Source organism: Aythya ferina, assembly GCF_964211825.1.
Source record: "Aythya ferina genome assembly, chromosome: 2".
NCBI lineage: Eukaryota > Metazoa > Chordata > Aves > Anseriformes > Anatidae > Aythya > Aythya ferina.
Window position 1 is genome coordinate 28552299 of NC_140297.1, and position 60948 is coordinate 28613246.

At 37.7% G+C, this 60948-nt stretch overlaps 1 long non-coding RNA gene across 1 annotated transcript; it reads right to left on the reverse strand.

Moving 5' to 3' along the window:
- Positions 1-33908: 33908 nt before the first annotated feature.
- LOC311430749 lies at positions 33909-57661 on the reverse strand. Its single transcript, XR_014689011.1, has 3 exons — positions 57615-57661; positions 57306-57390; positions 33909-34074 (listed from the first exon to the last, which is right to left on the reverse strand). It is a non-coding gene; the product is annotated as an uncharacterized lncRNA (long non-coding RNA).
- Positions 57662-60948: the final 3287 nt, after the last annotated feature.

The window sequence follows — 60948 nt, forward strand, 5'->3', positions numbered from 1 at the left end:
TTGTGGGACTACAGCACTTGAGGAGGCTGGACATTTCTATGTTGTAGCGAACAGCCTCATGCCATAGTGTCAGAAGTTAAGGTATTCAGTACCTTACAGGACAAAGACCATAATCCACCTACTTCCAGAAATGCTCAGTGCAAGCATATTTATTTTTAAAATAAAAATCATACACATTAATGTATTTAAGCCTTCTCTTTCTCCTGCATTTTACATTTTAGAATTATCTAGGTCAGTACATACACCCTTCCAGTAAAAACAGTAATTTCTGTGATTTACCTGAACTCTCCTACCCTTCTTCCAGAGCTCTTCTTAACCTTCAACACAACCAATTTGTTCATATTCCAAGTTTTTTGACATAGAAATGTCTTCTAAAAACTCAAGACTATGTGGATATAGATTTTCTTCTGTGGCATTAGGCCCGTGATGTCAGGATGCACTACCTGCAGCTCGTGGCTTTGCCTGCCTTTCCTGGACTGAGGCTCATGGTGGTTTCCATTCTCACATCCGCCCTGCTCACCTCACTTGTGTGCAATTAGGATTGTGCCCTTGTCAGTCAGGTCTCTTGCCTGCCTTGGTGTCAGTCTTGGATCCCAACTCCCTTGGGCAGCAGCTAGCCCTTGCTGATCCTGGATGGATACCTTTAACGACAGAAGGTCTTAAACTGTCAGTTTTGAGTACCTTAAAACCAGAGGTGCTTGGATGGATGAATAGTTTGTGGTTAAGTTTGTATTAGGCATAGTCTGCACATCTACAATTTATGAATGATAAATCATTTAAAAAAATATTAGTTAGCAATCTATCAATTATACACAATATCACAGGATCACCATGCTGATGAGTCCCCAGTTTTGACAGCAAATTCTCACTAAGAGCTGCTTTTAACACATTTATTTCCTTTTTAAAATACAAGTGTTAAACAACACATCAGCTGTGGATATTTTGCTGATTTTCTGTTTTCTCTGAGAATACATTGCACCCATCCAGAAAAAAATAAAAAATAATTTAATTTTATGAATTCAATTTAAAGGTTTCACAATATGACACTGTTTTTGCATTGTAATCTTTTTTTTTTTTTTTTTTTTTTTTAACAGGATGTTAGTACTGCAAGTACTGCAGTGTCTCCTGCACTCCTCCTTTAATGCTTTGCCTTTATTCTGTGCAGGACATCAGTACTATCTGATGTCCTCAAACAAAAGGGTTTACTACTGCCATCTTTTAATAGCTTCTCACTAAAATAGTTCCCACCACTTCCTTCTTCTTGCAAGTACTGTAGTTCTACCTGGAGCTCACACAGGTCACAGCAAGGGCAGGAGATACCATATTAGGTGCTCATGAGTACCTCTGAATAAGCTGATTTTCAAACTTCTCTTAGTTATTAAGGGTGATATCTCTGTTCCTTTTCCTGCTCCTTGGCTCTGCTTCTTTAAACCAACATGCAGTAACCATAATGCCCCACACCTGCTCCAAGCAATGGTAGAGGAGCCAGCAGTAAAGCCACCTGGTACTGAACATCCTTGCAAAGTCACCAGTGACAGTGTGCTGGTGCTACAATGAAGGCTAACTTTATATGGGGCTGCATTAATTAGTAAGAACATTATCAGCAGTTTGAAGGAAGTGATTATTGCCTTCTATTTGGCCCTCAGCAGATCATGTCTTGTATCCAGTTTGGAGTCTTGTCAGTAGCAATGCAATGTCAACAACTGAGAGAGAGTCAATGAACACTCATTAAGGTGGTGGGATGGCTGAAGCACACAGACATATAGGGCCAAAGGAGGGGGGAAGGAGGTTGTTTCACCTCATGAGAAGGCAAGGGAAAGTAAACAAATGCTACTGTGCAGAATAAGCAGCTCAGGGATACTCTCATCCTGCAGTATTCTTAGATACGGAAGAAATAATAATCATGAAGTCTCTGTGGTCATTTTAATTCATTAACGAGTGGTGGAGATTTAGCTTTGGTTTCAAGGATTGCTGCTGCAGTTTACTGTCAGGCACAAATGCATTTTCTCATGCTTTACCTGTGCTTCCAAGAAAAAGCATTAAGGAGCAAATTTCTTACTTTGAATAGTTAGTGGCAGAACCGTGTAGAAAATGCCAGCAAGTAGCTTTGAGAAAGGATGAGACTGTGCACACAGCATGTACACAGCACAGTACAATAAAGCACAGTGCAACATCCCATTTCTGTCTCAGAAATGGGAAACACATTAGCCTAGTTAGAATAGCTAAATGACACAGCACAATCCTGAGCCTACCCAGATATACTACTACATGTCCTCAAGTTAAAATAAAAATTATTAATTCCTCTTTCTTAGGCAGTCTGTCAGTACAAGAAGATGGTAGCGTAAAGCTCTTTTTGTTTCTCAGAGAGCTTCTTCATTCCTAGATGACTCCTTTCTTGATTCAGTGAGCACATTGTTCATCATTGAATATTCTGTTAATGTGTATTTCTACAGATATATGTCCCAGAAATTTTACAACAGAAATATTCTAGGATGATGTGCACCTATGGATATTAGTAGAATATGGTATTATGAAAGGCTGAGTTCAGTACCTTATTTAAACAAATACTGTTGTTCTTTTGGATATTTTGTGTATTTTATATGCATTCATTTGTGCGTAGTTATTATTATGTTGATATAAGGCTATAGTAATTCAACTGACATTTCTATTTGTGAACTATTTGGAATTTTTCATCCTCAAAATTATGGAAAGAATTTGATTTCTTGTCTTGACTCACCTGAAGTTAATGATCTTCATAACAGCAGGTAAGGCATATTACATGCTCGTAGTGTGTTAAAGGCATTCTGTTTTTCCTAAGCATCACCACACAAGATATCTCCAGACAAAATCTGTAGGTACAGACTAAAACCTAGCAGCAAAGAAGCCGAATAGAATGCAACAGCCAAGGCTTTTCCCCATGCTTGGCAGCCTGTTGGGTTTTGTCTTAAATATTCTACATTGCAGTGACAAATTTTCTTACTCCCCAGATGTTTCATGACACCTGCTACAGTGACTCACTCAGTATTCTCCAGCAATTTTCAAAGCAGAGAAGGTTAGCAAAAGTATCCTGCCCATTTTTGTACTATAAAATTCTCTCACCTGAAAATAAACATATTTCCACTAGCCAATTGTGTAATTTCTGAAATGTTAAGAGAATATACAGATATTCTAATAATCCTACTGTTCTGTTTATCATCGGAGGGAAAAAGGAGATAAAAAACCACTTGACTTTGTAGAAATACAGCACCAAAAAGTTCTGTGAATCATATTCAGCATAAAAGGGTGGGAGCAGACCAGGTTCTGTCCTGTACATGGATCAGCCATTGTACATGGAACAACCATTAAATGGCTGTTGTAAACAACAATATTTCTTACATCTCTAAATAAATTCCACTATTTCTGGATAGTGCTTCTTTTCATTTGGTTTGTTTATTTTTAATTCACAGCACATTTCTGTTCTGCCTCTGGTTCAAGGATACGATCACTGCAGGTATGCTGTAGCACTCTAACTGTTGGTTATCCAAGCTGATTTATGGAGCAGCTTTCCTTTTCCCTTCCCACTGCTTGTAATGTAATAAAAAAAAAAGGAAATATAAAATGGAGTCATAAAATAATTGATTCACTGACATGTACTAGCAAATGAACTCACAGTTCAAAAAGGCAGAGGAGCAGAACAGAAGACTGTCACATCTAACAGTGACAAATGCCATTTAACTGTTATGAAATGAAGTTGATACTGAGTGTTACTTGCACTGCAGATGAGGAATATGACAATGCCAACGGGTTGTCTTCTTCTGAATCCGTTAATACATTTCATGCCTCTTGACTTACACGTTGTTTTGAGCTAATGGGGGAAAGCTGATACTAAAGTTCTTATTTCATGTTGTTGGTGGATTTTTTTTTAAAATTGCTCATCTTTTCTTAAGAGATTCAGCACTCCAGATGGCTCTGTCATACTTTCAGTGCTTGCATAGTAGGAAGTAAATGGCTGTAGAATTTGCATGCCACAGAGGGCACTGGATAGCTTTCATACGTAGTCGACAAGATTATATTTTATGGCACTGTCTGAGATTTTGTGCAAATAATGGCATTTAAACCAGATGATGAATAATTAATCAATGCTCAGCAGGAATGAATCAGGCCACTGGCTGGTGGGATCAGCAATAAGCTCCAGTGGGCCCCTCATCATCTGAGACAAATGCTCACCTTCGTTCCAAACCTGAATTATTTCAGAAATCTACTATACACAACAGATGCTGCATTATCCTTTTTTCTAACAATCTCCTTCATTAATGCAACATGTTATGTAAAAATGTGGAATAGCCTGTCCATCAGCGAAGTCACACTTCACTGGTCTTGCTTGCCTCTGTAGCAGTCATGTTTTACCCACAAAATACAACTCCACATTACACAGAGGGTGCAAAATTCACAGTTGGGGCTGCCTCTATCATGATACCAAACTTGCCGATAGAACTACATGGTTACGTTAAAAGTAAAACTAAAAAGCTAGAAATTACCTAGAGACAGCTAGAAATGAGATTTCTTTGTCATACAAGCAAATGTGATCACAATGATCATAGCTGATGGTGCACAATCACTAAATACCTCCTTAAAAAATACAGAATGCAAAACTACTGCTTCCATAAAATGAAACTGCATATCATAGGAAGGGACAAATTGCCCTTTCTTGGTACTTCTTTACACTTAGTGTTTCTATTAATGTCTATTAATGTATATATTAAAGCTACAAATCAAACCATAACATGGTGGTCCTCAATATCATCACCTTGCATAAAATGATACCATGGTTTGCTTCTCATTCTGGATTATACTCAAATTAGAGCTGTCTGTTCCAACTGTTAAGTATATCATATGTCTAACAGATTTAAACTGATCTTGCAAGCTGTTCTGTATGGACATAATATCCATATGTATTGAATAAGCTGTGGGATCGTGACTCTTTCTAGGTTAGAAATCATCTGCAAAATGTTTAATATGTTCTTCCAATGAAATCATCATTTATTTTTACTACAAACTTGTTCTTTCAGATACAGTGGTTCCTGGATCTGTCTAAATAACTCTTAATGTATTGGTCAGCACCCACTTCTTACTTTTCTTGATTGATATTATGCAGAAGGGTAATGAATCCCAACGCAATGGGATTATGTGATTTTTTAATTTTAATTTTTTGAATGAATGACTGTAACTTAGTTGCAATTTATGATTTTTTTTCAAGAATAATAAAGTTTGAGAAAAAAAACACATTATTAATGGGATTTTCTAAATGCTTCAAGCAATAAAAGACATCATCCTGAGAATGTGTAAAGAAAAAAAGTTTTTTCTATTTTTTAAGCACAGTATTCATGAGCTAGGGGGATTTCCTTGTAGTTTTCCTTGTAGTTGACCAATGATTGTAAGGGGTATAATTCAATTTAAGAGTAAGATCTGTATTCTGCTTTCATCCTCTATAACCTTCACTGCCATGTTATTTGCACTTAGAGTTTGGCATATACCATGGTTTTATGTCTCAGAAATTAAACCTTTTTAATAATAATAATAATAATAATAATAATAATAAAAGAAAAGTATTTAGGAAATTTAAACACATTTAGAGAATTACTACAAATTTCTGTATTAAATCATGAGGGAATTGGAATGATATTTTATTTCTTTTGCACTCTTCATGTGGTAAAACTTCACTTCTGAAAAGTTGTCCTTCAATGCTTTATTTAATATCTCTGAATTCTAATCTAGTCCCATTTCTATTAGAAACTGGGCAGAGTTTCTCCTCTGACACTAAGCATTAGGTACTGTGATGTATCTGTATCAGTTGTAGATGTATCAGTTTCCAGCCAAGATCCAGAATAATTTCCACTGGTGTGTTTTCATTAATGTCAGTAGAAGTGTGGACATACATATTTTGGGACATGTATACTTTGACATACATGTACATGTACATACTTTGAAATACTTTGATATATTTTGCCATCACACTATTTATTATTTCTAGTTCATAATTTTTTGAACTCTTATTAAGAGCCTTCTCCATGATGTCTTATGATTTCAATACAAAACCTTTAGACCAATTTTAAAACTTTGCTTGGTCCTTATGATGGAAAATGTCAATAGCCAGAGACAGGTGCTGGCATTTGGCCAGCCTGCTCCACAGACAGCCCAGATTAGATGTGGATCAATGTACAATAAATGTCTCCTTGTCTTAATATGTAGGCAGTGCCCTCCCTGTTCAAAAAAACAAAGTCTTATGTTAGCTTCTTGATCCCACTTGTTTCATTTTGGTCCTAATGAGAGAGTGAAATGCGTATGACACTACTTCAATTTCCATCATTTTTTCTCCTTCATATCTCAGGTTTAAGCATATGACAAGGAATTGTGAAAGAGCATCACAAGGTTTCTTAAAACAGTATCCTTCAAAGGCTGGCCATCAGTTAATGTCTGGCAGTTCAATCAATAGGAGATTGCATCAAGAACCTATTTCCTGCAGGAGGTCAGTAGAAATGTCTGCACTGAATGGCTAACTAAAAACTTCGACTTATCTCATTATGTGCAGAAACACACTAACTATGATTTTATATCTTTGCTGGACTGGTGAAGTGATGATCAAAAGTCTAATTGTACAGGATCCAAACTGTCAGCATTGCCAGCAGCACCTCATCTCTCCCCAATAAATGCACAACTGTGTGTTTTTTTTCCCCCTTTCTGCCAAAGAAGAGACATCACAGTGGTTTTTAAAGATAGCATTTCATCTTCAGGTGATCACTGCCAGTTCATACACATATTGGTCTAGTCAGGATTTAGCTAATGTAACAAGGGCCTGATCCAGCTCTCCCTAAAAATCAATATGAGACTTTCACTGATCTCAGTGGAAGCTAGATCAAGCCTCAAATACACTGGAGGAGATATTTTCCAAAGCACAAAGGACACTGAGACATATAACTCCTAATTCCTATTCATTACCTTTAAAACCTCTTCTAATACTTCTTTCCCAGTGTGAGATAAAAATATAGATCAGGTAAATGTAAAAGACCTGTTACATCCCTGTACATACAAAATTGTTGGCTTGTTTTTCATCTTGACCCAAAGTGGCTATAAAACTACTTTGAAAACTTCTACAGTCCCATTTAAGCTAGCTGGAACTCAGACTCTCATTCAATGCCTTCTGTAGAAAAGAAAAATCAGAGATAAAGTAAAAAATATGTAAGATTTTAGTGGGGGGGGGGGGGGGAAATCCTACAAAACCATTATAATTTTGTTGCATACCACCCTTCTATACCAGGCTCCCTTAAAATGTGCAATACTTTTATTTAACTATAAATTGAGTAGATTGAGATATTGAGACAGGAAAGTGGAGAAGAAATATTTCTAATTATTGTGCAAACACATTGCCCCTTTCTGATGGTTTCCACATTTCTAATTACTGTTTGGATTCATAGTAAGTGTACAAATGTATCTCTGCCCTCAATGGATTGTGAAACTGTAGCTTAATTATAAAGGGCAAGCTGCATTTTTATTTTTATATATATGTTTTGTTTTTATTTTTTACTTAATAGCTAATGGTCTAGGCCTTTGGCTTAGAAGGTCATTTGTCTTCTGTACAGTAAAAGAAGTGTGGATAATCTCAATTTGTTTAATTATGTTTAGTGATTCATCTTGTCTCTGCCCAAATATTTGTTTTAAAGTATCATTGTGTCATTAAGGACCTTTATTGTGAACAATTATTAATTTGCAGAAAGTAAGCTTCTACAGCTTTTTCTTCTTCAATTATATGTTTAAAGAAAAAATCCTCCTGATCACAAATAATTATTTTGTGGCCCAAAACTGCTCTTCCAGTGATTTTCTATGTTCATTTGAGAAATGTACTTGTTAAAACAAACAAACAAACAAACAAAAACAAAAACAAAACAAAACAAAACAAAACCCCCCCCACAAAAAAAAAAAAAAAAAATTTGGCTGTTGGTGTGCATTTTAATGACTCATAAATGTGGGAAGTTCTAGTGGATTTAGGTAGCCAGAAATTATTCAGTGGCATAGTACTAATGTAGCAATAGGATTGGCCATTGGATTCTACAGATGATACTGGAAAAACACATACAAAAATTAAGGCCTTCTCTAGTAGCATTTAAGTACTTGGTCTTTAGTATGATTCATCTCATCTAACTTTAGACATTTATCATATAGATGTCTTCATCTGAATCACTTTATAGTTTCTATTGATAGTAAATAGTGTAATTAATCCTCTTTTGGATATCTAAAATATGTCAAATGAACGGTGCTCTACAAGTACTGATTTCTCCCAACTAACCATAACCATAGTTTAACTGCTAACTCAAATATCTCCTTACAAATACTTAAAGATCAGGAAGAAGGCTCTTACCCTTGAGCCTCAGGAAGAAATTTTAAATTTCAAGATATTTTAGGCTCTTTCACATTCCCTCTTGGGGTTTAACCCTGGTAAACAGCTAAGATCCACACAGCTGCAGTCTCATTCCCCACTCCTTCCCCATCTAGATGGGGGGAACGGAACCATAAGGCCAAGAAGTTATCCCATTAGTTAATCCATGAGTTAAAAACTCATGGGTTGAGAGAAAGGAAGAAAGGAAGAAGGATAGAAGGAAAGAAAGAAAATATAAAAAACATAAGAAAAAAATAATAAAAATCAAGGCACGATGCAATTGTTTGCCACCAGTCAAGCAGTATTCAAGCCAGTCCCCAAACAACAGTAGTCCCCCATCCTTGGGGCAAATATCCCAATTTTTATTGCTGAGAATGATGCCATATGGTATGGGACATGCCTTTGGCCAGTTTGGGTCAGCCGTCCTGGCTTTGTCCCCTCCCAGCTCCTTGTGCACCCCCAGCCTCCTCACTGGCAGAGCAGCATAAGAAAGTGAAATGTTATGTGCAAACACTGCTCTGCAACTAAAACATCAGTGTGTTATGAAAACTATTTTCATTACAAATCCAAAACACAGCACCATATGATCTACTTTGAAGAAAATTAACTCTATCTTTTTCCAATGCAAAAGGGACATGCTGTAGACCATGTATTTTGTTCTTTTTTTATTATCATTTTTATTAATTTTTTTATTATTATTTTTCCATGTCTTTTATCAGTAACCTTCCTGCTTACAAAAAAGAAACACTTAGAAGTAATAGAGCTATTTATTTTCACTTTCTGTCTCTGATAATCTTTTCTCTCCTAATGTGTGAGGGATATATACTTAAATATTGGCCTCTTATGAGCATTTAAGAAAAGTATCTGAGACTCATTTTTAGAAATAAAATTATTTTAGAGGAAGATCTACTTTGGTACTTCATATATGTTAGTGAAACAAAAGACTCTTAGATTACATCTAAGTCAAAGAGTTCTATATTTATATTTACTTGATGAATACTTATTGCTATTCTTACCTTATAATATCTGGATATCTTATTGTGCTATCACAGTATGTGACAATGACTGTATCAAAAAGCTTGGAATACAAAGTAAAAAAAAAATACAGTAGAGGCAATATATAAACAGGCAACAAAGGCATACCTGAATTTGGCCAAGACCTGGGAACTAAACACAAATCTCCTAGTATACTGTTTTAACTTTTGTTCTTAAAAAATAACAAAACACATATACAATATACCTGATTATCTAATGGATTTGAATACAGGCTTATAATTAGCAAAAGTAATAATGACCATTTGACAATTGTCCTTTTTTTTTTTTTAATAATGGAATTCTCCTCCAAATTATGGTGACTAAATAATAAAACAAGGCCTTAAGTGGGTAGTCCTGATCATGACTCAGGGTATAGAGCTTCCTCAGGTCTAACAAACTTTTGTTAGGTAGCCATTCTGGCATCAGTTTCCCTTAGAAGCAGGGGCCCCTAAAATAAAGAACAAGATTATAGCAGAAAAATAGTATAAGAACATACATGAAATTATAAGAACAGGATAGTGCCTGAGGGTTGAAAGCAAAGATCCAAAAAGGTCAAGTACAGGTTCCTAAAGCAATGAAACACTGAGAAATGAATAAGACTGGTTTTAGCAGAGAACAAAGAGCAGGTATCTAACATGCAAAAAACATGTGCTGAAAAAACAAAGGAGATAGGAGAAATGTAATAAAGAAAGCTAAAGTCCCTACAAGAATGGGAACAAAGGAAGAACCAAATGAAGAACTGCTGAACTACCGACACCTCTGGACTCTTCATGCAGAGGGTCAGACCTGGCAGAAGGTCAGACCTTCTGCCTGATGAATAAACACCACAGCTTATCTACACCAAGCATCCTCCACCCTTCACTGAAGAAGGAGGACTGTTTTTTTCAATGTGCTGTGCATCAAATTTGGCTACTGCAAGTCAGAGGCTTCCAACAATTCCTGCTTCAGATAAACTTAAGTAGCAAATTGGTGGGGCAAAGCAAACCCTTCATGTCATGATGGGAAAAGAACAGAAAAGCTTTCACAGGACTAATGGAGTTTTCTTTTCCTACTATGAATTCTAAGAATTGTCATCTTCATACCTGCAAAATGCACCTGCATTCTGTTTTCCTTACCTTTCTATTAAATTGGGCAAAAGGTTTTCATACAGTGCCTCATTCATGGCCCTATAACCCAGTCCAGGAGTCTAGGTTATATGAGAGCACTCACAGAGAGAAAAGAACTAATGGCAATAGTGGCATACATTCATTCACTCAGGTTTCCTTTTTATTGGTATTAACATTATGCATTCAATAAAGTGACATCATTCCACTTCACTAATGAAGCCATGACTATGTGAACTCTGTTATAGAGAGGAATAGCAATAATTCTGAGTAACACTTCTGTCCTGGTTTCAGTTAGCACAGAATTAATTTTCTTCCTAGTAGCTGGTGGAATGCTGTGTTTTGGCTTAGAATGAGAAGAGTGCTGATAACACCCCGATGCTTTAATTGTTGCAGAGCAGTGCTTATACTAAGCCAAGGACATCTCAGCCTTTGCTCTGTCCTGCCAACGGGCAGGCTGGGGGGGTGCAGTAAGAGCTGGGAGGGGACAGACCCAGGACAGGTGACCCAAACTAGCCAAAGGGGTATTCCATACCATCTGACGTCATGCTAAACAATATATAGGGGTGGCTAGCCGGGGGGAGGGGGCCGGACTGCTCGGGGTTAAGCTGGGCATCGGTCAGCGGGTGGTGAGCAATTGCATTGTGCATCACTTGTTTGTACATATTATTATTAGTAGTACTATTATCATCATTGTATTATTATTATTATTATTATTATTATTATTATTTTCCTGTCTTATTAAACTGTCTTCATCTCAACTCACGAGCTTCACTTTCCATTTCTCTCCCCCGTCCCAGAGAGGGAGGGGGGAGGGTGAGCGAACGGCTGCGTGGTGTTTAGCTGCCAGCCGGGTTAAACCACGACAGTCATTTTGGCGCCCAACGTGGGGCTCGAAAGGTTGAGATAACGGCAGATCTGACCAGAGTGTGTTAAACTAAAATTGGTATAAGTATTAGACCTGCTTAATAGTCACTTGTCATAATGCTGATTGCTTTAATCTCAACTGTGCTGCGCCTGTTTTCCAAATTGAGTATTATAGCACGTTATTTTCCGTATGTGCTCTCTGTCATGTTGTTTATCCTCTCCGGGCCCTGGTTTCAGACCGTTATGGTACTGTGTGTTGTATCAGTGGCTTATGAGATGATGAAATATCTGGCCATGACTCTAACCTGGTATTTGTACTCAGTAACATCTTCGATTCTATACTTTGGAAACTGTATTTTGGAAACTATTAGCAATTGTATCTGTTGCCTTTTTTCATTAGGGAGTCAATCTGTGGAGGGGAAAGGGGAAGATAATTTTTCTTACTTAATCACTCTCCCTTTCTCCTTCACCACCCCTGTACCCTCCTTGATCACTCTCCCTTCCTCCTTCACCACCCTCTTATCCTCCGAGTTTATTACAATAGCTCTCCAAGATATTGAATATCCTTGGGATACTCAGACCAGCATAGTCCTGTTGTTCTGCCTCCTGAATGCACTTCAAGTTCTGCTTAAAGTTAAACAACTACTTAGGAAGCTCATCCGGAGATCTGCCCGGAGGCAGTATAGTTGTGGGTGGCAGGGAGTATGGGTGGATATGGGCAGGCATCTAGAGCAGTTGGCACCCCCAGTGTGTTGGAAATTCACCCCTGAACAATGGCAAAATCCTCAAAAACTGGCAGAATGCTTGAAAAAAAGGTGTAATGATTCTGGCAGTTCCAAAGTAACACAAATCATTGTAACGTGCTGGGGCCTGGCTCATGCCTATCGAGCTGCCATTGATACTGCTGTCAACTTAGTGACAGACCCTGCGGCCACTCCAAACCCTGTGACAGATCCAACGGCCACTGTGACCCCTACGGTGGATTCTGCAGCCGCTCCAGTCCCAGCTCCTGCAGCCGCTCCAGTCCCAGCTCCTGCAGCCGCTCCAGTCCCAGCTCCTGCAGCCGCTCCAGTCCCAGCTCCTGCAGCCGCTCCAGTCCCAGCTCCTGCAGCCGCTCCAGTCCCAGCTCCTGCAGCCGCTCCAGTCCCAGCTCCTGCAGCCGCTCCAGTCCCAGCTCCTGCAGCCGCTCCAGTCCCAGCTCCTGCAGCCGCTCCAGTCCCAGCTCCTGCAGCCGCTCCAGCCCCAGTTCCTGCAGCCGCTCCAGCCCCAGTTCCTGCAGCCGCTCCAGTCCCAGCTCCTGCAGCCGCTCCAGTCCCAGCTCCTGCAGCCGCTCCAGTCCCAGCTCCTGCAGCCGCTCCAGTCCCAGCTCCTGCAGCCGCTCCAGTCCCAGCTCCTGCAGCCGCTCCAGTCCCAGCTCCTGCAGCCGCTCCAGCTCCAGCTCCTGCAACTGCTCCAGTCCCAGCTCCTGAAGCTGCTCCAGCTCCAGCTCCTGCGGCTGCTCCAGTCCCAGTTCCTGCAGTCGCTCCAGTTCCAGCTCCGGCCGCTACTCCAGTCCCAGTTCCTGCAACTGCTCCAGTCCCAGCTCCTGAAGCCACTCCAGCTCCAGCTCCTGAAGCCGCTCCAGCTCCAGCTCCTACTGCTGCTCCAGTCCCAGCTCCTGCAACTGCTCCAGCTCCAACTCCAGCTCCTGTAGCCGCTCCAGCTCCTGTGGCCGTGTCAGAGAAACGAGCTGTAGCAGTGCAAGCTGACCCTGCAGAGGGCATTCCAACCCCTGTGGCAGACCCTGTAACAAAGTCAGAGAAACGAGCAGTAGCAGTGCAAGCTGCCCCTGTAGAGAAGGTGAAAATATGGTATAGAAATTCAAGTCGTTTAGAACGCAGAGAGTCTTCTGCCAATCCAGGTAAGGCTTCTGCCAAAACTAAGTATAGAGATGACGAAGATGATGACGACGCTGGGCCGTCAAGGATTCAGGAGGAGGAAGATGAGGATGCCGAAAGAGCAACAGTAACTACCCGAAGCCTAAACGAGCGCGAGCTACGAGATGTGCGAAAAGATTTTGGTCGCTGTATAGGTGAGCAGCTTGTCACCTGGCTGCTCCGGTGCTGGGACTCTGGAGCCAATTGTGTGGAATTAGACGGCAGGGAAGCCAAGCGGCTGGGATCCCTTGCTCGAGACGCCGGCATTGACAAAGCAATTGCAGATGGAGCACGACCCACCAGCCTCTGGAGGCGTCTCCTCTCAGCTGTGAGGGAAAGGTATCCCTTCAAGGAAGATATTTTATGTCTACCAGGCAAGTGGACCACTATGGAGAAGGGAATCCAGTACCTGAGGGAATTAGCCGTACGGGAAGTGATTTATGAGGATCCAGACCTCAAACAAACATCCACAGATCCAGATGAAGTCAAGTGTACACGACCCATGTGGCGGAAGTTTGTACGGAGTGCACCATCATCATATGCCAGCTCATTGGCAATAATGGCCTGGAAAGAGGATGAGGAACCCACAGTGGGTGAAGCGGCTAAACAACTCCGGCAGTACGAAGAAAGTCTCTCCTCTTCCTTACAGGCCTGCGTCTCAGCTGTGGAGAAACTTTCTGAAAAGGTTCACCAACTTGAAGAGAATCTATTGTCCTCCCCACCTGAACCAACCAGTGCCCACCGACCAAAGGAGAACACTTGGGAGAAACTTTCTGAAAAGGTTCACCAACTTGAAGAGAGATTATTCTCCTTCGCACCTGTACAAAGCAGTGTCTCAGCTGTCAGGGGTAGGCGTTCACCCACACAAGGAAGACGATATGGTGGGTACTCACCCCGTGCCACCCTGTGGTTTTACTTACGAGACCATGGAGAGGACATGAGAAAGTGGGATGGAAAATCTACCGCGACCCTAGAGGCACGGGTACGTGAGTTGCAAAAGAAAACAATCAGGAAAAAGGGATTCTCCGAAAAGTTTGCTGCTCCAACTTCCAGCAGACAGTCCTTCAAACACAGAAACGAGGAAGATTCTGACCAGGATTAGGGGGGCCCTGCCTCCAGCCAGGGGGAGGAAAGGGACAATCGAGTTTATTGGACTGTGTGGATTCGATGGCCTGGCACATCACGCGCACAGAAGTATAAGGCTTTAGTAGACACCGGTGCACAATGTACTATAATGCCATCGAGCTATAAAGGACCAGAGCCCATCTATATTTGTGGAGTGACAGGGGGATCTCAGCAGTTGACTGTATTGGAGGCTGAAGTGAGTCTGACTGGGAATGAGTGGGAAAAGCACCGCATTGTGACTGGTCCGGATGCTCCATGTATCCTTGGCATAGACTATCTTAGAAGAGGATACTGCAAGGACCCAAAAGGGTTCCGGTGGGCTTTTGGTATTGCTGCCTTAGAGACAGAGGGCATTAAACAATTATCTACCTTGCCTGGTCTCTCAGAGGACCCCTCTGTTGTGGGGTTGCTGAGGGTCGAAGAACAGCAAGTGCCAATTGCTACCACAACTGTGCACCGGCGGCAATATCGCACCAACCGAGACTCCCTGATTCCCATCCATAAGCTAATTCGTCAATTGGAGAGCCAAGGAGTGATCAGCAAGACTCATTCACCTTTCAATAGTCCCATATGGCCAGTGCGAAAGTCTAATGGCGAGTGGAGACTAACAGTGGACTATCGCGGCCTGAACGAAGTCACGCCACCACTGAGTGCTGCAGTGCCGGACATGCTGGAACTTCAGTATGAACTTGAATCGAAGGCAGCCAAGTGGTATGCCACAATTGATATCGCTAATGCATTTTTCTCCATCCCTCTAGCAGCAGAGTGCAGGCCACAATTTGCCTTCACTTGGAGGGGAGTCCAATATACTTGGAATAGGCTGCCCCAGGGGTGGAAACACAGCCCTACCATTTGCCATGGGCTGATCCAGTCTGCACTAGAGCAGGGGGAAGCTCCTGAACACCTGCAGTACATCGATGACATTATTGTGTGGGGTGACACAGCAGAGGAAGTTTTCGAGAAAGGGAAGAAAATAGTCCAAATCCTTCTGAAAGCCGGTTTTGCCATAAAACAAAATAAAGTCAAAGGACCTGCACGGGAGATCCAGTTTTTAGGAATAAAATGGCAAGATGGACGTCGTCAAATCCCAATGGATGTGATCAACAAAATAACAGCTATGTCTCCACCAACTAACAAAAAAGAAACACAGACTTTCCTAGGTGTTGTGGGGTTTTGGAGAATGCACATCCCAAATTACAGTCTGATTGTAAACCCACTCTACCAAGTAACTCGTAAGAAGAATGAGTTTGAATGGGGCCCTGAACAACGACAAGCCTTTGAACAAATCAAGCAGGAAATAGTCCATGCAGTAGCCCTTGGGCCAGTTCGAACAGGACCAGATGTAAAGAATGTGCTCTACACTGCAGCCGGGGAGAACGGCCCCACCTGGAGCCTCTGGCAGAAAGAACCTGGGGAAACTCGAGGTCGGCCTCTGGGGTTTTGGAGTCGGGGATACAGAGGATCTGAGGCCCGCTATACTCCAACTGAAAAGGAGATATTGGCAGCATATGAAGGAGTTCGATCTGCTTCGGAGGTGGTCGGTACTGAAGCGCAGCTCCTCCTAGCACCCCGATTACCGGTACTAGGCTGGATGTTCAAGGGAAGGGTCCCCTCTACGCATCATGCAACTGATGCTACATGGAGCAAGTGGGTTGCACTGATTACTCAGCGGGCTCGAATAGGAAACCCCAGTCGCCCAGGAATATTGGAAGTGATCATGGACTGGCCAGAAGGCAAATACTTTGGGATATCATCAGAGGAGGAGGTGGGTCGTGCTGAAGAAGCCCCACTGTACAACCAGTTGCCAGAGAATGAAAAGAAATATGCCCTGTTCACTGATGGGTCCTGTCGTATTGTGGGGAAGCATCGGAGATGGAAGGCTGCTGTATGGAGTCCTACGCGACGAGTTGCAGAAGCTGCTGAGGGAGAAGGTGAATCGAGTCAGTTTGCAGAAGTGAAAGCCATTCAGCTGGCTTTAGACATTGCTGAACGAGAAAAATGGCCAGTTCTCTATCTCTACACCGATTCATGGATGGTAGCAAATGCCCTGTGGGGATGGTTACAGCAATGGAAGCAAAACAACTGGCAGCGTAGGGGCAAACCTATCTGGGCTGCTGCATTGTGGCAAGATATTGCTGCTCGGGTAGAGAACCTGGCTGTGAAAGTACGCCACGTAGATGCTCATGTGCCCAAGAATCGGGCTACTGAAGAACATCAAAACAACCAGCAGGTGGATCAGGCTGCTAAGATTGAAGTAGCTCAGGTGGACCTGGATTGGCAGCATAAAGGTGAATTATTTATAGCCCGATGGGCCCATGACACCTCAGGCCATCAAGGTAGAGATGCAACATACAGATGGGCTCGTGATCGAGGGGTGGACTTGACCATGGACGCTATAGCACAGGTTATTCATGACTGTGAAACATGTGCTGCAATCAAGCAAGCCAAACGGTCAAAGCCTCTTTGGTATGGAGGACGATGGCTGAAATATAAATATGGAGAGGCCTGGCAGATTGATTACATCACACTCCCTCAAACTCGCAATGGCAAGCGCCACGTACTTACAATGGTGGAAGCAACCACCGGATGGCTGGAAACATATCCTGTGCCTCATGCTACCGCCCGGAACACCATCCTGGGCCTTGAAAAGCAAGTCCTATGGCGACATGGCACCCCAGAAAGAATAGAATCAGACAATGGGACTCACTTCCGAAACAACCTTATAGACACTTGGGCCAAAGAACATGGTATTGAATGGGTGTATCACATCCCCTATCATGCACCAGCCTCCGGGAAAGTTGAACGATACAATGGCCTGTTAAAGACTACCTTGAAAGCAATGGGCGCTGGGACATTCAAAAACTGGGATACGCATTTGGCAAAGGCCACCTGGTTAGTCAATACTAGGGGATCTGCCAACCGAGCTGGACCTGCCCAATCAAACCTGTTACGTACTGTAGATGGGGATAAAGTTCCTGTAGTGCATGTAAAAAATATGCTGGGTAAAACAGTCTGGGCTACTCCTGCCTCAGGAAAAGGCAAACCTATTCGTGGAATTGTTTTCGCTCAGGGACCTGGATATACTTGGTGGGTGATGCAAAAGAACGGAGAGGTCCGGTGTGTACCTCAAGGAGATTTAATACTGGGTGAGAATAGCCCATGAACTGAATTATACCATGTTAAATAGTATATTATACTGTATGTTATCACTACCATGATTACTATAGGTGACTAATTAGAATGTATGGAAAAGAGTGTAACCTGAGCATGACATAAATGGTATGGAATAAGGGGTGGATAGATGTCCTGGTTTCAGTTAGCACAGAATTAATTTTCTTCCTAGTAGCTGGTGGAATGCTGTGTTTTGGCTTAGAATGAGAAGAGTGCTGATAACACCCCGATGCTTTAATTGTTGCAGAGCAGTGCTTATACTAAGCCAAGGACATCTCAGCCTTTGCTCTGTCCTGCCAACGGGCAGGCTGGGGGGGTGCAGTAAGAGCTGGGAGGGGACAGACCCAGGACAGGTGACCCAAACTAGCCAAAGGGGTATTCCATACCATCTGACGTCATGCTAAACAATATATAGGGGTGGCTAGCCGGGGGGAGGGGGCCGGACTGCTCGGGGTTAAGCTGGGCATCGGTCAGCGGGTGGTGAGCAATTGCATTGTGCATCACTTGTTTGTACATATTATTATTAGTAGTACTATTATCATCATTGTATTATTATTATTATTATTATTATTATTATTATTTTCCTGTCTTATTAAACTGTCTTCATCTCAACTCACGAGCTTCACTTTCCATTTCTCTCCCCCGTCCCAGAGAGGGAGGGGGGAGGGTGAGCGAACGGCTGCGTGGTGTTTAGCTGCCAGCCGGGTTAAACCACGACAACTTCTCAGGCAGTTATTTCATTCAGTATTTAAATTAAAGGAGAAGCTCTGTGATTATGGTGCAGATGTAACAAAATGCATTTCATTTCAGTCTCTATCACCCCTCAATTAACTGAGATCCAGCAGATAGGGAATAATTGCACTTATTACTTTGCTTCTCTGTTTTCCATTAATGCCACCATAATATCACTGGGATTTTTAAATAAATAAATGATAAGAAATCAAATATTATATTGAAACTAAACACAGACGCCATTTATTGTTTGGTGAGATATATTGTGGAGCACCAGAACTATCATATGCCATTGTGAGTTAATTTTGTACAATTCAGAAATGCCCTTAAAAACAATCCAAAATTCAGCAAGTGACAGTTTATATCCTCCATCTATAAATTATCAGTTACGAACTTTGCTCCATGAAAAGCATAACTGCCTGGGCTATGTGCCATGTGGAAATAGAAGAGAATTTTCCTGCTGTCAAAGCAAACTCTGGAAATGAGAAAGGGTCATAACTGAGGAAATACGGATTTTGTACTGCATTATAACACATCAAACTATTCAGATATAATCTGCCTTTCTGGAGAGATGTCTTCCAGATAGCTAGCATAGAACTGCAGTTTCTGAAAATCATGTATTCCCATCATAATACCTGCTACTGAGTAGCAGATGTAACCATGTTGATACCTGAGTGGGAGTACTGCCCTTAGATTTGTGGATGTTCTTTTGTTGGAAAACACTATTTCAACAGGAGGCAATTGCTACTCCTGAGTTCAATATCATGAATTTACCACAGTGAAATTATCATTTTACTCAATGTCTCAGTACAGTAACAATTTCCCAATACAAATATCTTCCTACACATTCTGTAGACAACAGCTCTAAGCATATTTTTTCTTTTTCATACTAGATGTTTATACAATTATCAGCTTAAGCTTTAATTGGATTTAACTAATTGGTAAACACGATTTTTATTCATTAGTTTTATACATGTATCAGTTCTTCATTTGAGGTTTAATTTGAATTCAATATAAGCAACTGGATAGCAGAGATTTGTTTAAAAAAAAAAAGTAAAAACTTGACAAATCACAGCAATTTCTTCAATTTGGTATTCTTAAAAATGTCTATTATTAAATCTGTTTATTTTTACATGCATGTATAATCATATTATATAAAATATAGAATATGTTTCTAAGAGAGCTTCCTATGGATTTTGTTATTTGATGTGATCAATTTGAAAAGAAATGCAAAAGCCTTTTAGTTTAAAGTCTTACACATAGTCCATACAAGTCTGAGAAAAGAAATATAAAAATCTGAAGATGCAAGAAAATAATAATTTTATTACTTTGAACTAGTCCTGTAGTTCTATAAAAGATCATGGAAGAGGGTTTATATACTACAGAGACTTAAAAGAATAATTACAACTATGAATAAATGATCATTCACAAAGCATCAGTCAATTTCCTACAACAGAGTTATTGTTATTAGAGGTAGGGGATATTGAACCATGAACTGTGGCCACAAATTTCCATAAAACCCACAGATAATGCAACACTTCTTTAGAATTATTTTAAAAGGATTGTCAGGTTTGTCTTCACTGTATTTATAATCAGTGGCAGTGGAAAATGAAAGGCACTGGGAAAACATTGGTGGCACACTCTCTTCTAAGATCTTCCTATTCATTTTACCAAGAATCTGGCTGCAATCAGAGATATTCTGATTGTACCCCTCTTCGTGCTTTTTGTTAAAGTGGAAAAACATGCATTAGCAGAAAAGATGAGTTACTGTAATGGATTATCAACAACATAAATTGTCCAAACATTCCCACTCATCATTTTTCTGAAATGAAACACTACAAAAAAGTATCCTCTTTCCCATAAATCTGTTCGGTGGACATGTTAAGAGAAAACACCAGCTCCAGTCTACCATATATATCTACACAGCATGAAAAGAGGTTTCATGGCAGTGGCAATAGTGGTGATGGTAATCACAAAATATAAGGAGATGCATGAAAGGTACAAAAAGAAGAAAAATGCACACTTGGAAAATAAGATAAAAGGTTGGCATAAAGTGGCAAGAGTAAAGAAAGAAGAGATAAATTGTTTGTAAAGAAGGGAAGAGAATGTAAAGTTAGAGACAATCAGGAAAAAGAAACAAATGTTAATAACAAAACAAAACAAAAACAGCATGTCCTTTGCCTTTTTTATCAATGCCATCCAATAGTTTTAGTCAATATATAGACAATAATCATTTGCATCATATAAAAATGAGCCCAGTTGCCATCTGACAGATGTCTAGATTATAAAGTTCAATCATCATAATTACATTTAGTGAGTAAGATGCTGCCCAGTAATCTGAGCTGAAGAAACAGGATTGAGAGAGGTTTAAATTGCTGTCTCTTCTCCACTACAGATGGATCCTGCAAGTACAGTGCTGGGAAGAGAAACAGTTGTTTGACTACTATACTCTGTAAATTCCTTTAACTTCTGTATTTGCACAAAGATCTGGGCTACATGCTACCTGTAACTAAAAAATGTTGAAATGCCGGGATATCAAGGGATATCAAGGATATAGGCTAAATACCAGCACTGGAGAACCTCTGATTTCCCACTCTCTTTTTTCTTGTGTTCCTATAACTTGTTCTTTAGTTAATTGTTTCTAATTCTGAAGTATATAGAAATTAATTCCCATTGTTTTCTGGTGAACTCGTTGGCTAAAGATCAATTGATCCTTGTAATATTCTGTTGAATAATTAAGCTTTTATTCACATTTGCTGACAAGGTCTTAGATTCTGCTCAAACCCATTTGCCTTCAGATTTGCTCAGCTCCTAAAGATTTTTCCAACTGCATATTATTTTAGTATTTACTTAGCTTCCCCTGTTTTCACAACAGTCTTATCGATTGTGCAGCCCTCATAGGCAAGATATTTTACTATGGTCAGGACAATAATAGTGTTCATCTTTATCACTTGAAGATTAAGCAAATAAAAATTCCATGAATTCACATCATGTTCTCTTCTTCTGCAAGTCCATTGACAGTCATTTCACTGCCCAGGAATCTCAGCTATAAGTAGCTGTCAGAATTACAGCTTAAATAGGAAGGGACACATTCTGTTTAACTATTACACTAACTTAAATCCCAAGTAACTCCACTGAAGTTGGTGGATTTGCTCTGGATTTAATCCAGTGTAGCTGAAAGCAGAAATTGGCCCTTTGATTCTTGCTGCTATTACACAATTGTTGGGAGATTTACTATATGGGGTACAGAGATTTACTACTCTGTACAACTAACACGTTGCAGCATACTTGTTGATCTACTTACTGGCAGAGTAAGAGCTTTATATTTGACATAACTGAAAGTTCTGAGTAAAAATAGATTTTAGAAAATTCCCAGCTGAGCTTTAATATCAATTTTCAGGAAGCAAAAATACAGCTTTACACCAAGCAAGACTAGTTGAAATGGAGGTAGTTTAGCTCACAAATGTTTGTAATATACTGATTAACCTGCCTGCAGCCTCTGAATGGATAGTATGAAGATTTGATAGCAAACCTAGAAATTACTTTTGCTAAATGGAAAAATGGAGGGAAAAAAAAAAAAAAAAAAAAAAAAAAAAAAAAAAAAAAAGAAGTTGGGTACTGCAGAGCATCACAGTTGTTGCAATTCATCATCAGAATTCATAGCAGTCATTCTGGCTGATTTCCACAAGTTTTCATAGCACTAGAACTGGGGGATGGTGGGGGAGATGAGGAGAGAAAGTATTTACCTAATATCTTATTATAAAAATGTATTGAAAGTTGTCAAAATATTTGACAAGTTTTATAAACGAGTAAGTAACAGGACAAATAGGAAACATATCTAAAAATAGAGCAAAATAGCATAAAATTTTATTAGAACAATAGAAAATCATCTTGACCACAACAACAGCAAACACAAGTTTGTTGAAAATTTATACAGAAAAGGACAGAAAATAACATTTTCTCCAGAGTCTACACTCTTTCCACCGATTTTACATGTTTTACTTCAAATATAGACACTGGGCGTTTATTTAAATTACTTTTTTTTTTATTTTTTACACTTTTAAAATATTTTAATCAGCAAGAAGGAAAATTACATAAAAAATATTAAATATGTTCTTGACACAGGAATTATGCGTGATTCAGAGAGAACCAGGAAATATTTCTATTATGTTAAAATAGAAATTCACATCTACTCCTTCCTAATCTATACTTTGGATGTGGATGTGAACAGAAAGAAAAGAGACAGAAATTCTCTAGTGAATGGTAATATTTTGGAAGTTAAATGTGTTTGTATATATACACACATACACAGATAAACACAGAAATATAGATATATATGTATACACAATCTCCATCTTCTATTTTTTATTTAATATTATGCAAAATAACCACCTTGCTCCCTCAGCAGTATTTGTGCTCTTTAAACCTTGAACTCTGTTCTGAAGCTGTTTAATGTTTGTTCTCAAAGACTTCTTGTAAAATATTGGAGGGCTTTTTTGATAGTAAATATAAGAAACTACCTTTCCATTTGGGTTAGAACTGAGATGAAATGAGGAATGGCTGCCACCAAGCAGAAAATTTGCTCACTTTATGTGTGCCAGTTAATTACGACACTTCAGAGGCGCTTCTGAAAGGATAAGGCAAGCTGCATAAATTTAGCTGTAATCCAGGCAGGCAAAACTAATTTGCAGGGGATGGCCTTATCTAGCTGCTGCAGCTTTCTCAGAAAATTAACCTTGGATATTTGGGCCCAATTCAGAAAGTGTTTGATTTTTTTTTCTTTTCCTGCTCAGCATAAGAGAATTTTAAATTCAATACAATACCTGACTTTTAAGAGGCACTATGAATGCTGTAGGCAGTTCAGAGTTATTACTGACAAGCCAAAATATATATTTATATATGTACATATATGATTGTCCTTCATGCCCATTATCCTGCCTTGTATGTGCATCAGAGGGTTTATCATCATATGTATGAAGGGGGGAGGGGGGGGGCAAGGGGGGGGTCTTTGGATTAACAGAAGATGCAGCTCATTTTAATGTACTTAGAAAAATTCATCAAAGTTCATTGCGGAATAAGTCATGCATACTGACTTGTTCATTCCAGTGGAAATGAAGAAATCCCCATAAAAATAGAAGTTTAATGAAGTGTTGGAGCAAAGTCCTGCCTGTCATTTCAATTACCACTGATTTAGAATTTTCTTTGATACACAGTTATTAATTGCTCTTACTCAGCACAATTAAAAGTTTACCTTAGATTTCACCAGCTTCACCGGTTCATGGGTGAAAGATTTAATTAACAAATATTGCCAAACCCACCTTAAAAGCTTTGGGCATAATATGAAGTACAAGACGTGCTACTGGCTTCTTAGCATTTTGCAACCTATTTAGTTAAGACTGAATTTTGTTTTACCTAACAGCATTAATAAGTTCACAGTATGTCCCTCCTTTTGCTCAGCCAATAATCACTGTAGGAAAACATGAAAGTAAAACTCACAGTATTTTTTTTCTGTAATTTCAGTGGTTTGAAAACCCTGGATGGTTTCTAGGCAACACAATTTTTTATATTTGTTCTAAAAGACAGACTGACCACCCAAAAATATATCAAAGATTATTTGGAAAAACAAAAATGAATAATTTTAGGAGGATTCCTCTTACTTCTCTCCTATTTTCAAGGAGGTAGTTATCTCCTTTAGAGCCATTCATTCCAGCCTAAGCTTGATCACTAAAACGGGACCACAGAAACGTAATTAATACCTTTTAGGTTATTTCACTGACTTCTGTCTTCACTGACAAGATGCCTAAATTTAAGGCAGACAAATTCATACTAAATTAATCTAACCTGCAGTTAAAGCCCATTAACTCTTTTGATGTTCAGCAGTATGTTAATGATGAGAATCTTTTAAATACATGCTCAGTTGCCATTCCATTTTGATTAGGCCCTTGAAAATACAGCTAGCTTTCAAAAGGACCTATACATCTTATGTACATAATTCTGAATATTCTGATTTGGCATAGAAAATTGCATGGCAGTGCAACCTTCATTCTTGCTCTGAATTTTGCCAGGTTTTAACAACCAAGGGCTACTTGTGATCAAGGAGAAACAGGGTAATTTATAACCCCCCTTCTTCTCATCCAGCTTCAGTATGCCCCAAGATACTTTTTATTCTTGCATTATGTCAGTACAATTTTATGTTAGTGTCAAGTTAATGAGTAGCTGCCACTTAGTTGATGCTGACTTTTGCCTTCAAAGTGATGGTAAGATTACATGTAAATATAAATGTCAACATAACCATTCTGTAATAATAATAATAATAATAAACTGTTGTTTCATTATTGTAATCTTCACCATCATTAATATTTTTATTCTTATTGGTACTTAATTTTTACCACTACAAAAATAATAGCAATGTGCTTCTTACCATCCATTCATGCAGGAAAGTCCAACTCTTGCTCAGAAGAACTTGGATTGGAAGATATATACAGCATATGAAAGACAGAAAGGAGACAGTTAAATGTAAAGTTAAAAACAGATATTTTAGGGAGTAGTAAATAGGTTCAAATTTAAAAATCCATCCTCACATCGAAATAAATGTGAGTAGTAGTAAACCTGCAGTATAAAGAAAAATAATTATTAACTATTAAAAATAATTATTAACTAAACTATTAATAGAGAGAATAAAATGAAAATTGACTAAAACTAGCAACACACAGCAAACTTTCTAGTTTGAAGGTATTTTATAAAATTGTATTCTAAATATCACAGTAGATATAAGAAGAGTTTAAACTCCTTCCATTTCCGAATAAAAGTATTCTTCCTCTCTGAAGTTTTATAATAATATTAGTCAATGCATCTCTTCAATGTAAAAATATTTCATTCAGGACAAGTAACAAACAGAGCCAAGCTATAAGAGATGGAAAGATTTTGATCTTCAGAATTTTGTTGCTTCAGTCTTTATCAGATGCTCACAGAGATACTCATTAAGCAAATGTTTAACCTGCCAATTTTTGTTATACTGGAACAAAACCAACCAGACAAACAAAGACATAGAGAAAGATATTCAGCTATAGTGGGATATTCAGCTACAGATATTCAGCTATTACTGTCCAGTAGGATACAGTTCATCATGCATGCTTGAAGGAGTTAACAGCAAATTATCATTGCTAGCAATTACTCAGATTTTACCCCTTCTTTGTGTAAAATGGTTTCTATTAGGCAGTCAGGTGACTATTATGGATAGGTGGACTAAGTAGGTATTTCCAGATTTATGCAGAAGTTAAAACAAGGATCTATACTAATTTCCCTGTCCTAAAGTAATTTACCTAAGTTTCCTTTATGTGGAAATTCCTACACTTTTACATTTACAGAATAGTCTTGAAATATTTTTGCATGTTGCTAAGTATTACACTTACTTCGATAATGCTAGGTATCTCCTAAGATATATATGTAGATTTATGTGACAGTCAATGGAAAGAAAGAAGCATCTCCAGTGATATGTACTCTCTGAGATATATATCTTGTAGTAGGTTTATGAATTCTCTGTAAAGATACTGTGTTTTTAATTTATCTTGTAGATGGCTGAATTAGGCAGATTGAATGATATCTTAAATATTCTGTCTTCGTATTTTGTTATGTGTTGATATCTGAAACATTACATATTTTTCTGTTCGTCAAGAATGAAACCAAAAAAACCACTTGGAATGATTCTCAGCAAACTGAATCCCAGATGAAAGAATTCCACAAAGTATTTTGAATATGTACCCAGTCTAGTATGATCACAGCTGACTGTAGGTATTCATTACTGGAGTCTTCAAGAATCATAACTCTATATTTTCTTCTGCATTGTGACTTCTCAGCATGAAATGGCATAATAATACCATAGACATCTAATGTAAATAATAGTATTAGTAATACTACTAATTACTAAATATTACTGTATTTACTAAAACCAATGGGCCCAGCTGATAAAAATTGTGCTGATAAATAATACTTGCTAGAATTTGGAACCACCAACATGGTGTTTTTCATTTTCTGAGAAAGGAGCTGAACTATAAAATCATATCTCCAAACACATGTTGGTATGTCATCTGGTAAATTCAAAAGTATAGCTGGAAAACACTGGGAAGTGCAGTTAATGTAAGGAAAAATTGTCTTAGCTGTAACTGCCCACAAACAAAACCTGTAGCCTTGAATATTTCCATTTTGTTGGGATTTTCACATTCTTGAAGTGGTGGGGAAGAGCTTTTAATTTAAAATATCAATATTGATTTTATTGTTTAAACATGCTCAAAAACCTAGGTGGAATAGCAGTCTCCATGAACTGGCCCTGATTTAATATATCCAGAATATTTCCAATGCTGGGTAAAAGAAGCATTCAGAAGCAAAGAGGAGCATCAGCAAAATAACAGTGGAAATAGATTCAGTATAGTCAAGTTTGTACAAAGACACCTCAGGGAGAAGAGAAGAAGGCTAACATTACAGGTTTGTGAAGATTCTGCTCAGTACTTCAGTCAGGGCAGAGATCCAAAAAATAAGATGCTATCCAAGTGGCAAGAGTTAGAACCGGCAACGTCAAAAAGGACAATGTGATCAGCTCAGTTACAATAAACCGAGTAGTCCCCGAGGATAAAGATGGTGCACAGTCTACCAGACTTGGCAACAAAAAGATTTGATGTAAGCCATTGTTACACATAACTCTAAATGCTTTTAAAGGGAGAACCCAAACTGTAGGGACAAACAGTATAAAAGAGTGCAGAAATTAAAGGCTGATTCTTAGAAAAGCCAAGAACCTGCAGCTGCAGCTTGTGCAAATGTTTTTTGGTGTACTGTTCTCACACTTATTCTTTCATATCACGTATACAATTCCTTTCAAATTCCCTCTCTGTGCATCTTGCTTACGTGGATTTCCCAAAAGGTAAACAATGCTTGGCATTTATTAAACCAATAAGCTAGCAAATAAAACCAATGATAGGTTTTATTCTTTATCTGTAACTCTTTTTGTCTAATGGCAGAAAGAAGCAAACTGAACAAAGCACCTACTTAATATTCTTCATTCAAATTTTCCTTCTTCTTCAATTCCTTTTTTCCACATTGCAATACTGAGAACTTCCAGTGGAATTCCATGTTCAAGGAATGCATATGCCATCAATATTTCTCAGAAATAATATGAAAATACAAGATTTTATTTATTTTTCCCATCCAATAATTATAAATCCAACCATCATTTCCACTAATATTTTCCTTTCAAATTAGATCTATTCTATTTCCAGCAAGTCCTTTACATACACTTTTTGCATGCATTCTTTTCTATCACTCAGATAGACTAGCATGTGGTAAAGGCAGTTTTGCTAATGAGATGTCAAAACACCAAGTGGTTAGTTTTTAATTTAGCCCAAGGTAGAATGCTGTAGTTTAGAGCCAGTGATCCATTACTAAATTCGATTTCCCAACTGTTTAATTAATTTACTTATACAATATAATTATATTTAATTTGATATGCACATTCAAGATACAACGTGCTTAACCACTTCTAAATAAAATTCAAAAAAAAAAAATTAATAAAAATTACTAACAGCATATTTTTCTCCAGTGGAACTATCCTACCAACTGTTTTTCAAAATTAATCTTGTAATTTCATCTATTACGCTGATCTTCACGGAAAACCTAAATATATATACATTTCTAAGAAAAATTGCAGAAGATAACTTTTAAAAACCGATTTTGGATTTTAACTTTGGGATAAATTAAACATGTTGTGGTCATCAAAATTAAACTTCAGGATGCTGGAAAAACAATAGAAAGCAATCTCTGTGTTCATTATGTGTTGCAGTCTCATGATGAATTTTAGTTCTGTGCCCTGGGACAATGAAGCAAAAACGAATGGTTTTGTATAGGATTAACCACAAGTAAAATAGTGAATAATGAAAGGAAATTCCAAGGCAGATTGTATGCTAAAAAATAAAACCATGTAAAGTTATGAAAGTAACCAAAGAATCAGAATGGGTCTATTTTTGTGGGTAAAGGATGTATGTTATGTCCTGGGAACATAATTTTAACTGATATGAAATATATTTTGTGTTACAGTAAAGGTTCCCACCAAACTTGGGACTCATGTCTTGCATACATCTAGTATTACACAGTCTTTACTACAGAACCTACTTTCTGAGTAAATACAGTAAGATCAGAGAAAGGAACAAATGAATCATAGGCCTCACACTTTGCATATAGTGAAAAAGATTAAATCCTCATCTTGGTTGACTTACCTACAAGAGCATGCTTTCCCTTTCCAGAAAAGGAGGCAAAAATTACAAAGGAACAACCTGGAAACATGATTTCTACAGCCTCTCTCTACACAAAATGAAGAATTAGAAATATTCAGAAAAAAAAAAATCCAGACTGTCTGTTTTATTTAATGACATAACACGGCAAATGGCAATGTCATCACACTCATATATCAAGCATGATGAGCAGAGCCTATTTAGTGCTAACCCAGGAATTCACATTGTTTAATGGGCATCAAGAAGGGCACATTTCATTCAGTTGCCTTCTCCTGAGTGATACATAAAAGGTTTTACAAGTCACAGAGACTTGGCCAAGTTCCACACTAAAACATTAGCTAAAAGCAGTAATTGCAGAGTCAATTGAATGTGTTATTCTTCAATTCTAGGTCAGCATAGGGGATCTATATTGCAGTATGCCTTAGGGATTTCCTGTTACTAGTATCTGTTCAACTGTTCAATGGAGAAACAATGCAAGATCAAGATGATTTGAAGTCAGATTCATCTCACCTAGCTTTAGACATTTAAAAGTTAGACATCTAAGTGTGAACTGGAGAGAAACAGGCACCTCTAGAGGGCAATTCATTTGACCTATCTCAGATGCCTATTTTAGTCAGAGATGAATCACCCTCCAGAGATTCCTAGATTTCTCTATTGACTATAGAGAGAGCCTAGGGCAAGTAGTTCAGTACTAGACTTCTGAGTTTCAGACGTAATTTAGAAGAGATATATCTCCCTCACTGTAGTTGTAAGGTTCAGTTTCCACAGTTAATCACTCATGCTGTTTTCAGATTCACAAAATATCCAAGAACTCATCTCTACGTATTCCTCTTTCGCTCTTTTTAATTTCTATTTTGGGTTGTTGGTTTCTTCTCAAGCACTTACTGCCTTTATTTTTGACTCATTTTCTCATTAAAATTATTCACTAATCGAAGGTTCATTGTAACTTCTCCACATTTCACCTCCCAAAACAGATGCCTTAGCGATAACAGCTAGAGCGCATTATATAATTACTATGCTTCATCCAGCTGTTACTCATTCTTAGGATTTTATTTCCACTTCTCAGATGTCTGCAGCCTTAGTTTTGGATGGAAATAAATTACTAGTCTTTCTCTATTTAGTCAGTCATTTAATAAGATTATTCATTCAGTATTGTATAGATTATGAATTAAATCCTTATAACCGATCCCAAACATTCAGAAAAACATGGGTTATAGAACTAGTACTTGATTTGGATTTTAATTTGTTCTGTACTAAGGAGGCCTGGCATTCTTCTCAGACTGATTTTATACTATTGTAACTCCACTGACTTTAGTAAAAGCTTTCCAGACAACAAAAATGAGAGCAAAAATAATCCTAGGTTTTCAATAGACAGGAAATGGTTGCAGATGTTTTACATTAATTATTAATTATATTTACACTATCAACCAATTTATTTAATTAACTTTATTAAATAGTGCTTAGATTAAAAAAAAATAATTTAAAAAAGGTAGACATTTCAGCGGTTATTCTCTAAGAGCAACACAGATTTTTGGCATTCTTTTCTCTTTGACCAGTAAAAAAATTCTTGGTTAATAAACTTTTTCAAATAGCTGTTAATTGATACAAACAGCAGCTTATGTTCCTTCAGCATGTTTTAAAGAAGAATCCAGCATGTCTTGAAAGTCTTAAACAAATCACAAATTCTTTTATCAAAATACATATGCATATATTTTAACATCACTTCAGTTACTCCAAACATTTAAAGAGAGGATTCTTAATATAAAAGTATTACAATACAGAGTGAGTGCAATCAGCATAAAAATAATTTGACAGCCTTCCACATTGCTGAGTAAATGAGGCATAACCTTGAATATGAAACGCAGGCTGGTGATTTCTTTAGACTATATTAGAGATTTTATGACACTTCCTGTGGGAGAGGGAAACTGTTCAAGAAAGTTTATAACATCCCCCATAGGCACAGCAATCTTTTCTTATTTATGCTTAGATTATCATCATGAGCAGGTGTTTCTCATTCTCTGTGGGAGTCAGAACTCCAATAACAGAAATACAGTTTGTGTGAAGATGAAAGTGCTGGAAATGTGTTTTTTTTTTCCAATACCATATATGGACTTGACTGTCTTCTAGTGTCTCCTGTTTCATGTCCTATTGTTGATACTACAGGTTTAATTCTACAAGTGTTGGACACTTTTCAAGTACAGATGACTTGTTCCACCAATGGACTTTCGAGGTCAGCAACAAAAGTTGATTGCCAACAGGAGGCTTTCCCATGACTTCACAACTTCTCTCTTTGGACACATTGAGTGCTTATAACAAACACTTCACAGCTACAAGGCCAAGACCTCCCATATGTTTCTGCTTTAGAGAAACACGCTGGACTTGGAACAGAAGTTATAAATTTGTAATGAATATTTATTTAGTTTATAATATATGTAAATATATATGCATATATATATATATGTTATATATATATTCATTGCATATATATATGCAATATATGCATACTATGCTAGTATGCATGTATGCACACTCCAATAATTTATAAATGTGTCAATAAATAATGCATATATTTAAAAAGATTGTGATAATTGTATATTTAACTTTCTAGCTTTCTAGATTTCACCAAAATAAGAATTGTCTAGCAGCAAACTGTTAAGGAATGGCAGATCAAGAAAAGGTGTCTCCAGGATAAGCTGAAAGGACTGTGGACCATTTTAAAGGAGTACCGTCAGGGTCAGCAGTCAGTTCTTGGAAAAACAAGCTAAGTAAATATGAAGAAATTAAATCTGAGAGAAAGTTATGTATTTAAATAAAACAGACATGCCTAGTTTTGTTGTTCTTTAAAAACCTCAATTCTGTTTATATATTTTCTAGTAATAGTCATAGTGTGGATGAAAAGTCCTGCAAACAGAGGTTGGAGTACATCTTTCCATATGAGTCCCCATTCTACTCCTCTGTCTCTCTAGACATTGGTAATGCTTCAGGAAAAAAAAAAAGGCAATTAACTACTATCTCACTCCAGCAACAGCCTAGCAGATTACAGCTCAGGATTTCAAACCAATAGGATTTGGAGTCTGTTTCCTAATTTCTGAACAGGTACATTTAAGGACTAGTCATCTTATTTAAAGGGCAAAAGAAGGAAGCACGTCCACTATAGCCTCATCTAAAAAATATATTTTAGAAGAGCCTAGCTGTATTGTGCACAGCCTGATCTTTTAGTTTACATTAAGTACATTCTGTTCAGCTATATTTTTACCTGTGTTTTTACCTTTTTTTGAATTCCTGAAGACAGTTCTCAATTAAGTACAAGCATGAAAGCAACAGCAGGAGTTAGGAATGGAACAGAAAAATGTAAGTCTTCAGTCAGCGTTGGTTGAGGTTATAGACATTGCCACCTCAGGAAGCTGTAGAACTTGAAAGTTTTACATTGAAGCTTTTTTAATCTTCTCTTTTATCCATTTACACCTAGATCCTAGGCCAGATTTTTTGAGCAGTGTATCTATTTCATACAGTAAAATAAAATGTAATTCACTTGAGCTAAATTACAAGGCCCAGTCTAAAACCTTGGAATTTGAAGACACTGAGCACAGCTATGGAAATGAAGTTAGAAATTTGAAATTATTTTTTTTCAGCAACAAGATAAACAAAGTTCAGCTTTCTGAACAAATCTGCAGAAGGGTTTAGTCTGGTTGAAATAATTCAGATTAGATTTCCCAACTACAGACAAAAAACAAATATGAAAGATCTAAAAAATTCCAGTTCAGGGGCAAAAGGAATGAGGAAGCTATCCAGAAAGTAGAAAGACCAGAGGTACAAATAGTGTTGTGACAGTGACAAAATGAAGCAGTATTTATGAACCATTGAATGTTCACTTATTAGTAGAAGTGCAATGAAAAATCTAAAAAGACTTGTCATTGCTTCAGCTTGCCATTTTAAATATGATAACTGTACAGTAATTTATCACTGTCTCACAATTAAAAGTAAATCAAAGTGAATTTATACTCTGAACACAAATGTGTCAGAATTCTACATCAAGCAATTCCTTTTTCATTAGATGGAAGCAGATGACAGCAAGCTCACTAACAGAAACCTACCTAAGACAAAAGAACCAAAAGAACATGGAAATGTGAGTTTATTACCATGAAATATATTATTTCTATGAATTTATCATTAATTTTATGGCACTTCTAGCTTCTATTCCATCAGAACACTTTGAAAGTTGGATGAGTCAGGAAACTAAATGTCTGTTCACAACTCCTTATCCCTCTCACACTTTTTTGAGACTTCCTGGTGCATCATAGGTTGTTGTCAACTTGCATATTTTACTTAAATATTTATTTTACCAGAGTCCGTAGACATCGACTAGAAGACACTACGCAAATGAAAAATCCCAGACAAAGCATAAGAAGTTAGAAAGGAAGGGAAACACTAGTAAAAAATATCATGTGTGTTGTGTAGTGGCCCACATATGGGATCATTCCAAACGAACATCATAAACAAAAAGATCTGAATACTAAAAATACTTTCTTTCATAGTTCATTTATATACTACACATAGGTCTGGCATGGATTTTAGGAATGCTTTAGGAATACTAAAATCAAACGGAAGACCTAACCCCAGATTAAGCTATAGGTGTAATAGCTCAGTCAAGTTCACACAAATCTGGTGAAGATCGTCACACAACATTTGAATATATACATATATATTTGCACACAAGTAATTACACATATGTGTGTTTATTTAAAGATGATTCAGAACACTTTTCTAGTCTTCTCTTTTTTCGTTTTTAACATCAGTATGACCTCACAAAGGAATATCTGTGGTTTCAGTGGTTATCAGTCAATGTAGACTGGATGACTAAAACAAATACCTAATCTGCTAATTGTCTTTTCTGAGAAGGAAAGGAATTTAACATAATAGGAGACTCAAACAGTTCAATCAAGCAATATTTCCAGTTAATAAAATGAGTTCAGAATTTCTTTTCTATAATTTCTCACAGTCACTCTTTCATATTAAGCATTTGTGGACTCTAAGTTATTATTATTACTATTATATTATACCAGGCACATCATGTCTATGAACATTAGTTAGCGTAGACACTAATCATGCAATGCTCTTCCCCTTTCCAAACGTTATAGGAGCCACATAGTACCCTCTTTAACCCACCCCCTCACCTCCCAAATATAAGAATCTTTGTGCAGAAAATGCACAGAAGCAGAAGTGCTAAGCATTTGGAACTGTAAGCATAGTCAAAATAGATTTTTACCATCTAATAATGCTGTACCACAAAGCAGCATAAAGGCTAGCATGGTGGCTTTGCAGGAGAGATTCTGATCTGAGCCCTGTGCATACCGCCTTGGTACTGCCTTCTGGTGAGATGTGTGTTTCAGGTCCCACATCCAGTTTTCAGCTCCTTTCTTCTCCTGCCTTGCAAAGACCTGCATTATTAGGTGCATTATTATTCTGAAAAAAAAAAAAAAAAAAAAAAAAAAAAAAAAAAACAGGACCAACCATCCCAATTTGGGCACCAAAAATTATTCAACAAAATGACATTCCCTTTTGTTAAGTGTAAGATATGAACACAAATCCACTGCTGTTTGTGCAGCAATCCTGTGTTGTGATAGTAAGCATCATAAGACTGCCCATGAAGAAACTATTTCTGTGTTCAGTGAAGATCTTCACTTCTGTGTTCAGTGAAGATCTGCTATGTAAGAAAAACGTCTAGAGACCTCACACTAACTGCTGGCAACATGGAAGAAAAATAATGTTTTCCCTTACAATGACCTTCAGGTCTCACCTCGTTGAGGTGGGGAAAAGGGGCAAAAAGGTAAAAAGGTGAGGGATGAAATCTGGCCTGAGAAAAGGAGGAGTGTGTGGAGTTACCTAGCAGAGTGAAGTAGGGTTGGAGTCTTCAAATGTATTATATGTAGTGTTAGAGAATATGTATCAGGGCATGGAGTAGCAGAGATGTAAAGTGGGATGCAGAAGCAGCCCAAAATAAGTCTGAACGCTGCTATCTCCCATCAGACTGAGCCTGGCATTTCTTTTCAAAGTGTAGAAAAGCTTTTGATGGCTCATAGTATGTAAGTACATACTAGTACATCTCCTGACTCTATGCAATGCTATAGTTGCAGGCAACTGTGAAGTGCAATAATGGTCCCTGCCCTAGGTTAGAATTAGCCCGTATACTGTACCCACCAGGGCACTCTGGGGACAAAGCCTGTAACAAAACAAAATCACAGAAGAAAAAAAAAAATTAAAAAGCTGCACTTGATAAAGTTATCTTAAATCTGGTATCTCTTAACTCCTGATTGTCTAACCAGCAATCTTAGTATTCTTAATTACTCTTTCCTATGTGGCTTTCATTAAAAAAATCAGTGTTATTAGCAGTAACATGGTAACACACTTTAGTTTTCCTTTAGTCAAATAAAGGCGGGTACATTGTATGTCAGTGTATGGGATTGATAAAACAAAGTTTAAATGCCAAGGGTTTTTCATGTTTTTATGAAATGTTTGGTGAGGGAGTCGGGGTATAAAGTGGGAAAGACAATGATTTATTTTCCTAACACAGGATAACACTCTCTAAATTCCTAAAATGCAAAAGTAAGCATCCACGCATCCTGAACAAAATAAAAATAAAAATATATAAAAACAAAAACAAAAATGTTTGTCTACATCTGTAAATGAAAAAGAGTGAAGAAGAGTGAAATGAGATGTGACTGCTTCTGAGCACAGGGATTTTTAGGCAATACATTCATTTTCTATAGTTGTCAGAGAAGCAAATGTTCCAGAAATATAGGGGCTGAAAAATTTTCCATCATCTCTCTTGGTGAAACAAAACCTAGCTAGAAGATGGGATTCAATGAAGTCATATTTTGACAGTGTGTGCAAGGTCATACTGCTTTTCATTTTCAATAGTCAAACTGGGTATCTTTTCATCTCCTTTGTCCAACAGACCCAAGCACTTCTCATACAAATTTAACTTTGAAACTTATCATTTAATCTTATCACTGCAACTGACTTATTTGTTACTAGCAGGATGACATTTAGAGGCATCACAATTCTAGACTACTTTGATTTAGATCACATCTCCTTTAGTCTTCAAGATCAACATAAACTCCTAGGTAACTCAAATGGGACTGGCCAGGTTTGGATTGGGTTTGTTTTATTTTGTTCTTTTCGTTATGTTTTGGTTCATTTCAATTTGTGGTGGGCAGTGCTGATGAAATAAAAACATCCACGACAGGTTAAAATTCTAACGAATTTCTATCTCTACAAAGAATAAAGCCTTCTGACATCATTAGCACTCTGAAATTGCTTTTAAAAAATAAAGTAGCTTTTTTTTTTTTTTGAAATAGCTTTAAAAATAATAATTTGAAATGTATTTTATGAGTAGCTTAAATACTTTTATTTGAACTTAAGCATAAAAATAAAATTTCAAAGAAAAAAATGAAGGGTATAATTTATGTTTGAAGTGAAATGTTCCTGGAAATTCCACTTTAAGAAAAAATTTTAAATGTCGGTACTTAATATTTTACTTAATGTTTTGTACTTTTCCCCAGAGTCATCATTTAGCATGCAGCTAGAGCTACAACTTTCATTTGCTTTTCAAAAATGTTATGCTATGTTGTAATTTTTTTCATTAAATATGACCTGTGTAGATAAAATTTTACCAGTAAATGAAAAATAAATGTAGAAACAAGACAGAGAACAATGTGTTTTGAGACTTTTAAAAATACATATAATTGATTATATATTGTTATTTATTATTATATTTTACAAGGTGCAAATTCTTGTCACAAGCCTTCGTTGTGGTAGGAGAGAACTGCACCCTTATTTTCCCTTTTCTCAACAGCCCTCTGGCAGCATTCCTTTTATCCTGCAGGTGACCACTGCTGCAGGGATGGTAGATCTGCTTACTCCATGGTTTCCATGGGGGAAACCTGAGATCAGATGCATAGAATTCATATGGCATTTACAAGTTATATAAGGCTTGATATTTTAACTAACTGTAAAAATCCTCTTGCAATGGGTGTTTTTTACAAATAGATCTAAATTAACAGGTAGGTTTCTAAGCTCTAATTTTTCAGCCTCTAAAAATTTCAACTGAACAAAATGTACTTCAAACTTTAAAGCCATTATTGCTTATGTTTCAGTTACTTCCTAGTTTATTGAAGGACTGATTCTCCTTATTTAACTCAGGTAATTGTACTCAGAGTGAAACTGTTGAAGCATTCAAATACGGATCACTCCCATGAGCAAGGATTATGACATTCAACCTTTAGAAATTAACACACTTCTGGTCTTAGTTGTTTCCACTGTTGAAACATAAACATAAATCCTTTTCAGAAATAAGGAAATATACTTGCCTGAACAGAGCTATATTGTTCTAGCATGAATTTGATAGCTGTGAATAATATTCATTCTCACAGGCAATGCTAGAAACAGTGTATGCTTCACTAGGCCTGCTGCGGTATCAAAGGTGATTTAAATAGGATCACCCAGCAGCTGATAACCTCATGGGTGAGATTAGCAGCTGTTAAACCTGCAACTGATACCCAAACTGCACTTTCTTTCTCTGCCCTTAGAATCAAAATGGCTCATTTTTCCCCAAATCAGAAAAGGCAAAGAAAACATTCTGTCGTATTCTCTTCCTTCCAGATAACTTTTTCACAATGTGAAAAGATGCTTATACAAATGCAAATAAAGACAGAATTATTACAGCATTCACCCAGGAAATAGTGCATGGCATTGAATTAGAGATTTCAAAAGAATGATGACAATGCGTATGCCTAAAACAGGGAAGACTAGATATTATTTGTTATGCACATTTTCCTAGACAATAAGGTGACAACTTTATTTAGGTCAGGAAAGAGCAAAAGTGTGGGTAGGACTTACTCAATCTCTGAGATCAAGTACAACCTGCAGATGGACAGTTTGTATCTGAAGATAAAGTCTAAGTCAAGAATTTCTCTCAATGCATTCCAAAAACAGAATACAATCATTTAAAACAAACATCACACATACAGCCAGCAAGTTTTATGTTTTAAAGCAGCATTTTCTGGTTAAATTTCCTTTTCTTTTTGGAAAGCAAGTGAATTATTATTTTCAAAAAAACACAATGTTTTAATAGCCACTCCACCAGCTTTTCTGTATCGTCAGCCCTTCATAAACATGAAATATCTAGATTTTCCCAGATATAAAATGTGGAACAAACAAATTCCTTATCTCAAATACCTGGAGCATCTAGGAACCTCTAAATACCTAACAGAGCCCTGGTCATTGGCCTGCATCCTGCCTGTTTCAGACTCATGTCTTACATCCCAGTACTAAACGAAGGCAGAGGAAATACTGATTTTAACAATAACAACGAAAGGTCTCTTTGTCTTGCTTTTTTATTTATTTATTTTATTTTTTATTTAATCTTTTGGACATTTAATGAAAATGAGTTATTTAACTTGGAAGAGAAATGTGTTGGTCATTAATACCTACCACTACTGTAAGTTCTAGATTGATATGTTTATACTCACACAGAAATAAATTAGGGCCAGTGCTTTAGCTTTGGTCAGCAGGTTCCTACAATTTTATTCATAGTTTGATATTTACAGATTTTAAAATTACCATCCAAGTGTGACAACATTTCTCTATGTCTTTAAGTTATAACTGGGAAGAGAAAACAGTTTCCCATCCAGGTTACTCTCAGACCTTTCTGAATAATCACGAGAGGTTTGTCTCAGTGATGTTGAGCCAGAGTAACAGCTCCCGTGCCAATTCTCATCTTGCTGGCTGCACAGATGGAGTGAAAGGACTTCCCTGAGGGTTTTTGGCAGCTAACATAATCAGATCACCTAACGGCTGCTCTAATTTTTATAAGAGGCTGTTATCTCCTCCGAATATAATCACCCATTCTAAATACCTCTGATTATTTCTTAACAAATAATCAGTGAGTATCATTTGCACCATTTCAATACAATATATTCAATATTGCAGCAGTAAAGTGGGTAGCACCACCTCTATTTACTACTACATACCTACCCTTGCAAGATCTGATTTTCATTTATTTGGAGACAGAGAAATAGGGCCACAAAAATACAGGTTTTTCTTTTTTCTTAATTTAGCATCTAGAACAAATAAATAGATATAGATAGATGATATAGATATAGATATAGATATAGATATAGATATAGATATAGATATATAGATATAGATATAGATATAGATAGATATAGATATAGATATAGATATAGATATAGATATAGATGATATAGATATAGATATAGATAGATACAGAGCATAAAACTATGGATCTAGCAGGGCCAGAGCTGCAGCAACTTAAAGTCAGCACTGCACTATGTGTTTCAGAGGGGCTATGGTGATTTATGCCAGCTGAGAATTTGGCCTGGCTCAAAAGGCTGGATAATCAAAGATGTCAGCCTACTTTGGAAGCATTCTTTAAATGGTAGCTCATGTAATCTAAGGGGACTTAGAAGAGCTTTCATTCAATGCCCTCATCTGTATAGGCTCTTATTATCTGATGAATAATCACTGCAGATACGCTTTTCACATTTCCAGCACTTCTCAAAAAGAAGCCATGCACCCTCTCTCACAATATGCCAAGGGAACAGGAAATATTATTTGAATCTGAAAAGACAGACTAAGCAAGCTGACTAAATAATATTAAATGTCTGTTTATTTTATATTTATTTTATTTGTATAAAATGAATGAGGAACAATAAATCCCAATCATCAACAATGCTTTAGAACTTAATTTACCTCTGTATTACTTCAACTGTGTTTCGATATTCTTCCACTGACTTGACAAAAAATATACATCAACCATAATAGAAGACTAGAACACTCTTTATTAATATCCTCTATTATCTACCATCTCTATTGTTTATATACTTACTGAGTTTTCATCCATATTATTAACTTCTGTTTTATTATGTACATAAAGAAGCAGACATACTGTGCCCTTGTGTGGGTCTTTACATGTGCTCAAGTATATATACACTATCTATGTACACATACTGCAATAGGTTCACTGTGAGCACTGGTTCTTATCAGATAATTGCTCAAGTGTAAACTGCTTCCCATGTCATATTTTAGCAGGCTGCTAAGTATATTTAACAGGCTCTGAAGCTGCCTATTTTCAGTCCCACATTGTGAGTCCATAATGCAGCCTTTTTTTCTTTTTCTTCACTTAGTGCTTTGTATTATGTGTTGCAAATAAGTATTTAATTTGTACTTCAGTTTACAGGCATTTATTGTACAGTAAGAATCAAATGACTGCTACAAGGATCCTTTTTATGATTTGATCCATTCACAAGAAAATTCAGCTGCTATCATAATATCCTCAAAATTGCATCAACAATACATATGAAATTAATATATTATTAACAATGAAATGTTGGTCTCTAACTGACACGTAACAAGATGTATAGAGAAAATTAGCTTTCAATTGTCATACTTCTTTGATGTCAGAAAGTATTTAGATTTATTATTTCATTAATTAATTCAAATCAGATTGATTTTCTTGGTTTTGTTATATGACAATGAAATCGCTAAGAAAGGCTTTTAGCTTTACAATGTGCATAATGGAAGCATAGCTATGCCCACAATATTTATGTATCTCAACTCAGTAGTTTTGGATTGTGATTTATATTTCTGGCATCTAAAACACACACACACATACACACAGCATATTACATCTGACTTCAGAAAACATATAGGGCTTCTACAAAACTGATGCAAAATGTAGTGAAATAGTTAAATATTTAAAACAATCACCAGTATTGTTTGTCCAGTCAGAGATTTAGTTTCACTGATGCTGCACAACTGGAGGAAGAGTAGTGATAGTCTGGCTGCTGAAGTAGAAAACTTTGAGACAGGACAAAGCTTGTGAGGATGGTGTTTTTTGAAACAGCATTAACAAAATGGTATCAGTATTTGTTTTGTTTATGTCAGCCTACCAAACATTAAGATTAAGGTCTTAGGCTCTAGCTGACCTTGACAAAATAATTAGACAGAAGCCCAACAGAAGCACAAAAAGCAAATGAACAAGCATTCTCTGCTCAAAAACAAACATTTTCTGCTTTCTCACATACAAAGCTTATTTTCCAGAGTGAAAATCCATTCCTGTGCCAACTCTTCACCTTAGCTTTTCTCATGCATCTGCTCAAATGCAGAGGCTTCTAAAGAAAGGTCAGAATACATAAGCTATTTCCTTTGGCAATCTTGAGAACAAAATCCAAAATCCATTTATCAGTTTTCAAATCAACAAGCCATATTTTGTGGCCCAAACAATGTGAGAATGATGAGAACTGAATTCTTCAGCCTAGTGTCAGAAACCAACAGGGGAAAAAAAAAAAGAAAAAAAAAAAAATAAGAAAACATAAGTCTCTCCTTCACAGCTCAGAAAGACACCATCTCTATATCAGTATGAATTTCCAGCTAATTTAAGAGGCAGACCTAGACGCTGGGTGCTGCTACTGAACCATTAAGTCAAGGACTGAACAACATTTGGAAAACCTGCACCAAAATGTACAGTGGACCAGAGACTGATGGAAAGTTTAAGCTGATAATTATTTAATATAATTATCTTATACAGTTGAAGTACAACATGATAACTAATAAGCATTGACTTTTTTAGGCATACTAAGGCATACAGTGATGTACCTTCTTTAGCCATGTCCTGAACTGTCAGGACACAAGCCTGGAAGATGTGGAATGCATTGGTGAGCACTGTACCTACTGTAGTTCCTGCAACTCAGTCACAAAACTGGCTCACCTCCTGTCACCTCAGCAAAAAACGACCTGGTAACCAGCACACATAGACTCTCACCTTGTTTACATGTCTTCCCAGGCTACATTAATCATGTTACACAATTCTGTAGGCAGCTAATCCTCATATTTCAGTCAGTGCTAGGCACAAAGAAATTTGTCTTACACTGTATCCTCTTTGTTAATCAAAATGAAGAGAAGCAATAATGCATTTTCTATATATTGAAATAACATCAAAGAAATTGAAGACTTTTGTACTAGTCACAAGGAAATATACAGCTTCAGCTTTTTGTCCTTTGTCCAACGCCTGGTAAAACAGAGGCCTGACTAGGGGATGTGACTCCCAGACACCATAGATATTCTAATTACTGATAATCTTTCCAGCTTTCAGCACTGACTTTGTCTTATTTGCAAATCTTTTCCTGTTCCAGTACAAAGTTAAAACCTTTACTAGGTGTGGGAAAGAACTTCTGTCTCTCATCTACTGTTTGAGCTAGTACAGTCATGTTTATGATGACTCTTCATCTGCCCAAGAAAGGAGAGAGGGAGGAAGAAGCCCTCCTATGTTCAGATCTCACCCCATCATGGATATACAATGTACCAAGGGCTGTAAGACCAGGAACTGAAATGAGAGATCTCCAAAAACTAGGAACAGTCTGCATATAACCTATGAAATTTCAGTCTACTTTCATATCTTTTATCTAGCATGATCAGAATGCTAGTCTGAGACTCATAAGTTACCCTGACACATCCAGGAGAGTTTGTTACCTCACTTCAGGTCTGTTTAAAGTTATTGAAAATGGGATTTATGTTGGTCTTTACTCCACAACTTCATAAAAAGCCTTATGACAATGATTGTTAAAGTTCTTCAAAGTGAACTAAACCTTGCAATAAGAGCTAAGCAAAAAGTTCTGTTAAAGCTGCAGGTGGCAAAATTATCTAAATCACCCAGGCTTTATTTTAATAGGAACCTTTAAAGGCAGCTTTTGTTATTTTCCAAGGTTTCTTAAAAGGTGTTTTAATAAACACTTTTCTGTTGTTGCGAATCTTTTCATCCACCTTATATCTTGTAGGCTTTATCAACTCTAAGTTATCTCAAAAATCTTCATTAAGTCTCACGCTGATTATTTCTAGCTTGGACCTCTCTTTCCCATTTGGCGTTTTTAATCGTTGGTTCCACAGAGACTAGCTTTGAGGATTGTGGTTTTTTTTCCCTATTTTGGGTCAAACCAGGGCTACTTCTGTGAAATCCAATTAGAACCTTGTAACAGTTCTCTGTAAATTTCATCACTTAAAAAAAAAAAAAAAAAAAAGAAAAGAAAAGACACTGAGATCTTGAAAGGAGAACTCTGTGACTGCCAGAAGGGTTTATTAGCACCTTGTCAGAAAAAAAAAAAAAGTGTTTGTTTTGGGTAGATCAATCTAATCTACTTCAAATGACAAGTCCTTGAGCTCTGAATACTGTACACCTAATATTCAGATTTTATTTAATTAAAAAAAAAAAAAGGCAGCATTCGATATTAGTGTGAAAACCTACAGAATCATCTGGCTCTTAACTCCAAAATTATTACTTCAGAACATTTACTTTTACCTTCAACTTTAGCTGAAGACCTGTTATCAGAATATTTGTTTTGTCACCCTGATCTGGACCACCAGAACATCCATTAAGGCTTGTCAATTTTTATTTTTTTTCAAGTCATCATTTCCCATAGATGTCTTTCCAACCTGCAGGAACCACTAACTGATCTGATAAATTTGAGACATTTGCTTTAGGGAAATTTGCAATACAGTAATTATATCAATGTCATTTAAGATTAAGTCAGAAACTGAAGTCTCACATCATATCCGTAAAGAACATCTACAGTGGGAGATTGCAGTGATGTTAGTAATTACAACACTGGAAATTTCATCTGTATAGGTATGCTGCTATAGAGTAGGTCACCTCAAGATTTTTTTTTTAGAAATTATTCTAGACCTGAAAACCATCAAAGATGATAAAAAGGAGATCTGTGTAAAAAGTCCAAAAAGGCTTCAACAGGCTAAATTAGTTGTGAGAAAAACTGAGTACAGTTTAGGTGACAAAATGTAATCTATTCACTGGTACATTTCAGAACAAAAAGAGGTAAATATGAAGATTTTTTCATTGGGGATGAATCTTTCAGATGTATTTGGGGTAACTGTATCTTTGCTCCATTAACTGTGATGCATAAACAGTTTCAGGAAACAAGTTCAGGTTGTCTTAATATCCGTTAAGGCATTCATTTGTGAATTAATTTCCCTGCACATTAGAGCAGCATTGAACCTGAGTAGCCTTATAACCCAACTATTCTGCAGAATGCCTTACATCTTGTCACTTATCTGTTTTATGTACACCATTAAACAAACAAAAGGAAGAGAATCTCAACCCAATGGTAACTGTATTCTGTAAAAATGGAGACCTGAACTACACCGTTTATTAAGTACAGAGAGAAAGAAAGAAAGAAAGAAAGAAAGAAAGAAAGAAAGAAAGAAAGAAAGAAAGAAAGAAAGAAAGAAAGAAAGAAAGAAAGAAAGAAAGAAAGAAAGAAAGAAAGAAAGAAAATCCAAGAGGATTAACAAACACCTCCTACATGAACACTGCTTTGAAATTGTGTTAGGTTAATAAGGAAAAAATAAGGCATAATAAAGTAAAGTACAGTAAAGTAAAGCAAAGCAAAGTAATAAAAAATAAAATAAAATAAAATAAAATAAAATAAAATAAAATAAAATAAAATAAAATAAAATAAAATAAAATAAAATAAAATAAAATAAAATAAAATAAAATAAAATAAAACACTAAGAAGCGTTTGGACTGTGCACTTAGTCACATGGTCTGAATTTTTGCATAGACCTGTGTGGTGCCAGGAGTTGGACTCAATGATCCTTGTGGGCCCCTTCCAACTTGGGATATTCTATGATTCTATTAGTCTAATAAAAAACACTTTCAATAAATTGTCAATTTGAATGATACGAAACACTGTCAGAAATTTCCCAAGCAATTATATCTTCTGAACTGGACATAACTGTATCACTGTATAATTACACTGTAATCCAATCCATTTCCATCCAGCATATGCTTAGTATTTCCAGCAATATTCTAAGAGCCCTTCATTTCCAATAAAGTATGTTTTATGATATACCCAGGCCCAACCATTTGAACCCAATGTCCACTAAAATCAGTAGTAGCTTATTGCTTCTTAAAAACTCAGTGCCTTGATGCTCTGGATTAAATTCTTTCATGATCTACTCACAAAAGAGCAAACTGGTAGCAGAGAAAGATTAAACTAAAAAATCTGTCTCCTGGAGCCACTGTTCTTATCATTAATCTACACACTTTCAACTTAAAATTGTCAAATTCCCTGTTGTGTAGGGAACTTTATAAAGTGAGCAGATTACTACATTAAATATCTAGAATTATTCTAGATGACTCAGTTGAAGGAAAAGAATGCTGTCTTTACTGAATATGGCACTAGAGTCTTTCTGTTCGCAGATCTCTTTTTCAGCATTTTTTATTCCAGTTGAAGTACATTCAAATTTATTATTATTATTGCTTTCCTGTGAGTTTTTATCACTGATTGCTTAAATTGTTTTGGTTTCCTAAGTACAGTGAATACAATATGAATTGTTTACACATTCACTGTTCAGATTATCATTACTTTCCTTCTCACCTTAATATCATCACAAATATCATACCTTATTTGGTAACTTGATGTTGATTTAATGACTTGACTGGCTCATGACAATAATGCCTCTTCCAAACTGTTTAATGTATTTCTTTTTAAGAGTAACTAAGATCTCAAATGTCTGTGCAAGCAAATTAGAATCAACACAAGAAATTTACTGGTAAAAGATGATTACAGGAGTTTGAATGCCAAATTAATGAACAATCTAAAGATCTGATGTAGCTCCCAAATTATAAATTGTTTCCTCAAGCAGCTGAAAATTAATATTATGTAGCTGTTGATTTTTGGTTTATACATTTATATGGCTTCAACTGGAAATTCATAAAATAATCCCATACCTCTCATGCAATTTCCAAAATGCATATTGAAAACCTGTCAGCTTAATAAAATAGCTTTGTGAAGACAGTGACCTGGACAGAAAAAAAAAATCTGACATTTTAGCCAAAATAGCCAAACTGACTGACTGGCTGATGGTGATAGAAATTGTTTCAGTTCCTGGACTGAGGTTGCCATGCATAACTGTCATAACTGCCCATTGTTTCACAGATTTGTCAGATTGGACATCACCTTTTTTGACCAACTTTCAAATACAGGTATCTTGATGTCTCCCATTGCCCCAGCAAGAATTCAACATAAACAATGATATAATAGAAAAATTAATTTGTCATGAAACTAAAGTGAACATGTATAGGCAGTACTCCATACACTTTTTAAGTCCGTATATTTATGACAAGATGAGAATGTTTTGTTTCCCAAATTAGATTTTAAGATTTTACCACTTAATGGGAATTCTTCAGTGAATTCAAGATAAGCAAGTATACATGTTTAACGATTTCAGGAAAAAATCTAACAGTGACCAGGAGACTCACATGCTTAAAATTAAGTGAATGAACAAGATCAGATAGTTATTTATAAAGTCATGTTCAAATATAAGAATATAACCCCCCAGTATATGGTATTATTTCTTGTCTATACATACCTTGGAGTTCATTGTATGCATATTTCTAAGTTCTGTGTTACAGATAAAGAGAACTCTTCTGACTGTTTTCTTATTTTTCTGTCATTGTGTATTTAAAAAGTCCTTGTCCAGCAAATGGGACACAGACTGCTAAAATATCAGTATTTTATTGTAATTGATTATTTCTGTTTTGCAATATAACGCTCACCACCAAAAAGTTTGCATTTCCCATTGAGAGGCAATTTTGTCTTGCAACTAGTTGCAACTTGCAACTAAAAAAATAACACTACGACTATTTCATAGTGGGGAAAAACACACACACACACAAAAATAAACATTTGAGATACAAGGGCAAGTATTGTGAAAAACTGGCCACATATTTCTACCATGCCTGTTGGCTTCATCTTGGCTAGCCTGAGAGGTGGGCATACAGGAGAAATTAAGCCTGCTGTAGTCACCTGCAGTCAGAAGTATTTTTCTGAGTTAACAGCCTGAAAGACAAATACAGGATTATCAAAAAGGGCATCAACACAACAGGCATGCATCAATTAAAAATTAGTGTATACTATTAACACTCATTGATTCTTGGGAAGGCTTTCTTAGCTTGCCTTCCTATTCAATGACCATTATGTCAATAATGCTACAGTGTCATGAGTTGGACTTTGAATGGTGAGAACATATGGAAAAAGACAATATAAGAAAAAGAAAGAACACAGAATTGTAAAGAAGTTAAAGTCAGAGAAAAACATTATGTGATCCTGTTGTGGAATTATTTATTTAGAATGCTTGTGAGCAAGTCTGAGCCATCTGTATTCACATACTCCAAATTATGAGAGAAGTCAGGGAAACAAAAGTGACTGAAACATTTAAATGCAGAGCTACTTGCAAATCATTTTCCATTTCCAGAAAAATCTCCTCTCCCTGAGCCTTGAGTCTGCCATTATTAAAAACCATGCACACACACACAGACACATACACACAAAAAAAAAGCACAGTTTTAAGGTTCCCTGCAGATCTGTATAAAAAGGGCAATATTCTTCAATCTACAAAAAAAACATCAGAGCTGGGTGTTCTCGGTTACTGAATCAGCAAGTAAATCATTTGCAACAGAAGGCAAAACTGCAAAAACTATACTCAAAATTACAAAAATAACTATAATAAATAATATATACATATTTGGGGAGCTGACTTCTATTTCAGGAATATACGATATAGAAGATTATAGAGTTTTAGACCTAAATCTTATCCCTCCTTGGCAACTGAACTAATGTAACTGAATTAGTCTACCTGAAAAATAATTTCTTCCTGTGCTGTTCTAGCTGTGTATTAAGACCCAGGTACGCATAGAGAACTTGTAATGTTTTAATGACAGAAATAAACCTTCTTAGTTACATCAAACTAGTGAAAATGAAGAGCTAAAGATTTTCCATATTGTCTTCAACACATTAATCTACAACAGACTATAGAAATTCCTAATTTAGTTTTGGATTCTGGAACTGTTGTGGGTTGGTCCCACCTAGCAGCCAAGCACCCACAGACCCACACACTCACTCCCCTTCCCCAGAAGGACAGGGGAGAAATTAGGAAGCACAAGAGTGAGAAAACTCATGGGTCAAAATCAATCACCAATTACTGTCACAGGAAAAATACAAATAAAGATAAAAAATTTTTAAAAAGGTCTGAGGGAACTTAATTTAAAACATATAATTACTAATTTGGGTATTGGGAAACAAACATGATAAATATTTAAACAATTGGGGAAAACACCTTTCCTCTCCCTTTCAATGGCTCAACTTCCCACCAGACACCTCTTTCCTCCCTGCTTGCTCATCTTCTACCGTGTTAACAACACCATCTGTCATCTCTGTGAGGTGACAAGCAGTGCAGGAGGCTGGGGTCAGGGTGTAGTGGGTTCCTTCGGGCCTCTCCTTACTCATTTCTTCCACTGGTCCTTCCTTATGACTGTTTTCCTGCTGCTCTGATGTGAGCTGCAGTTCCTTCAGGAAGTGCCTGCTCCACAGGCCACGGCCTGTTTGGGGAGTACCTGTGCCAGTGTGGAGCACCTTCTGCTGCTCTGGCCTTGTTGTTCCTTTTTAAACCGCTGTTCTGATGTGGAGCAGAAAGGGGCAGTGATGAGCTGTGATGCGGGTGGTTGACTGCTACCTGGGGCTTTCTTCAGGACCCATTTTTGGTTTTAAATTCTCTGGCAGCAGATTGAATCAAGTAAAAATGCCACTGACATCTCTTCCTCTCCCCATGGCGAAAGAATCAGCATGGTCTTCAACATGTGATGCAAAGGAAATGGCTCAAAAGTAACATGAAGTTGGCATGTTACAACCACCTCCCACTGAAAAGTACACAGAATGAGAGGCCAAACTGAAGTGATGGTGGTTCTTTTGATGTACAGGACCTTCAACCCATTTCTTCCAGGAAGGCATGACAAAGATCCCTCCCACTAAATATCTACATGATTGCATGAGGCTTCCTAACCATTCTGGAACACTTTAAAGGAAGAAACTAAAATTGGTCCTGACAGTGAGGTTCCATGTATCCATTACTCTATTAATCTTGCTCTGCTATCACTCTGGCAAATAAATCTCTGCAGTCAGTCACTGCTTCTCAGAAAGAATGAATTCATAAAGTTGTCTTCATATCTCTAAAGGGTGTTCTACTGATGACATTCTAAAGATTTATTTAGATGATGACACGTCCACCCAACTGTCTGTTTGTTGTGTTTGTTTTTTGTTCTTGTTGTTTGTTTGTTTGTTTTTCAAGAAAATAGGAAAAATAACTCAATAACTATGAACTTCAGGGTTGGCCAAATTCAAACTGAAAGCAAAATGAAAGTAACATGAGATGGATATAAAAAATATACGTATATAACAAGAGTACAAATCCTTATGAAAAATGTTGGTACTTGCTAAATCTTACTCTTTAAACACAATACACAACTTTGTATCTTACATGGAAATAAATATATGTCACAATTTTAGGCATCTAGTTGAATACATTCTTATATTGTATTATTATATGGCAATAATCCAGAATGTGCTTTTGCATATTGCAAAGGGCATAAATCGTAACACCACTGGAGAGTCAGAAAACAAGTGACTATTGCAGAGGGAATATCGGGAAAAATTCTCACTAAATCCACACTTGTTCTTGAAGCTTTGAACAACACAGGCTGCAGGTAGGATTTCCTATCCCTTTTTTGCTGTCCTTTTCATTTTTTGATTTTTCTTTGGGGTAGATGCTGCCATAATACTTACATCAGACAGTGACTTCAGTCCTCAGGCACTGTGACTGAGTCCCACGTAAGTTATGCATGGATATGGAAATGTTCTCTCTTTTGTACATGCACACTGGTTAATCTTTACCTATTTCAAAATGCACTCAGTACACCGCATGGTTGGATCCCATGCACAGTCAGAATTTATGCAAAATGTCAAGTTTAATATAGCTGGAAATGTATTTCAAGCATATCTTTTCATTATTCAATCTCTAAAATGTGTACTTGGGAAATATGTATTTTCCTACACAAAATACTACTACAAAACACTTTCATTACAGCTTAGTCACAGAAGTATGGTGCATCCTGGTGCTACTGACTATTGACTCTCCACATACAACTTTAATGCCTTTGACAGAAGCATGCCAATCAACACGAACTTGGATGAAGCCTGAGACAGTATTTCTGTGTGTGGAATAAAGAAAAGTACACATTTTACACATTTCATCATAACATGTTTAAAACTTTATGATATTATCTTCCTTTAGGTGATCATGTTTATCTTAATATTAACATCCTTGCTCCTAAATAAGAATAGCATAATTCTGTATAAATTTGATTGCTTTTTCCCATTCCCATTAAATAAACCAATATTAACCAACCATAACCAACCATAATCAAAATTTACAGCAGGCATATAGCTCTCAGCACATGAGAAGCTGTCTGCAAACTTCTGAATCAGCAAAAAACTTCAGGTAGTCTTTTGGTACAGCACCATAAGCTCTGCCAGTTGGCCATTACTTCTAATGGCATTTCCCATTACTGCCATGATGTTTACACTTCAGATCAAAGAACATGCTTTTAAGTTTATATCTGCTTGCTTTCAGAGTGAGAAAGTTAAAAAAGTGATCAATTTTAGACTAAGTAGAGCATTAAAACTATTACTTCGCAGTCAAAAAACTCTGAGCCAGCAACTGGATTTTCAGGTGGACTTCCTATGATTGCTGATCAATACAAACAGAAACCAAGTTTCTGGTATAATTAGTAATATTCTCATTATTAACATTGTCCGAGTTGAAAGCACTATGAAGGAGCCACTCCATTCACCTCTGGGGTGAAGCCATTCTTGGAGCAGAATACAGTAGCCATTTCAACAGCCATACAGTTCAACAGCAAAGTACAGCGGCCTTTCAAGGGGAGATTACCTAGCTGCAAAACACATGATTAAATAGCATACAATGCAGCTATACATGCTGGAATCTGTCCAAGACAATAATAACTCCCACACTTTTCTTGCAAAGAGTACCCTAGGATCTTTAAAGACCCAAAGTGGCTTTGTCCTTGGTTCTATCTCTCAAAAGCCCTTCAGGTGTTAGTTTAGAATCCTTCACCCTAGATATCCCACTGAAGTGAAGAGCTAAAGGAAAACAAAAAGGGCAAAATGTCAATAGTATGTATTGTTTAGTTTAAACAATCCCCAAAAGCTCGGGAAACATGTCTTTTTAATGAGAAACAACAGTTTGTGGCCAGCTGTTCCACATCGTTATGAACACGTTAGCTTCAGCAAGATGTACAAATGGGGACTATAAACACAGTACACTGAAAATAAGGCCTGCATGGATAATCATACCTATTAATATAAATGGCACTGAGAAGAGGCAGACCGAGCTCATACACTGACTGACAATTTAGAGCAAAACACACTGTTTTTCTTCGCTATGTGAATAAGAAATTAGATGTAACATGGGTCCAACAACAAGTGAGCCCCCTTAATGTGTTTATTAAATGTGAATTGAAATGCTGAGTGGAAACATGGTACTGCATATGAATGCGATGGCCTCTCTTTTGAGTTCTTTTACACCATTAAACTCTACACACAATAGGATCATGCATTGGACTTACTTTCAAAACGCAGCATAAGTGAGGATTTATGCAGCTTTTCTGAAGGCTATTATGAAAAACACAAAGTGCAGAGAAAGAGCTAAGTTTATCACAACCTACAGAACACTGTCGACTTCCTTAATGACAGGGAATTAGCCAGCACTCATAGAGTTCTATACGGTATTTCAACATTTTCAGTCCTGTGATTAAAGAGCATCTACTGAAAAAGTATTTTGTCTGACAATAAATATTTAAAATTTCTCTGTCATCTAAATAACTGAAGAAAAAAATCAAGATCCTTATCCATGAGCTTTCCATAGAAATTTTCTCCATTTGGGTTTCTTTTTATTTTAAGTAGGTCCACAATAAACTGAAAAAAAAAAAAAAAAAAAAAAAAAAACAGAGAGAGAGAGAAAATCAAATTCTCAGTCTAAGCTATTTTTCCATAGAGGTGCATTAATGCAAATTAGACAGAATGACTTTTCCCAGTTATAATTGGGCTGAAATGAGGTGGAAGGAACAGAAAGACAATTAACGTTAGGGATTTTTTCTTTTTTTTTTCTCTTTTTTCTTTTTCTTTTTTTTTTTTTTTTTTTTTTTTTTTTTATCTCCAGCAGGAGTAGGTTTAATGCATGATGGTAGTAGGCTGTCAGTGCTGCCAGGCAAAATTATTCTGAGACCTTCAAGGGGCTTTGTTTATCACATTTTTCAATTAACCTCTGCATTTTAACTTCATCATAATGCCTGTGCCAATTCACACCAAAGAACAAATAAAAATCCCCATTTCCTGTCATTATTTCTTTGCTTCATAAAACCAAGGGACTTAGATTTTTTTCCCTTTCTCTCTCATTCAATACATGGAGGAAAAGGGTGTAAATTTCAGATCAGAGGAAACAACCAGAAGTGCCAAAGCGTTTTATATAAATTATATTTCTACATTAAAATGCCTGTTTTACTTTCCTTTTCTACTTATGAAGTAAGAAAAATGTTTTCTTTTAAAAGTTTTGCAGTTTGACATGAGGTACTTGAAGTAGATAGCCAAGGTTCAATGTTTGACTTTTATGAATGCAGTCACAAAGAGAAATTCATAATTTCATAACTTTAAACCCCTTTGCATGGTAAGAGAAGCACCAGGTGCCTAAGAATTCAACTGCTAAGAATTCACAGTAGCCATAATGTTAAGCAACCTCAGCTAAGCAAGGTATAAGGTATTAGTGAAATCTTATAGCTACAACTCAGATACATTTAACTACATGAAATAATCCTCCTGTCCACTTCACCATTTTCTCTGCCTCTTCTCCCCCAAACTGTTGCTGAGCTTCTGGATCTAGGACAGAAAGGAATGTAATTGTGGATCTGAACTTGAGAGGTTTACATTGCATACGCAACACCAAGTCTGCTGGAATAAGCATGTTCCATCCACATCTGCGTTTCCAGCCTTCAAACAGAATAGGCACGAATACAACAAATTCACAGGTACTTTTACCTGCAGTACTCTTAAGTACTGCTAGTTGCATTGGACAGGGTTCAAATCAAATGTTTGATGTCTGGATGCTTACATGGAAGTTAGTCTCCCTCGGCTCCCTTTCAAGTCCACGGAGAGTAATGGGCACTTTCAAGGTTTGATTCATTTCACTTCTTTTAGGCAGCTGCTTTCAGATGAGAAGAATATCACTTTAGACTCTATATTGACTATATTCACTATATTGACTAGATCTCCACTAGCTGTGAATGCAGCCCAGGGCACAAACACTACCCTTTATGAATCCCATCCTTTTTGTTTTTCCCACCATCTCCTCCAGGTATTTCAACTAACAGATCACTGATTAAACTTGGGAAGTAACTGATTATAAACAAGCAGTATTGCTGATAGGCAATGAGCAAATTATTTTAGAGAAAGAGAATTGGGGTAAGAATTTGCAGTAGGATTTGGGGAACTGCACTGAATTTCTGTCCACTGATTTTTTAATGCTTACTAACAACTTCCTGCTCAGTGTTGATGGCCAAATAAACTGTTAATTCTCAATTCCTCTTTATTTTTTTCTTTTTCCAAGGCATAGTTGCATGAATTTTCAGCTATTTGCTGATAAGAAATCATTTTAAAAGCTGTGGGTTTTTCACTGATGATCAGGCAACTTGTAAAATAGAAGTTAAGCGTGACTGATACTGTGAAAGCCTGTTGTCCCACATTTGATGTGAGTATCCACTGCACAAAATCTGAGGAAATTTGAAAGGAGCCTTTATCAAACTGAGCGTGTGGGGTTTGGGACTAGTATTAGATGAATCAATTTGAGTATATTTATGTTTTTTCCAAAGCTAGGACAGAACTTGCTTTGCTGTACAGGCTTTAAAGGACCTGGCAAACACCAGGATCTGGGCAACAGGGCACTCTGTTCCTGGCTTCAAATTATAACAGTGTGAAGATAGCTGGGCTAAGGAACATATTCTAGGCAGTGGAAGTGTTTGTACACCTCACTAGGCAGACGTCTGGCTGACAGTCTAGGCTTATTAGTTTGGGTACAGTCTTGTATTAAAGCAAATATCTCATTGTGAGAATCCAAGTATCTCTGAAGCACTCAGCATAACAGCTCTGCCTGAAATCCACTATGTAACATGTTTACAAACTTTTTATGCACTCAGCATAAAGCTAGATGTCCATCACATTCCAAGAACCACAGCTGTGAACCATCTCCTGAGATTAAGACATGAAATTGGGTCAGTTCTTGCAAGAAGGAAGAAAAGGTAGCATCATTGACCTCTTTTCTGTCCTCCTTTATTACTCAATAAATAGCCTTGATTTAGAGCAGTCTTTTACAACTTTGGAGATCCAGAATTAACTCATTTTTTGTTTCAGGTGACAAGAAATCACATCCCTTTCCTACCATCACAAGTTTATCTTAACCACAGAACTATGGAACATTTTGAGGTGACAACTGTGTGCGACTCCTATGGAAACTGGCAAGTGAGGTAGGTTATTACCAACATATTCCTTGGCACAGAATAGGCTGCAAGTGTTTGCATAACCTGCTCATTCGAGTGTTGTCCTCCTCCCAAAGCAGATAATCCAGACGGATCCCAGAACCCGCTCCTTATAGTTAAGAACATAGATTCCACTAAGTAGCAATTCAGGTCAGAAGGGTGTGTTGACACCCATATCCTGCATCACTAGGTTCCTTGCAGTAAGCACAGTTCTATTAAATACTTAAGGCCTCAAAAGTAAAATGAACCACAAGCTTAAAAATAGAAAATGTTATGCTAACTCCATCGATAGAAAAAATAGAAATACAGTTCCTTCAACCACGCAGGAGAATGCACAAGGTGCATAATAACTGTGAGTTACGTTGCATAAGAACTTGAAATAAAAGCTTTAGAAACTATTTGAAAAGTATTATCTTCACAGAGTACACATTAAGTAAATGATTCTGTACAAGAACTGACTAAAAGACAGAAATTTCTCATGGTAGCACCTCTATTTATATTTTCCTTGAACATGGTAAGTCCAAAGTACTTGAACATTCTGGTAGGACAAAGTTATCAGCTAGTGGCAAAAGATCTATAATCTTTGTAGATTATGTCAATTTGACTGGAAGAAAAAGGACCCTAACTAGCAGATCTAACAAAAAAAGCTACTACCTGTGGACTGCTGATCAAACAAAAGGAAAAGGCCAGCACCAGGACAATAGAAAATTCTCATACACAACGAGAAATTTACATCAAAGTTGAGAAACTTGAATGAGTGGATTCATTCAGGTATCTCTGAATTATCATAACAAAGGAGAGAAATTCTGAAGCAGAAATCAAAAGTCAAATTGCTTTTGTGATAGCAGCACTTGCAAAATTCAGTGGAACCAGACAGGACTAGAATATCTCAAGCACATAAAAGATAAAACTCAGAATAAGTGTTTACGGATTTGGCCTGCACATGTGTGAAATATGAACTCCAGTGGTATCAATACAATGACAAATTTCGGACTTTGCATTCAGATGTGTCTAGATAAATACATGAATTACATACACTGTGCATAGGAGTAGTAACTCTATTAGTGTGGATATTTCTGCAATAATTGGGTCCCATGAGTCTGTGCAAGCACTTGCAAAAAAAGACAGCTACAGGAATGGCTTGGTCATGTGAGAAGAGCAACAGCCTTGCAAACACAAAATATCAAGAAGTCAAAAAGCAGAGGAAAAAAATCCCTGGCTATTTCAAGAGAAGTTTGAAAAAAAAATAAATAAATAAAATGAAAAGTGCATTTAGACAAGGAAATTAGAGGCAATCAGACTGTTTCTTCAAACTCCTAAAGACTACCACAAGGCATAATCAGTACCTGAAAATGATAAATCTATGAGCATATCAGTCATCATCTTTTTTATGTGTGAGTTGAAATGCTAGCATTTCAGAAATCTATCTACAAAATCTCTGTAAATAAGAAGATAACCAAATTTGCATGAGATCTAGTTTTAAATGTGGAATGAATACATCGACTAAGTTCTGTCTTTAATAATTGTAGCTTTTATGATTTCAAAGGCAAGGTTTTTACACAGTCTTACATTCCTACTTCTATATAGGCATATGAATGTTTGGGCATAACTCTGATAATTTTGTTGTGTTGACGGTAGCACACAGATTATATCTTAGTGAATTATTCTCTCAGTTTATAGGGTAATAATTCCACTCAGATCGGTAAAACTAAACAATACAACCCAACTGAGAATGTGTCCAATCATGTTCCCAAAGTAATTTTAACTTGTTTTAGTAGTACGCAAAATATTATCCAACCTGTTTGTCCTTTTTTTTTCTATTAGTGTAACATTATCATTGTGTTGTAAATCTCATAAATTTAAAATGTATTACAGCATCCTGTTTCTGTGGGAGTAAGAATTTTATTTTTTTTTAAGTTTGCACATTTAATATGGTTGTAGATTAACTGTGTATTTTCCGTACCATGTTTATGTACCCATCTGCTTGTCTACCAAGCCATCTTTCTCCATGATAAGAGATGAAGCTTCAAAGGGCTACCAGGAAAGATACTGGATGACATCTAGCACAAACCACCAGAACAACTCATCTAGTATGTATGCTCTGTCTACCTGTCAGCCCATAGAACCTGTCACATTCTATGCATTGGCTTCGGTACATGAGGCAGCCTATGGGTCCTAGGCACCTAATCTGGCCCTCAGGCACAAACTGGGGAGTGGAATGAGCTAAATATATTTATGTGTATAGTGGAATAGCTAATCTGTACAGGCACAGTAAATCCAACAATACCAGTTAGTACTGGATCTAATACATATGTACAGATAAGCTGCACTGTGCATTCAGCATGATGAGACAAAGAGGTAGAATTGCTTTCAGATTGCTCTGCAGTTCAGACCTCCTTTACTAATTTAATGTATTACGGTATTTCTAAGCCATCCAGGAGAGGTCCACTCTGTTCTCACTGAAGGTGCTTCTGTTTGTTTGTTTGTTTTTACAGTATTACTGACAGCAGCATTTGGCAAAGGGACTAAAACTTCTGTCAGCAGGGAGAATGGTTTCCCAGACTGCTCCTGCTCTGTCCAAATTCCTATGGTCTAATAAAGAGTATTCGAAGTCTACATACCGTATTAAAAGAACAACTCCATCAGATAACATTTCCCACACAAATAACTTGGTAAGCTATTTGTGGCCTCACAGACTCCTGTCAAGGGTAATGCCAGTAGCTAGCTACGATGATCCCATACCATCCTCTGGCAACAGGCTGACTGCCTAATAAGAAAGCATTCAAACCCGTATCATGTACATTGATTCTGTCAATTCAGAACAAGATTTCTCAGCTTCAGAGGATTCCCCATTGCCAGAGCACTACTACTTTCTCCAGAAAATTGAGTATCTCATGATTCACTCTTCTCAACAATGATCAGTCCCTTTGGGCCTGCCCTGCACTGGCATATGTATCTAAAGAACATTTAACATCATTTTGCAGACAAATAAGGAAATGGATGAACAAGATATTAAGTTTGCTTTTGCATTCAACTGGCATCCTATGCTGAGCAGTTTAAAATTTTGGCAATATGGAGTGCCTGTTTCCAAAGGTCTGAGACTCAACATTAAGTTCTCACACCATATTTTCTTGTTACCTTCTCACATGCAATCCACCTGCAAGCCACTCATTTCATGACAGGAGATCATGGGACTGATCATGGGACATCAACACATAAAAACCTGAACAGAAAAATACAACTTTAAATAATGATGAAATTAAGTAGTAAAAAACAAAGACTACATTGCCCATTGTTTGCCATGTTCCCCTAGATACAAGTCTAAAATAAAGTATGTAAAATGCTAACAAATTTACAAAACAAAAAACAAAACAAACAAACAACAACAACAACAACAAAAACTACCATTGACAAAGCTGAAAAATATCTGTTCAGTTTCAGGGATACCTGAACATACAAGGTACACTCTTGAGAACTCATCACTTCTGACGCTTCTCTGGAAGAAAAGCAAATATGAAGGCATCAGCTAGACTGGGAACTATTATTATGCACTTAGACTGTTTCAAAACCCCAAATACTTCCTGAGTCATGAAAAAGATAACTTGTTATTCTGACCTGCATCGAACAGAACATTTTCAGAGGTCAGTGATGTAAACATTCTCAAGTGTTATTAGCACCAACATTGGACCTATTTGGTAACTGGGGAATGCTGCACCAATAGGTTACCATTGTGCCTAATCTATGAAAGTCCACCATCCCATCCCACAATTGAATACCAGAAAAATCACAGAAGTACAATTGATAGTAAGAATTTGCATTTTTCCATTTCCATGGAAGAAAAAGTGATATTTTCTTTAGGGAGAGATCACAAGGGAAAACAGACTGAGACGAAGTCAGAACACCAGCAGCGTACACTCTCAAAGGGCCTTGAGCTACTGATGTTTTTGACAATATGAGAGCAGTCAGGTGCCAAGGCTCCACAGGACTAGGACTATTGGTATTTTGGCTAGGTTCCACCTGGCTCCAAGCAAAACTCCACTAAGACTCAAACATCTGTACATATAAAAATGAAACAAAGCATTTGCCAATATCCAGAATATATCATAGAATCATAGAATCATAGAATCATAGAATATCCTGAGTTGGAAGGGACCCTTAAGGATCATCAAGTCCAACTCTCGACACCGCACAGGTCTACCCAAAAGTTCAGACCATGTGCCTAAGTTCACAGTCCAATCTCTTCTTAAATTCAGACAGGCTCGGTGCAGTGACCACTTCCCTGGGGAGCCTGTTCCAGTGTGCAACCACCCTCTCTGTGAAGAACCCCCTCCTGACGTCCAGCCTAAATTTCCCCTGCCTCAGCTTAACCCCGTTCCCGCGGGTCCTGTCACTGGTGTTAATGGAGAAAAGGTCTCCTGCCTCTTGACAACCCCTTACGAGGAAGTTGTAGACTGCGATGAGGTCTCCCCTCAGCCTCCTCTTCTCCAGGCTGAACAGGCCCAGTGACCTCAGCCGTTCCTCGTACGTCTTCCCCTCCAGGCCTTTCACCATCTTCGTAGCCCTCCTCTGGACACTTTCCAACAGTTTCATGTCCTTTTTATACTGTGGTGCCCAGAACTGCACACAGTACTCGAGGTGAGGCCGCACCAGCGCAGAGTAGAGCGGGACAATCACCTCCCTTGACCTACTAGCGATGCCATTCTTGATGCACCCCAGGATACGATTGGCCCTCCTGGCTGCCAGGGCACACTGCTGGCTCATATTCAACTTGCTGTCTACCACGACCCCCAGATCCCTCTCTTCTAGGCTGCTCTCCAGCGTCTCATCGCCCAGTCTGTACATGCAGCCAGGGTTTCCCCGTCCCAGGTGCAGGACCCGGCACTTGCTCTTATTGAACTTCATGCGGTTGGTGATCGCCCAGCTCTCCAACCTGTCCAGATCCCTCTGCAAGGCCTTTACGCCCTCATTTGAGTCCACAACTCCTCCAAGTTTGGTGTCATCAGCAAACTTGCTCAAAATACCCTCTATTCCTACATCCAGATCGTTTATAAAAATATTGAAAAGTACCGGCCCTAAAATGGAGCCTTGAGGGACCCCACTGGTGACCGCCCGCCAGCCTGACGCAGCTCCATTTACCATAACCCTTTGGGCCCTGCCCGTTAGCCAATTGCTCACCCATCGTATGATGTTTTTATTTAGCTGTATGGTGGACATTTTGTCCAGTAGGATCCTATGGGAAACCGTGTCAAAAGCCTTGCTGAAGTCCAAAAAAATCACATCAGCTGGTTTCCCTTGGTCCACCATACGGGTGATCTTATCATAAAAGGAAATCAGGTTAGTTAGGCAGGACCTACCCTTCACAAACCCATGCTGGCTGGGACCAATGACTGCTTTGTCCCGCAGGTGTGCCTCAATAAGTCCGAGAACCAACTTCTCCATGATTTTACCAGGCACTGACGTGAGACTGACAGGCCTGTAATTGCTAGGGTCTTCTTTCTGACCCTTCTTGAAAATTGGCACAACATTTGCCAGCTTCCAGTCTACTGGGACCTCTCCAAATTCCCAGGATCGTTGAAAAATAATTGATAGAGGTTCCGCGATGACATCCGCCAGCTCTTTCAGCACCCGGGGATGAATCCCATCCGGACCCATGGACTTGTAGGGATCCAGGTGGAGTAGCAAATCCCGCACACGTTCAGGGTCAGTTGGGAGTTTGTCATCCCCACCGTCCCAGTCCTCCAGCTCAGGGCACCCTGGGTCCTGAAGCCCATCATCGGCATTGAAGACAGAGGCAAAGAAGGCGTTAAGCGTCTCTGCTTTGCCTACGTCATCGTCTGTGAGGAGACCTTCCCTATCAAGGAGCGGCCCTATGTTTTCTTTAGTTCTCCTTTTTCCATTTACATATCTAAAAAAACCCTTTTTATTTTCTCTCACAGACACAGCCAGCTTCAACTCTAGCTGTGCTTTGGCCACTCGAACTTTCTCCCTACAAACACGAACAGCATCCCTGTATTCTTTCCATGACGCCTGGCCCTCCTTCCAGTAGCGAAACACTCTCTGTTTCCGCCTAATCTCCATTAGAACCTTCCTGGTCAGCCACACCGGCCTCCTGCCCCGCCTGCCTGACTTGCGATATTTTGGAATTGCCTTATCTTGTGCTTCTAGGAGGCATCGCTTAAAGAGTGACCAGCACTGGTGGACATCGAGGCCTTCAAGAGCAGTTTCCCAGGGGACCTTACTGACTAGTTCCCTGAGCAGCCTGAAGTCCGCTTTCCCCATATCTAGGGATGAGGTTTTGGTGGCACTTTTCCTTCTGTCACCATAAATTTTGAACTCAACCACTTCATGGTCGCTATGACCAAGGCGGCCACCAATCACCACATCTCCCACCAGACCCTCTCTGTTTTCTAGCAACAGGTCTAGGAGGGCACCTTTCCTAGTTGGCTCCGTTAGCACCTGTACCAAGAAGTTATCATCTAGGTGCTTCATGAACCTCCTGGACTTGCTCGTGTCAGCCGTGTGGCACTCCCAGTTAACGTCCGGCAAGTTGAAGTCCCCCATAAGGACAAGGGGAGTTAATCTCGAGGCCTCTCTTAGTTCTGTAAAGAATAATTTATCGGTGCTATCATCCTGGCCAGGCGGTCTGTAATAGACTCCCACAACGACATCCCCTTTATTCGTTCGTCCCTTGATCCTTACCCAGAGGCTCTCAACTTTGCCATCGCCGACCTGAAGTTCCACACAGTCCAGTCCCTGCTTCACATACATCGCCACCCCACCA